Source organism: Mytilus edulis, chromosome 14 (assembly GCF_963676685.1).
Source record: "Mytilus edulis chromosome 14, xbMytEdul2.2, whole genome shotgun sequence".
NCBI lineage: Eukaryota > Metazoa > Mollusca > Bivalvia > Mytilida > Mytilidae > Mytilus > Mytilus edulis.
In genome coordinates this window covers 13,786,850-13,858,938 of record NC_092357.1, presented here as the reverse complement: position 1 = coordinate 13,858,938, position 72,089 = coordinate 13,786,850, and the positions used below count along the sequence as shown (strand labels likewise).

General features: G+C 32.4%; 5 protein-coding genes, 3 long non-coding RNA genes and 1 pseudogene across 9 annotated transcripts in view; 1 reads left to right on the top strand and 8 right to left on the bottom strand.

Annotated features, from left to right (window-relative positions):
- Positions 1 to 7,137: 7,137 nt before the first annotated feature.
- On the bottom strand, positions 7,138 to 11,758 carry LOC139502908 (uncharacterized). Of its 2 annotated transcripts, none has more exons than XR_011658972.1 (3): positions 11,165 to 11,758; positions 8,935 to 9,133; positions 7,138 to 7,525 (listed from the first exon to the last, which is right to left on the bottom strand). It is a non-coding gene; the product is annotated as an uncharacterized lncRNA (long non-coding RNA). The 2 variants fall into 2 exon arrangements; XR_011658973.1 differs by having other exon boundaries at positions 11,194 to 11,758.
- A 5,317-nt stretch (positions 11,759 to 17,075) lies between these two features.
- LOC139502759 (uncharacterized) lies at positions 17,076 to 22,466 on the top strand. The gene is made up of 3 exons (XR_011658928.1): positions 17,076 to 17,554; positions 20,788 to 20,875; positions 21,751 to 22,466. It is a non-coding gene; the product is annotated as an uncharacterized lncRNA (long non-coding RNA).
- A 12,081-nt stretch (positions 22,467 to 34,547) lies between these two features.
- On the bottom strand, positions 34,548 to 37,536 carry LOC139504497 (uncharacterized). The gene is made up of 3 exons (XM_071294603.1): positions 37,443 to 37,536; positions 36,560 to 36,704; positions 34,548 to 35,208 (listed from the first exon to the last, which is right to left on the bottom strand). The coding sequence occupies exons 1-3, from the start codon at positions 37,444 to 37,446 to the stop codon at positions 34,572 to 34,574; spliced, it is 786 nt and encodes a 261-aa protein (XP_071150704.1). The 5' UTR covers positions 37,447 to 37,536; the 3' UTR covers positions 34,548 to 34,571.
- Positions 37,537 to 40,346: 2,810 nt separating this feature from the next.
- LOC139504496 (uncharacterized) lies at positions 40,347 to 44,625 on the bottom strand. The gene is made up of 2 exons (XR_011659240.1): positions 44,487 to 44,625; positions 40,347 to 41,004 (listed from the first exon to the last, which is right to left on the bottom strand). It is a non-coding gene; the product is annotated as an uncharacterized lncRNA (long non-coding RNA).
- Positions 44,626 to 47,509: 2,884 nt separating this feature from the next.
- On the bottom strand, positions 47,510 to 50,317 carry LOC139504495 (uncharacterized). The gene is made up of 3 exons (XM_071294601.1): positions 50,221 to 50,317; positions 49,677 to 49,821; positions 47,510 to 48,173 (listed from the first exon to the last, which is right to left on the bottom strand). Exons 1-3 carry the CDS (start codon positions 50,225 to 50,227, stop codon positions 47,534 to 47,536), a joined length of 792 nt encoding a protein of 263 aa, XP_071150702.1. The 5' UTR covers positions 50,228 to 50,317; the 3' UTR covers positions 47,510 to 47,533.
- A 2,242-nt stretch (positions 50,318 to 52,559) lies between these two features.
- On the bottom strand, positions 52,560 to 55,279 carry LOC139502535 (uncharacterized). The gene is made up of 3 exons (XM_071292031.1): positions 55,201 to 55,279; positions 53,779 to 53,923; positions 52,560 to 53,229 (listed from the first exon to the last, which is right to left on the bottom strand). Exons 1-3 carry the CDS (start codon positions 55,202 to 55,204, stop codon positions 52,593 to 52,595), a joined length of 786 nt encoding a protein of 261 aa, XP_071148132.1. The 5' UTR covers positions 55,205 to 55,279; the 3' UTR covers positions 52,560 to 52,592.
- Positions 55,280 to 57,240: 1,961 nt separating this feature from the next.
- On the bottom strand, positions 57,241 to 58,618 carry LOC139503990 (thymocyte nuclear protein 1 pseudogene; annotated as a pseudogene).
- A 2,167-nt stretch (positions 58,619 to 60,785) lies between these two features.
- Positions 60,786 to 65,434, bottom strand: LOC139502534 (uncharacterized). The gene is made up of 3 exons (XM_071292030.1): positions 65,314 to 65,434; positions 64,678 to 64,822; positions 60,786 to 61,552 (listed from the first exon to the last, which is right to left on the bottom strand). Exons 1-3 carry the CDS (start codon positions 65,315 to 65,317, stop codon positions 60,910 to 60,912), a joined length of 792 nt encoding a protein of 263 aa, XP_071148131.1. The 5' UTR covers positions 65,318 to 65,434; the 3' UTR covers positions 60,786 to 60,909.
- Positions 65,435 to 70,999: 5,565 nt separating this feature from the next.
- Positions 71,000 to 72,089, bottom strand: part of LOC139502793 (uncharacterized) — a 3,916-nt gene continuing 2,826 nt past the window's right edge. The window contains exon 3 of the mRNA XM_071292376.1: positions 71,000 to 71,661. Within this exon, the coding sequence (XP_071148477.1) occupies positions 71,019 to 71,661 (643 nt within the window). The 3' untranslated portion in view covers positions 71,000 to 71,018. The remainder of the gene's footprint in view (positions 71,662 to 72,089) is intronic.

The window sequence follows — 72,089 nt, the reverse complement described above, 5'->3', positions numbered from 1 at the left end:
AAATACTATATTACGTTTTTAAAAGAGAATATAAATCATAACTGTCTTCTATGAACGATAACTTTAAAACTGATGTCAATGCTTTTTTTTAACAATTCATCTTTATTCAACAATTGAAGATGAATACCATTTTATTGTATAATGTAATAAGCAGTGATGTAAGAAATATAATTCACAATGTGCATGGGAGAACTAAATAATTTAGTTAACTTAATCATATGACTCTAAAGCCCGTTCTGTCATTATTAAGAGACGCTAAAGAACTGGACAACTGTGGAAATATAAGATTTTAAGATTTGGAAATAAATGAAATTGGTGTCACAAATGGTATGTCTGCTTGTATTTGATTTTTTTTTATAAATATATATGATGCTCTTATACACAATTATTAATGGTTGTTTTACTTCGCTTAGTTATAGCATTTAACAAATAACTCTTCGTATTCTTATTTTCGGCATCAAATAAAATTTATAATGAAATATTTTTTAAAAGACAAGGAAAATGAAAAAAAATATATACAACAAAAATAAGCAAAAGGAGATGTGGTATGGCTGTCAATGAAACACCTATCCACAAACGTTGAAATTGAAGTAGCTGTAAGAAATAAATAAGTCATATTTACAGTCTAAAAATGTGTTTAGCCGGGGCCTGAACATCAAATTACACATATCTATACTCGTAATGCATTTGTAAACAAGTTCGTACCCTAAATATGTTCCTCTCCTAAACATGTCGAGGAAAGTGTTTAACCCTATATGTATTTAACCTGACCACATGTTAAAGATAAACATGTTTGGTACTGCCTCTTATAAATAAGTGAAACATTCTCAGTAAATCACATCAGAACTTAGATCAGACTAAAACCTCACTTAAACTGAATATATTTGTTTTTGTAGAACAGGAGTTTAGTATCCCATAAAACATAAATCATTATATAGAGACCTAGGAAGCAAAGATAGTCATTAGAATCTTTTTGCATTTGCCTGTGTTCTATCCTTTTAAAAACCTTGCGGTGAGGCATGGTTTCTGACATCAGAAAAAAAAGTGAAGTATAGGCCACTGGACGTTAAGCAACCAAGTATTAAACCTCACCTTTCCGTGAAGTGTTTACAATTATTTGTATTTTTAAAATAAAAAAAAAAGGGATAAACATTTCCAAAAACTGAAAATATTTGAGAAGACGCTATTACCTTAGAAGCAAAAAATTTACCAGACAGAATAAACACGGCAGAAACAAACAAACGAAAAAAACCAAGAGAACAATTTGAAATACCATATACATGTTAAAATCGGTATATACAAGCGGATTATAAACGGGACAGGGTTGAGCGAACATGAATTTCTACTGATTACACTAAAGGTGGCAATCAACCGATTGAAGCACGTGTCGAGAAAATATTAGATAACTTTCTAATTAAAAATGACATAATTATAAAATTTGATTTTATGATTTTTTACAAAGTCTTTTTCTAGATGCCATATCCGTTGTGATAGTATCTTTCCATCAGGTCATTAGTGTACAATTTTGTTCTTAGTGCACTAAGGAGGTCCTTTGTAGTATTTCTACGAATCCCATGATTTACATGTATGCTGAGGGAAAAGTCGCACATATTTTTATAAGTAGGACGAAAGTCACAAAAATGTAATCAAAGTGTACACGTTGGGAAAAAGTCTGTGAGAAAGGTTTAAATAATTTTATTTAACATCTTCATATTTTTTCTGCGAAATCATAACTTTGCTAGCCGTTAAGACGGAACGATATTCCATACCGCAGATACCATTTAATGATAGACTTTGTAAATTTTGTAGTTCGAACTGTGTGGAAAAAGAAATACATGTTTTAATGGTCTGTCTTTTATATACAGACTTCCGATATGAACTTTTTAAAACATCACGTAAACATATTAACTTTGACAGAATGAACACAGAGAAAAGATGTATTGCAAATACAAACAAAAGTTTTTAGCTCGTACAATAAATAGCTTTTTTATTAGAAGAAAAAAGTTTTTATGAAATTATGATTTACAAACAATATATCTTTAGTATTATTTTTGTCTTTCTTTGTGCATATTTGTTTCTTACATAAAGGTTACTGTGATGTGTTTCAAATAAAATCCCAAGTTTATATACCTTTATTTTCTTTTGCAAAGATAATTTCAATTGACAATTTTATTGCATTATCCATCATCAGAATATTAGCATTTTAATAAAGATTTTATTCGTTTATTTTGTTACTTATATATGTCTCTGCTTATATCAAATGTGGATATTATTTCAATTTCATCAAAGATTTACTAAACAAATCCTGGATTTCATTGCATTTGCGCCGATCTGCATTTCATTTGTGCCGATTTTTTCTTTCATTTGCGCCGATTTTTGTTTTCATTTGCGCCGATTTCTTACAGGTAATTTACAGGTTAATTAGAGGTGAATAGATATAAGAAGATGTGGTATGAGTGCAAATGAGACAACTCTCCATCCAAGTCATGTTATTTTTTATTTATCATTATAGACCTCTTCCGTCATCCAGTTGTACAATACATGCTATATTCACATACTTTAAAATCAAGAAGTAAAAACCTTAGATAAAAGCACTCTGGTTTATACTAAAATGACGAATTGAAAATCTATTTACAGCATTCAAATCCATAAAAACGGAATACATTAAAATCATAAATCTGTTCTTGCTGAGTATTTATAGGCAACACATCTAATATATTCCTTTCTTGTGATTTCGTCTCTTCTATATTTGTTGTAATTGTCAATAACGAAGTCCATCTTTTCTTTGTCTGGTTTACGTACTTATGTGTATGGCCGTCGATGGTTAAAGAATTGACTCCTCGGCTCGTTGCAGTGTGCAATATGTCCATCAATTTACAGCAAAGTTCAGAACAATATGAATCAAAATTAACTAAAACCTAGGTTTATAACCAGATTTTACCAATATACCTTCACGGTATAGTACATGTACAAGTATTCTCTTACCTGTAAATCCAATTAGGAGCAAATATAAAATCGGCGCAAATGAAAAAATGAAATCGGCGCAAATGAAAGAATGAAAATTTATAAAATCGGCGCAAATGTCATACGCCCGTGTGTGTAACTATACAAATCCTTGTTGTAACTAATTCATAATTGTATATATTTTAATTAATTTTATTGTAAATTTAGTGTCTCGTAATTTTATGAAGGCTGGCTATCGATCTTTGTTTTAACTGTAAGACCAATGTGCGACACTATAATGAAATAATCATTATATTCATCTTTTATATTTAATCTCAATTACCAGATTAAAATTTCACACCTAATTGAACATTGCAGATGTACGCTGACCACTATGTGTATATACCAAGAAACTGCTAGGTGTGAAAATAAGATGTGTCAATTGTATGAGGACCTGTACGGGGGTCCTTAATTCTATAATTGTTCAGTCTTTTTCTGTGTTCTTTATATATACAAGCACTTTGTCATTCTCTATTCCTTATCTTTTTCTCTATGTTTCTGTGTCATTATTTATTTTCCTTTATTCGGCACTTTTAACCCATTATTCACTATTCATCGACCCCATCCTGACCCTCTTTTTTAATGAACCGTTAGCAAATACGTCTCGAAGGTGGCAGCATATATCACAGTCCACGACATTATAAACTAGTAAGGCACACATACTGCTGGTGATCAACCTTTGATTTATAAACTAGAATAAATATACTAAAAAAATTTTAAGATAATATATATTTTTTACAATTTCGTTCGTCCGTTTTTTATCGACAAATGGTTCAGTTTTTTTTTCTCGCAGTTTTAAGTAACGTTATAATATATATATTTTATAGAATAGTTTAAAAGCAGATACATATCTTTATTTCGTGTCAAACCATTTCTTGGAACTAGTGAAGCTTTTTATGATAAATGGAATATTTTTTTTCCCGATTGACCTATTGATATCCATAATTTGTTTTATAAACCAATTGAAATACCAAACACATGACGAAAAAACAGTCGCCGAAAAAAACATATTCATAGTCAAACTGTTTGTACACACGTGCGTGATTAGCGGTCCATGGTTGAATGATCATGAATTTCAATCGATTACACAGATTGCAATCAATATTGAACGTGGCATGTGTCGATAAAACATTAAATTTTGTAATTCTTAAAGATGTTATTAATATAAAATATTGAATTATTTATTTTGAAATAGTTTACTTCTATAATTCATTCCCTAGTGCCAATTATATCATATCGTCTGGTCCCTTGTACTTGCATCACTTTTTATTAAAATTGTCATAAGAATCTTTCGACAATTTCGATCACACAGATGAAGCTTTAAAAAGTTGAAAAATATTTTCACGAGTCCAACAGTTGACGTGCTTTCTTTATCATGTTTAAGCATGCGAAAATGTATTCTTAAAAAATCTAAGAGACACAGAAAACGTAATACTACTAGTATACGAAATCATTCAATTTTGCATAAAGATGATAATTTTAACTTTAAAAAAAAAACGTTCAGAAATATGAAAAGGAAAAGATGGACTTCTTTCTTGACCAAAATACAAAACTAGTAAACGGTGAATGTATATGTACTACTGTAGACTTTGTTATGATGACCTTTAACTTAATAAATATTTATTTTCTATTATTCAATCAACAGGTATACCTTAATTAATTTTTTTCCGGAATAGTAATTTCTTTTTCTGGAAAAGTAATACCAATTTGCGGAAACGTAAAAACGCCGCTACTTATTTCGGAAAAGTAATGTATTGTGACAGATATTTGACATAAATATTGGACATAGCTGACGTTACAAATATTAATTAAATTTTATTTAAATAAGAAAGGTAATGATTTTGTTAATCAATATGTATACCGTAGGATAATGCAAACAGTTCTCTGTTCATTTAAAGATTATTCATTATCACCAAAGTCAAATTGACCTCTCTATCATATATGGAACATTCACTTATGCAACATTCATAAAGTGTTGTAAAATAGATATAATGGGTTACCTCAAGAGTAGGAACGCCTTAATTTTGTTACAATATTTGGTGGAGGCCCGTTAATAAATGTTGGACGCCAAACATCGACACCTATCATAACAGCATGCCAGAAACTGAGACAGTGTTTCGACAATTCGAACCGGAATATTTACAGTTGAACATTATTTTCGTACCGTTCGGACTATTTAATTCTATATATTTCCAGTAAATGATTTATTTGTGAATAATCAGAATACACCATTGAACAACGACATCAGCTGAATATCGAAGAACTGCTACATATTATTATAAGAGAAGAACTTTTATCAACATCAGTGACAATAATATTAAATTTATATTGTTGTGTATTTTAATTGTAAACATATATTTTCATGAAACTGTGAGTACATCAAAAGCTTATTTCTAAAATCTAAATTTTTAATTTAAAATTTTCAGCTATGAAACAAAATGTTCATTTTCATTTCACAAATCGTATTGCGTTTCATGTCTTAAGATTTTAAGAAAACTTTTCTAAAAGACTGTCTAAATAAGTTTTAAAATTATGTTTTTCATAAAGTGTTGTAAAATTTTATTCATTTAAATCATCCATTGAATAACTTTTTCAGAATGATGTTAATTAGAACTGAATGTTTGTATTTCAAACGCGTGTCAATATTAATATTTGCAATCAGTCGTCTTTAAGATTAGGTTCACTTCATTAAGGGTTACATAACGTAAATATCCTTGTTTGTGAGTTACCTATTAGGAACAAGTTAGTTAAATTCTTGTTGCCGTTTACTGTACATTTTTGAAAATCTAAAACCGGTACAGAGTTATAATAATTTAATATATACATATATAGGCAGGCATAATGCTCAGGCTACCTGAATAGCAGGGACGCCACAAATAATAGATATACAATGTAATGGGTTACCTCACAAGAAGGAACGCCATACAAAATATACGCATGGGTCACCTCAGAAGCAGGGACGCCACAATCAATTGACAAAATGGGTTACCTCAAGAGTAGGAACGCCATCAAAATGATAAGACAGTAACTTAGAGACTGAATTGAGCAAAATCAAATTATGTTTAAGATTATTCAAGTTTTTCATAATTCATATATTTTTGCAACATTTTGTTTAAACACTTTGCTTATATTTTTGATTAAATTTCATCAACTGTAAAGATATACGTTCTTTTGTAAGCATGTGGGCAACAAACTTTAAACAACAACGATTTATAATTAATACTTAATAGTATTTTATCAGCGTAACTTCAATTAAATTAAAAGAAAAAAAAAATGAAAGAAAAATAAAAACACCAATTGAATAGTATGATTAAGGAATCTAATAATAATAAAAAAATAAATAAAAAAAAAATAGAAAAATATTAAAAATAAGTTCAAAATTTTTATCGCTTAAAATCACATAATAAATGCTATATGTTTATACATCCATTGGTTTTTCATCACTCAATTGCTTGTCTTCTATATTGTTTTGAGGTTTAAATATGGATATTGATTATTTACTTACATTATTAATTAAAAGTTATAAATCCATTTTCAAAGTAATATAGTAAAAACACTGGACACTTTTAATTTGCAAAACACTCATTTGCAAATCCGCCGCCGCCTCAAACAAGAGCTACAATATCATGTATATAACCAAAATGTGCAGAATTACATGGGATTCAATAATTTCATTGGTTTTCTACAGTTACTTTCATATTTATTTTGCAATTTGAATTATAAAAACATGGGATTTTCAATATCCCATGGGACAGGGCAAAATCCCATGGGATTTACCATTATCCCATGGGATTTTGGTTAAATCCCATGGGATTTTTTTTTGTCCCATGGGATTATTGTAGTCCCATGGGATATTTGTTGTCCCATGGGACAAAAAAAATCCCATGGGATTTTTATTATCCCATGGGATTTTTAATATCCCATGGGACAAATTAAAATCCTATGGGATTCTAATTGTAAATATATAGATATGAATAAACAGTAATGTGTATGTTACAATGTATTCTATTTGGTAGTAAATTATTATAAGATGAATCTTTTTAATTGAATATCTTTTTTCTTGGGAAATGTTAATTTAGCATATTGTTCTTTAACTGTTCAAAACTAAACTTTTAAACAACAAAGCAGATAATGTAAGTATCAATATATGTTTATTCATGAATTATAGAATACTTTCTTGAAACACAATCATTTGCCATTTGAAATCAATTAAAACTCTATTGTTAGGCTTAACATACTAGTAGCTATTTAAGTAAATCTATTTTTTTCACAATATCCCTCAACACAAAACATAAATAGTTTCTTATCATCCAGCATTGATTGATGGTATAGTCCACTTTTTGGACATTCAGCACAGAACTTTGACATTATTGTGGTTACAATATTTTTTTGAATTTAAAAGAACTTCAAATCATTGACTGAGTGATGAAAATAATAACTGATCCAACTTTTTTCTTTGAATTTATTCTGGTCTTGTTTCTATGTTTTCTCCATTTATTTTAGGTGGTGAATTTCAATCCTTCTGAAAAAGAACCAATAAAATCTAAAGTAATGGATTATACAAAATTGTTTTCATACATGTAGCAATAATATGATTTTCAATAAAAATAGCTATGCGGTATGGATTTTACTGATTGTTAAAGGTTGTCCAGTGTCATCAGTTGCTAATGGCCTACATCCTTTGGTCTCTGATGGAGGGTTGTCAAATTAGCAATATACCACATCTTCCTATTCTAATACCATATAACAATCAATTAATTTATTCTTCTTTATAAAATTTGGGTATTTTCCCAAGTTATATACATAATATATATATATACTGTAAATTCAGAATTAATGCAAGTTTTTTTTTATTGCGAAAAATGCAACGGAGTTGTAAACGCAATAATTTAAACTCGTATTATGAAATATCTTATATGGATTAAACAGGATTTTTCAAAATCGTAAAATTTAAAATAGCATTTAAGTCTAAAATGACAGAATCGCAATAATAAATGCACGCAATAATTTATGAATTTTACAGTATAAAGATCAATGTTAAAAGTTAAAACTTTAGACAACTATAATAACTTTCCATTATTCACAAGAATTTGCAATATATTATACAAAATGCAGACAACAGAAACAATATTTCTTTAAGCTTTTGAAGTTCAGACAGATTTCAATTTGTGTTTTATTTCAATGAAAAAATACCTTGAACATATTGGAAATTATAACATTGATACAAACAAAATATGTATGTTTTATCCTTTTTTTTTTGTGTTGTTGGCTTGCTGTCTCATTTTAATATACATTTAAACATACATCAATAATCTTCTTCTTTATTAAAAGTAAAAATGGGATATTTTTGATTTTGATATCCCAAAACATTATAGTTCTATCACATAACTTATTACCAAGTTCAAAAACACCAATGTGTTTGATATTAATTTTAAGACATGTATAAATGTTCCAGACCATATCAGTATTCGGATCTTACTTTTATGGTCCAGAACTTACAGTCCCACCATATGTGTACAGTCAGACCATTTAAGTATACTTGTACTGTCTGGTACCAGCTCAACCAAACCTGTGTTTTTATTTTAACTGCGATTAAACTTTTTGTATTAATCTATTAAAGATTTCAGTTATGTTGATCTGTACTGTACATTTGTTTGTAATAAACTTGACCAACTTCTTAAAATTGGGCAGACTGTATGCGTACAGTCCAAATACTTGTTTGTTCTGGAACATAAACATGATTAACAAGCATTTGGCAGGATGTCATGCTAAAATCCCATTAATATTAGTACTAAATTTTGAGTATATACATGTAAATCCACAAGTTACTTACTGAAATTCATGGTGAACACTCACCAAAAACTTACAATTTAGAGGAAAGACTGGAAAGATGAATGCACTAACACTATCAAAACAGAGCATAAAACTTACCGAAAAACAAGATGTTTTACATTTATCCAGGAGCAGGATAATTGAAAAGTTTTTTTTTTCTTTCTCTGCTGTCCATCATATAACCTTTGAATTCATTCATGCAAAATATGAAAATCTGCAAAGGTAAGACCTAGAACCTCAACTTATCCACATTTTGAATTTTGAACTGCATACTTGTCCTTTTCATCTTGCTGACAACCTAAACATAAAAAAATGATAAAAACATAATTCTAGATTGATTTTGTGTTTTTATTTTTGTTGGTACATGTACAAACAATTTTCCCAACTTTAAAACGAAAACATCATCACCAAAGAGGAGGTCATACTAACCTCTGAAATATTTAAACAAACCGAAATTATTACTTGATTAAGATCTTGTCGTAAATTAATGGCATAGATACTCTTATTTTTGAAAACTTGATGTCTATTGCATACTTATATTCCTTTGTACGAAAATCAAATCAAATATATTTTTACGAGAGTATGCATATTAAGATGGATTCCATGGACTTTAATGTAAGCATGATTAATTTTACAGTCACTGACAGTTTTTCAGCTCTATGTGTACATTTTGAGAGAATCTTGCAATACTGTATATTCTGATATTCAGAACTTATTGTGAGGTTTTTATTAATACAACTGAAAGCTGTATCTCGTTTTCATTTCTGATACATATTTATGAGCTGAAGACCAGTGCCGAATTTTTCTCACTGCATTGAAGACCCATAGGTGCCCTTCGGCCGTTGTCTGCTCTTTGATTGGGTTGTTGTCTCTTTGTCAAATTCCCAGTTTCCACTTCCCATTTTATATCATGTATGCTGATTTTTCTCAAATAACAATATTCAATCATGCAATTTTGTCTATTATTGAAAATACGATAAGCAAAAATAAATGCACAAAAAATTTAACATTGTTATATATACATGATATATGTAAAAGACTTTTTTTTAAATTCAAAACAGTTGCCTACACTGTTAATTTCCTTGTTTGATTTCATATTTTTAAAGCCTTTATAGCTAGCTAGATGGTATGCCGGGGCGGATCCAGCCATTTTAAAAAGGGGGGTTCCCAACCCAAGACAAAGGGGATGATCCTATATTCATTTGATTTGTTTTATTGTCTCATTCAAGAATATATATGGTTTGACGGTGGGGATCAGGGATCCTGAAATTTTTTCACCTAACCACTGGATGACAGGGGATCTCAACCATTTAAAAGTTTCTCAAACATGTGGGGGTGGGGGTGAACCCCATGGACTCTCCCTATATTTCCTTTCATTTGTTTTATTGTTCTATACAAGAATATATAAATATGGTTTAGGGGTGGGGATCTTGACCGTTTACAAGTTTTCAAACTAGAGGGGGTGGGACTTCACTTTTGTTTTATTTCATTATTAATTTTATTGTCCCCGACAAGAATATATATGGTTTAGGAGTGGGGATCTGGATCGTTCACAAGATAATAGCACATTCTCAAATTGAACAGAGTGGGGTAACCCCCAAAGACCTCCTTTTAATTTCATTTGATTTGTTTTATCGTCCCATTCAAGAATATATATGGTTTAGGGATGGGGATCTGGACCGTTTACAAGATAATAGCATATTCTCAAATTGAAAGGGGTGGGGATTACCTCCCATGGACTCACCCTCCCTTCTTTCTTCCCCCCGAAATACCTTTTAATAAGCCCCAATGCACAGATAGTTCACAGTATTTTCCCTTGATTTACACTAAAGAATATACACTATACAGGTGTAATTTTTTTTTTAAAAGATAATACAACTGAAGACCACCATGACCACAGTGGTGGATCCAGAATTTTTCATAAGTGGGGCCCACCGACTGCCTAAGAGGGGTCTGCTCCTGCCATGACTCAGTGATTCCATATATAATCAACCAATTCTTTTCCCAAACAGGGGGCCCTGAACTCCTGATTCCCCCTTTTTTCCCCTCATTTCAATCACCCTGATATAAATTTAGTTTTATCACTTACAATAGGAATGGTTTTAATTCCCCAATAATTCTTATATACCATTAATATCAACATATTTCATTTTTGATAAATGAAAGGCAAAAGTTTTCTATGGGTAGAAATGGATAGTGGGAAGCTTTCAGATTCACACCATGCCGGTGGCTGTGTTCAAAGTGCTGGGTTTTTATGACCCTCGTTGTTTGCGGACTAACTATTTAGGCCAGTGGTGGATAATAGTGTGCGTGCATTAATCTTCTATACCTTCTTTATCAATATATTCAAATACTGACGGCAAGTGTTGTAATGATGTATCAATGTCTTTTTGAAATCACCGTGCTATTTACATGTGGGATCGAGAATGCAGGGGAAGGAAACTTGTCAATTATGTTTATTTCTAAGCCAAAATAAAATGAGCCGCCGTAAAATTAACCTTGGGTAATAACAGTGCATGTAAGGCTCGTCTCGGAGGGGTGTCTTTTTTTCTGTCTTCTTTTTATGCCCCACCTACGATAGTAGAGGGGCATTATGTTTTCTGGTCTGTGCCTCCGTTCGTTCGTCCGTTCGTTCGTCCTGTTTCAGGTTAAAGTTTTTGGTCGAGGTAGTTTTTGATGAAGTTGAAGTCCAATCAACCTGAAACTTAGTATATATGTTCCTTATGGTATGATCTTTCTAATTTTAATGTCAAATTAGAGTTCTTACCCCAATTTCACGGTCCACTGAACATAGAAAATGATAGTGCGAGTGGGGCATCCGTGTACTGGGGACACATTCTTGTTTTAGTTATATTTTTAATAACTTACACTTTTTTCCATTATTCTCTTTCTTTCACTATTCTTTATTCCTTTTTTTTCTTTGTCCTTTGTTCACTATTCTGTTAATTAACATCCATACCCTCTTATGTGTATGTGGACTTACTGTAGTTTATTTTTTAGTTCTGGCAGAGATATTAGATACAATATATATGTCTCTGGTTCTGGTATTATGCGATAAGTCAATTTCTTTTTCATGCAGTGTCATGAAATATAATGGTTTTATGCATATCAGCCAAGATTGTGCGCAACATTTTAATAAACAATTTAACACTATATACACGTTATGTGAATTTTATTAAAATCGATGAAGAACATGAATTTGGCAGCTAGTGCCCCTTAAACAGGTAAAGTTCAATTAACAAATTCTGATCTACTGGCATTCAACACCAAATTACTTACTTGCTGTATATTGATAAATGTGATTGATAAATGTGATTGTATATTGTCAATACCTCAACATCGAGAATACGTCATGTGAGGTGTTGGTCGCTACGTTTGATACGGGGTCAAAGGTTGCGGCTTCGAGACAGAGAAAAACATCCAGGTAAAAAGTGTAGAATTTTGTTTTTGAAAATTTGAGTTGTAAATTTTCCTAAAAAGTACTTAATTCCGTTCATCTAATTGTAAATTTTCCAAAAAAAAGTACTTATTTCCGTTCATCTATTATGGGTATAAACTAAACTGAACAAGAAAAGTATTAGTAAACAGACAGAAAGTCCGACGTTGAATTAATTATTTTACAATTAATTGTTTAAATATATGAGAGAATGTTTTAGGCGAATTTTCTTTAATTACAGATAAATGTATTTTAGGTTCAGGAAATGATTTATTCTTCGGGTACGTCTAAACAACCGCTCAGGACCTCCTGAGTGCACTCAGGACATACAAAGTGCACTCAGGACCCATTACCGTAATCATATCTGCACACATGATGGATGTTTATATTCGTTATACGCTTCTTATTTTAGAGTTAAATTTTGGTAGAAGTTGAAATCGCAGGGGCGGATCCAGCCATTTTAAAAGGGTGGGTCCTAACCCAGGGCAAAAAAAGGGGGGGGGGGGGGTTCAACTACATGTCCCCATTCAAATGCATTGATCGGCCAAAAAAAGGGGGGTTCCAACCCCCCCGGAACCCCCCTCCCCCCTCTGGATCCGCGCCTGAATCGAACTTAGATAGATATGTTAATTCTTATAAAATAATGAGGACACGTGTCACTGATTACACAACTACTGAGCCATGAATTATCCAATCAACAAAATTGATTGGATTATCTTTATTGTTTTTTAGGAATTGTATTGTTTAGTTCAGTTTTACCTTCAACATGAATTTGCATATAGAAAAAATAAAACATATATCTCATTCGATGTGCTTTTTCAGTTTATTTTTCATGATGACGGGTAAATTAATTTGTTGTGTTTTGCAGTTCACGAATAAAGAAAATTATTTTATAGTTGCGTTTTTTTTTCTGTAACAAGTTCGATTTTTGTTTTTCAGTGTGATTCTTTTCTCTATCTCTCTCTCTAAATCAAGTTTTTAAACAAACACAATGTTGACTGAATATCAAATTTTATTACATTTGTATATCTTTATTCTCAACAAACCATTATACAAGAGAAGACAATTATGTACAATATTCAGTTTAACCTTAACGGAAATCTGTGCACGAAGACTTAGTCGTGGTTTGAACGGATTTCGTGTCAATAAACTGTCTTCGAAATAGTCTTTCTTTGTTAATGTTTGTGTCATTTTGGTCTTTTGTGGATAGTTGTCTGATTATCAATCATACCACATCTTCTTTTTTAAAATTTCTCGCTACTACAATCTAACTTACATATTTTTTAGAAATAATTATACCCAAAATATCATAATTTTCAAAAAACGGAGACGAAAACGGAGACAAGTTCATTTTCAGAATTTATTTTCGCATTGAAATTCGTTTCAGGCTTGTGAAACTGGACAAAACGACTTTAATTAGAGAAAAAATACTTAATAAAAACGGATTTCTTAAAATATTCGTATAACTCAAAAATAAAATTCCTGGACAAGTTCGATAAAAATGAGAAATAACATCTAACTACATGTATATGAGTTTGATTGTTTGAAAAGTACGGCTTTTACCGTTTAGAACGGATTCCATATACAAAACTTTAATTAATATAAATTCTTTTAAAGTATGAACATTTATAATTATTTCCCTTTTCAAACTCGTGCAAAGAATTAATTACTGGTCCAGGACATGATAATAAAATTAAGAATAAAACTTAAAAATTTATGGAACGAAATTTTAATAAAAGACGAAAATCTTAAAACATCGTGATATTCATTCTAGACGTCACAATATTACTTCCCGCATGGTCCCACTGTACTAACAACACAATGTATAAAACAACAATAAAGATAATCCAATTAATTTTGTTGATTGGATAATTCATGGCTCAGTAGTTGTGTAATCAGTGACACGTGCCCTTATTATTTTCTAAGAATTACAAATTCTACCAAATTTAACTCTAAAATAAGAAGCGTATAAAGAATATATGCATCCATCCTGTGTGCAATGACTATAAAGGGTCCTGAGTGCACTTCGTATGTCATGAGTGCAATCAGGAGGTCCTTCAAGCGGTGTTTAGACGTACCGTTATTCTTCTGGAAGCTTCAATTTTTTCTTATCAATAACTTTTACACAAGGAGACATTTTTTTTTTTGACAGCATGAACCCCAGTTAATGAGCAAACACAAATTAAGAACGAAAATCGTTTACAATAAATTTTATAGAAGGAAAAAAAGGGGGGGGGGGGGTAATAAACAAATTTTATTTACGCTCACATACTTTTAAACAGATTTGCATATGTAAGCTCTCTATAGTTAATGTTAAATTATTTCAGGAGTTTTGAAAAAAAGAATATTATATACAGTTTAATTTCGACTAAAATAGTGATTCTTTTTATAGATTTGGTACCTCAGTTTCGACTCAACATTTCATTTTGAATTGTTAGATGGCAAACTCTTTAGGCGAATATTGTATCTGTTCTTTATTTAATTATGGTGATATTGGCGATAATATTCATTATAACAAGGCCTTGTACAAATCCTTGATTATAGAATGTTTAGTAATATAAAAAGACGAAAGTAGACAAACCCTAATTATGCAGGGTTTCACAAGTTGATCTCCAAGCGGCCCACATTTAACATACAATAAGATCTATATTTTTCAACGTTTTCAAAATGAAATAACTTGAATTGAAAATTTCCCAACTGTGAAAATTTGTTATTTCTAAACGTCTTTAATTATTATTTCGGAAAAAAAAATTATTTAGCATATTCATATATTTTCATAATTTTTTCCGATGAAACCTTTTTTTTTGCAAAGTTTACTTCTATATGTTTTTAACCATCACCAGCGACTTATTCTCTGCCATCACCAATTAGTCCTAATTATTAAAGATCAATTGCCCAAATTCAAATGATGATTGGTATATCGTATTGAATATGACCATCGGTCATCCGTGACGTATCCCAAATAACGACGCATGCCGATAGATAGATCATAGTTTATTAATTAGCGTCTCGCAATTTAAATTTCATCAAGGGGACTTAATTAAACCAGTTACTATACAAATCTTGAAAAAACGATGCACATGTACTTTTTAATATTTTTAAAACAAATTACGAAAACGTTTAGTGTAAAAATCACCTAATATAAATGTTTCTTTCTTGCAGGTTTTGGCATTTGTAAATGACATTAACGTTTTGGAATTCTAATGCAAAAGACAGTCGATTCAAACTGAAATAACTTCTTTAAAGATGGTTTGATTTTTTCAGAGACACATGTATTATATATGTCTCAATACATGTATTATATGTCTCTGATTTTATCAAAACAAAAATTACAAAATTATAAAATATGTTAGTTATCGAATGTATACCCTGAACTCTTACTATTATATATACATGTCCTAAGTTACTTAATGTCCTGTGTGCAACCAGGAGATCCTGAACGGTTTTTAAACGTACCATTATTTTATATGCATATATTCAAAGCTGTTCCTAATTATATGCATACTAGGTATCAGTGGCGGATCCAGGGGGAGGGTTTCGGGGGTTGGAACCACCCCTTTTTTTGAACGATCAATGTATTTGAATGGGGACATATGGTTGGAACCACCCCCTCCCCCTTTTGTCCTGGGTTGAGACCCCCTTCTTTTCAAATGGCTGGCTCCGCCGCAGAGGTATATTTATATATATATGTGTGTACCAGCCCCCCTCCAAAATCTTGGGAAACAAATGGTAGATTATATAGGGAATCACGGAAGCATGACTGGACGTGACCCCTCTAAGGCAGTCAATGAGTCCCCACTTATGAAAATTTCTGGATCAACCATTGCTTAGTTCTAGTTATCTTAGGTCCTAGTGTGAAATAATGCCAATAGGTCTTTTAAAACACATCTTTATTCATACATGTATATATACGTTTTCTCACGGATTTGTTCATGCAATATTGGAATTATGTTTACTCAATGCGCAATTACTGAAGTTTATATTTGCTACTTTTCTTCTTAATTTCATATAATTTTTTTTTGATTTTTTTTCTTCGAAAAATTAGTGGTGTTGAAATAGGGAATGGACACAGATACCTTATCACATTTAACCAAAGAAATGTTGTATAGTGTCATCAATCTGTATTACACGTAGACAGGATGTTCTCTAGAAAACTATACGTTATACACACCCGAGAATACACGCACTGTCGTAATGGAAAATTACTGTATGTTATAGTTACCTGTAATCAGCTTTGCAACACCATGTCATGACAGTTCAAAAAGATTTTCTTCAAATCAAATTGGAATATTCATTTTTTCTGTAAAATTTAAAACTTTAAAAAGTAGACTTTGACAAAATTATGAAATAGAAAGAATTGAACAATTTAAAATCGTATTTTAACAAAGATTTAGATATAATTTTACAACGATCCTTAAAAAATAACCAAACAAACGTTGAATCAAACGATATGAACCTACGCAGTTTTATATTAAAATACTGACACACACCAGTTTGCCATCTCAGTATGCAAGGCAAGGGTGCTTGGTGAGGTGCTGGAACTTGATGTACATGTATCATTAAGTTAATACAGTTCTGTTAGTATTGACTGCCTTTTTACAGAGACTTTCTATTCTTACTGTTATCAGTTAGTATCTATAGACGGTTCCTGGCTTAGAATGATTCTCTGCTTAGCAAATGGTGCGTAATTAGCATTTGAATCAAATTTCTTGTAGAAGTAAAAAACACAAATTAATGTATTTGACAACTTTATTCAGGAGCACAGTCTATATTATCCGGCGTAAATAACTTATATATAGAGATTTATGTGGAAGTTTACTCTGCTGCTCGATCTATGCTAATCGATGTTCCAGTATATTTCATATTTATATTTATTCGTGAGGCCTCGTCATCGTTTATATTCACTAAAAGCACAGTCGCCTAAATATTTTATATGGCGAAAAAATTGCGAAAATTGGGGGAAATAATATATTTTTAGTAGCATTATTATTTTAGAATCTTAAGAGGTTGCTTGCAAATTTAACTCTAAAATGAGAAGTGTATGACGATCTATAACGAATATATACATCCATCATGTGTGCAGATACGACGGCGACTATATAGGGTCTGCCATGAGTGCACTTTGTATGCCCTGCATGTGTGCACCCAGGAGGTCCTCCTGAGCGGTGTTTAGACGTACCGGGAAAATCTTATCTGATTCAGGATCAATTCATCGGTTACACTCCCCTGTCACCAGTGATTCTTTTTTGCTGACATTCTGAAAAAGTATTGTGTAGTCCCTGTGTAAGTGTTGACTCTCAACTTGCACATGTGATTTTTTAACACTCCCTGGACTTCTGCAAAAACAGAAAGTCACAGGACATTCCGACAAAAAGTCACAGGACAAAAAGTCAAACACATGTCAAACTCAGGCATAATGTAACAAAGTTAATAGGACAAAAAGTCACAAACAATTTGTTGACAATTGATTGAATATAAATGAAAAAAAGATTTTGAAATATCTTCTTTTTTTTACATATATTCATTTTTAATTTTAGGAAATTGTTCATAATATAAAAAGAAGATGTGGTATGATTGCCAATGAGACAACTGTCCACAAGAGACCAAAATGACACAGACATTAACAACTAGAGGTCTTTACGGCCTTCAACCATAAGCCAATATAAAGAAGGTACGGTATGATTGCCAATGAGACAACTGTCCACAAGAGACCAAAATGACACAGACATTAACAACCATAGGTCACCAAACAGCCTTCAACAATGAGCAAAGCCCGAGGTAAAGCCCATACCGCATAGTCAGCTGTAAAAGGCAATCATACTATATCTTTTTTTTTATATTTACATGTTAAAAAATGCGTGCAAATGTAATCAAAAGCTGCACACAAACGTAATGATTTTTGTGCGCAAATGTAATGGTAATGTGCGCAAACCTAATGCACTGATTTATTTGTTTTTAATAAATTTTAATTTAAAGTTGCTACATCATGTTCATGTATAAAACTTCAAGAAAAATACAAAAAGAGTGTTTTCTTGTTCAAAGAAAAATAATCTCAAAACTAAATTGTGACTTTTTGTCCTGTGACAGTGTGTGACTTTTTGACTGTGACTTCCTGTCCTGCATTCAGATTGAATAGGGGAGTTTGGTTGACCCCGCCTCCCTCTATCTGAGACTACTATCTCAGTGATGAGCTTTATGTTTCATGTACAAATGTATTGTGCTTGTCATATATATGTATGTCGGATAAAAGCTCTACAGACCTTTAATATGTTGTATTGTTATATGTATAACCGACAATAAATAAATAGCCCCTAACAAGTAAGAATTAGGTTACTTCTTTTTGTTTTGACATCTTGCATGGGTTTTTATAGCCCCGTATTAAAATTATGCCCCCACTTTAAAAAAGGGGGGGGGGGGTATACTGTTTTACCCCTGTCTGTCCATCCATCCTGCGTCAGTCAGTCCGTCCGATGAATATTTTTCGTCTCATTTTCCTTAGGAACTACAATAGAAGGATTTCTGAAATTTGGTTTCGGGGTTAAATAAGTCAGCTATACCGTGTGATGCATTTTCAGATTCATCACTCGACAACTTCCTGTTTTCCCAACACTTGTATGATTTTACACATGATAGCCAAGTTGAAAGTTGAAAACTAACAACCTAATTTATGTACAAAAAAATTGAAAAACAGATATGTTACACATAAACAAACGACAATCACTGAATTATCGGATCCTGACTTGGAACAGGCACAACCATAACAAATTGGCAGGGTATAAGGAACTTTGAAAATATTTAGTTTTTGTGGTTTGTTCAATTTTCCGGATACTGTAAGCAATAAGGCCCCTTTATTTAGTGAATGAAATAATTGTAAGATGTACTTAGCTGTCTGTCATATTTTATATGAACTTGACCTCATTTTCATGCATGGTTCATTGGTCAATGAAACACTGCATTGTTTTGTCAGTTTATCATATGTTTAAAGTTACAGGTAGATTATATTTGGTAGATATGAAACAATTGTAAGGTGTGCATGTCTGAATGGCAGATTCATATATAAACCATGACCGCATTTTATTGTTCTTTGGTCAATGATAAGTTTTCTTGGTTTTGTCATTTTATCAGGCCACATTTAAAAGAATGTCTGTTTCCCCTCCCCGGGTCTACCCTTTGTAAACAGACCAGGAAGGCAGGTTTTTTTTAGCTCACCTGACCTGAAAGGTCAAGTGAGCTTTTCTCATCACTTGGCGTTCGTCGTCTGTCGTCCTGCGTCCGTCGTCTGTAAACTTTTACAAAAATCTTCTCCTCTGAAACTACTTGGCCAAATTCTACCAAACTTGGCCACAATCATCCTTGGGGTATCTAGTTTAAAAAATGTGTGGCGTGACCTGTCAAACCAACCAAGATGGCCGCCATGGCTAAAAATAGAACATAGGCGTAAAATGCAGTTTTTGGCTTATAACTCAAAAACCAAAGCATTTAGAGCAAATCTGACAAGGGGTAAAATTGTTGATCAGGTCAAGATCTATCTGCCCTGAAATTTTCAGACGGATCGGACAACCTGTTGATGGGTTGCTGCCTGTGAAATGGTTATTTTAAGGAAATTTTGCAGTTTTTGGTTATTATCTTGAATACCATTATAGATAGAGATAAACTGTAGACAGCAATAATGTTCAGCAAAGTAAGATCTACAAATAAGTCAGCATGATCAAAATTGTTAGAGGACCCCTTAAGGAGTTATTGCCCTTTATAGTCAATATTGAACAACTTTTCGTCATTTTTGTAACTTGTATAAAAATCATTTCTAAAACTACTTGGCCAAATTTAACCAAACTTGGCCACAATCATAATAATAGGGTATCTATTTAAAAAAAAAAGTGTCTAATGACCCCGCCTACCAACGAAGATGGCCGACATCAGTAAACACATTAACAGGTGAGCGACACAGGCTCTTGAGAGCCTCTAGTTTTTTTTAACTGGATGTGATTGTCATAGCATGGTCACATGAATGGTTTGACTTGTCCAGTCCAGGCCACTTATCAGTTGTTTGTGCTCAATTTGAGTGTATTTATTTAGATTATCAATCCTTCTGCTTTCAAGTGCTTTCAAGCACTTTCCAAAAATGGAAACAAATTATTTTCAGGAAAAAAATAATTTCGATTTTTTTGTGGAAAATAATTTTTTGACCCGGGCGCTTATTTTTGACCCGTGTGGGGGGAGGGGAAATAAACATTATTTTAATTTTGGCCTTTTTTAAGCATAGGTCTACTTGTTGTATGGAATGACTACAAGGTATAATATAAAAAAAGATGTCTGCCTGCCAAGGTTAATTTTACTGTGACCTCATATTCATAGAATAATGATAATATTCATGATATTGAACAGCAAGAATGATGAGTAAGTTGATGTTATATACAAATAAGACAAAATTTTCAGTTGCCTACTAATTATGTAATACATGTAGTAGTTATTTTTGTCATTAAATGATGTTTAGATGTTTACCCTTTTATGTGTAGGGCAAGAACATGAAAGATAAAGGGGAAACTATAAACAGAAGAAATTATCAACAAAATAAGATTTACAGAGGTCAACAAAGCCTAAAGGGTAAGTCCACTGTTATAAAAAATTTTGTCCTTGAATAATAATTAAATATTTATTAAAATAAGATGTGGTATGATGAAAGAGAAAACTATCCATCAGAGTTCAATTTAGTGGATGTAAGCATTGTAATTACTTATTAGAGGCCATTGATGACCTGTAAGTAATGAGAAAACCCATACCCTATACATGTTATAGTAATCTATAAAAGTCAACACTAACCAAATTTGAAACAGAGCATCAATTCAAACGTCAAATATACCAGACTAATTTATAAAAACAAAAAATTATGAAAAATAAAAATGACGTGTATGAACCAACATCAACCACTGAACTATGTACAAGCTCCTGATATTAGACAGGTATAATATGGCTGGGTTGATATAAAAATAAGAAACACTTAGCAGTCTGATTTCCAATGAGACATTTCTCCAATAGAGATCAAATGACATTTAAGGAGGCTCTAGGGTATAACAATTTCAGAAAAAAATTTTAATATTTTTTTTTCATAACTTAATTTATTTATATCTTTATCATATGGTACACCAAAGCATTCAAAACAATCAATTTGGTTTGGCCCCAGATGACTTTTAAAATGCATATATCATTGAAAAAGCTCCAAATTATCTCCCTTTGGTGCAAAAAAGCCATTTTTTGGCATTAAAAATGTAATATCTTATTTAACTCATCGGTGGCCTATATTTTTTTATTATAATTTTAAATAAGCTGTACTTTAACTAAACTATTATAAAATTTAAGCGATTTCTGTAATTTAGTACTTGAATATTTAAATGAAAGTTTATCATATTAATCATAAACATGATAAAATAGCCATTTTATTGATCTCTTCACTGATAATTTTTGAGTTTGTGTATTTGTAGGTCAGAAATCTGGATTTTCATGGTCATCATTCACAGATCAATACTGAACGGAAAACTTAAAGCTGATATTTTTCTCCATAGTGCGACTTTTTTATTAATTTGAAATGGAACATGTTTTTTCCTACATTTATTTGAAAGAGGAAATTTCAACATGATGACTATAAACAAAAAGGAGTCATATCATCACGATCATTGATGCACAAGAACTTGATCATATAAATACAACAATGTAATTATCAATTGAAAGATGGAACGAATGAACAAGATATTAGAATGTTGTTGTCCAAATAAACTTGCTTTGTCTTCTCATTTGAATCTCTCCATTCAATAAAGATGTACAGAGGAAGATCTTTAAAGAACAGATTGAAAAAATGTTTTGTCTAAGAATTGCAGGAATATTCTAGTGAATGAAATTATTTATTAACTTCACTCTTATATAGTGGACTGAATAATTGTACATAGCAAGCTGTGAATAAAGAAAGCAAAAACTTTAACAAAAAGTGTTTATATTATAAATTTGCAATTATAAGCATACTATTATGTACACCACAAAGTTATATATAATTCAAATTGTTTGCCTATACAAGTATTGCAATGAACCTATAACAAAGAAAATCTTACCTCATGAAAAGAGTGAACTATTCAGTCAGAATATGAAATATTTTTTCAGTTCTATTTTTCATAATAGAATAAACAAGACAAAGATTTCAAAACAATATTTTTTCATTTATTTAGAAATTTCATCATTTTGTTTCAGTGAAAGGACTTTATTCTTTGACTGTAAAATATTATTATTATACATTCCAAAATAAGAATAATATTTATTGTCATACATGTCATATAAACAAATAAAAAACATGTTTGTGACAAAATTTAAAAAAAATTATATATATGTATATATAAAAAATATAAAAAAAACTTGTATACATTTAAAACATTTTACTACCAAACAGCATTCATTGTAACATACACATAACTTTATATTTATATATATATATTTATAATTTTAATCCCATAGGATTTTATTTTGTCCCATGGGATATTAAAAATCCCATGGGATAATTATAGTCCCATGGGATTTTTTTTGTCCCATGGGACAACAAATATCCCATGGGACTACAATAATCCCATGGGACCAAAAAAAATCCCATGGGATTTAACCAAAATCCCATGGGATAATGGTAAATCCCATGGGATTTTGCCCTGTCCCATGGGATATTGAAAATCCCATGTTTTTATAATTCAAATTGCAAAATAAATATGAAAGTAACAGTATAAAACCAATGAAATTATTGAATCCCATGTAATTCCGCACATTTTGGTTATATACATGATATTGTAGCTCTTGTTTGAGGCGGCGGCGGATTTGCAAATGAGTGTTTTGCAAATTAAAAGTGTCCAGTGTTAAAACATAAAATTTCACACAATTTTTCTAAAATGTTCTTTATTATTTATTTTATTTTGGAGTCCAAAATTTCCAAGGAGAGTGATGTATTGTGACAGATATTTGACATACATATTGGACATAGCTGACGTTACAAATATTAATTAAATTTTATTTAAATAAGAAAGGTAATGATTTTGTTAATCAATATGTATACCGTAGGATAATGCAAACAGTTCTCTGTTCATTTAAAGATTATTCATTATCACCAAAGTCAAATTGACCTCTCTATCATATATGGAACATTCACTTATGCAACATTTTGACCTTACTCCGGACAGTAACCACAGTAGATAATTTCTAATCAAATCGTGACAAAGAAAGCCACGTTGGCATAACATCATTTAAATGATTGCTATATAAGTAGAAATTCTGCTTTGAGACGTCAAAGTTTGAATTTTGAAACTTATAGGTAAGTCATGATTTTAAAAGTACCAAGATTTAAAAGTAAAATGTTTTTAAATAAGTTTAACTAAAATAAAGATAATAAAAAGTAATCATCAATAAAGTTTTATCAAAATATTTATTGTTCTCTGTAAGGGAAATAATTGAAAATATTTGTTTTGCTTTATTGTTGTTTGTAACTGTTTTGTATTATTTTTGTTTTTATTTTATTTAATAAAAAGTTTGAATTTTGAAACTTATAGGTGTCAGTCGATCCCGGCCTGCCTCTACATCGGCAACAACGCCCGGACTGCCTTTACAACGGCAGCAATGCCATGTACCATCCAAGGCATTGTCCACGACTAGTTCCCCCACAAAATGTAAGATTCCAGACTCAGCTCTCACAGATGTAGTTCGTCTGTCGAGAGGCCGAGAGAAAAGAGCAACAAGCAGAACAAACAACAGTACAGAAATAACACCTTCTTTTTGTTATAATATTTGCACGAAAATGCGGAAACGTGAAATTGGACTTTTGGAAAAAAAATAACTACTAAAGAACATGTTAGCGCCGACATGAGTTGTAAGAAAAGATTTCCAAAACAACCATATCATTAAGAAGGAATGTTTACATGCTATACTCTCGTACTAGTATTACAGGGTTCTTGTGGCGTTCACCTTAGACACACATCTTTTTAACGATGTTTAACAAGAAAATCCCTATTTAGCGGAAAAGCAATTTTTTTTTCTTTCTGTTATTGAATATCGAGAAAGAAAATAAATCCCGAAATTAATTTGGAACTTTGATACTCAATAGTTTCCCATCAAAATATTCACAATTAGTGTTCGTCCAGTGGCATACATAACAATCTTATTTCTATATGCAATCAACAATGAGCAAAACCCTAACCTTGTAGTTATTTATAAAAGACCCGAAATGATAAATGTAAAAACAATTCAAACGAGAAAACTAACGGCCTGATTTATGTACAAAATGTGAAAATTCCTTGATAACCTGAATTTTCTTAATTATTTGCCTACAATATATAATAAGTCACTGTTTAAGAAAAATAAAAAATAAAATTCTGGGACTATTATATTAACGTTAGTATAATAGTCCAAGAATTAAAGTGTTGATAAAATAAGAGCCTCACATTTGAAAGTTTTAAAACATTTCGAAGATAAAAAAAAAAAAAGTAAAAAAATATACAAAACAGACTTTTTCGTTCATTTTGTAACATGAATGAGGCAGTTAGTTTTCTCGACTGAATTGTTTTACATTGTCATTTCGGGGCCTTGTAAAACAGACTATGCGGTATGGACTTTGCTCATTGTTGAAGGCCGTACAGTGACCTATAGTTGTTTATTTTTGTGACAATTTGGTCTCTTGTGAAATGTGGTCTCATTGGCAATCATACCACATCTTTTTTATATATTTAAATCATTTTACAAGACATCAAATTGTTATTTTGTGTTACTGTTGCAGACAATTCTTTTCAAATATTAAAAATTATTTTAATTAAATGGAATTTTGCATTTGCACCCGCTGGAAAAAAATTAAAACATATATAGAAGCAACATCGAAATTCTCTGTACTTTAAGCGGCATTTTCACATGAGTAAAATATAAGGTCAATGTTTGAAACTTTTTCAGTCTTGTTCGTCTTGTTCCATAACTGTCAGTCTTGTTCCGTCTTGTTCCGTATTTTTCAGTCTTGTTCCGTAACTTTCTACCCAGTCGTATAAACGAATCGTCGACAAGTGCGTACATTTTTTGGAACAACGTCAAAATCGTTGTTTTATTAGGAACGTCGTGTAACGCTAAGTGGCACCAATACCGTGCGTAACGTCAATATAAATCTGTGATTGTACTATGTCCACAACTTCGATGAACCAAAGCAAGTTAAACATCGACCTGTATCTAAATCAAATTGGTTCTCTTCTTCTTCTTCGTCTTCTTCTTTTGGTATACAATAGTCTATCGACATTCGATGATTACATACTGTTGGCATACGTGGACTAGTCTTTTACCCCAATTTATTCAAAATATATGTTTTTTTCTTATGTTTAATGTATACATGTATATATTTTAAATTGCGCTATAGTTCCGTAACTTTTTACCAAGTCGTATAGACGAATAATCGACAAGTGCGTACATTTTTTTAAATCAATATTTCTGGTATGTTCCAATCTGTCCTTCACTATTTACATCGAGTATATATTACATTTTCCCAAAGTCAACCTTGGAAAAAATATTTAAATAGATTGTAATTTCATCAAATCTTATTTTTTTGGGTATTATTTATATTTTTATTTTACACCAGAAATGTTATTTATAAACAAGCGTATGAGTTTAGTTATGACAAGTAAGACAGAGTTGTATATTATACATCTGATAGTTCAAAATGGAAAGTTATAAGTTATCGGCCGTGTACACTGAATATTACCTGCAGAATTAAACGATGCATGAACTTGCAAGTCCGACAGGAAATCGCTTGAATACCTGGAAGTGTCACCTCACACCCCTTACAATACCTTTGGAAGTAATACCTTAAGCCATGCTGGTGATCAGATGAGGGAAGATCAGAATTTATTTGAAAAAATTTTATTACTTTAAAGAATTATGAACAAATTATATTTTCGAAAACAATTTTCACGGAACACTTATTCATGATTTCAACTTTGACTCTTTACTTAATTCCAATATTAACAGTTTAAAAACAACAGACCATGGTAATTTAAAAAAAATGCAAAAATTTTCCGTATAAAGTTAGTTAGTCGAATAAAACAACAGTACGATTGACAAGATATCGACACGCAATTACGACTACATCCTTATTCTTTCAAAAAGAGATTCCCAGGCAACCTCAGAATATAAATTTTCAGGTTTTGTAAATATTAGTAGACCTGTTACTATTCTTGCGGCCTCTAATTGCAAATTTTCTAATTTCCAAGGATCCGTGTTGAAGGCTGTTCTTTGACCTATTCAATTTTTAAATAAAATATGTTTAAACTAAACGCAGCCTTGGCTATAAAAAGCCTCAAATGTTGAAGGCTATTCTTTGACCTATTAAATTTTTAATAGTCTTCAAATTTCAACAAAATTCCGCGTAATGACCACAACTTGGAAATGGAGATAGGTTTTTATAAAAAAAAAATCAAAGAGAACACAGAGTGTGTAAAGTTTTAAAATTTTTGATGGATACGAACATTTTTCTCCATTGCCAAATCAACTGTAATATTAGCACTCATACCACTTATTATATTTATATCTATTTTCAGCATAGAATATCTCAGTTTGTTATTGTCGACATTTCTATTACATTTTCTTGATAAAACTTTTTAATACATGTATAAACATTTTAACAAGCTCACCATATTCTAATTTAAGAGTTGGCGCCCATCAAAGCCATGCACACGAAAATATTTATAGGAAGAGAAATAAAACAAAAGCAAAATGATTTGTCCTTTTAATCTCTGAAATTATCAGCAATAATGATTTGTTTTTAAAGTTTTAGTTACGAATGATATTCTGGGTGTGTCTAAACACTGCTAAGGAGTCCTCAGTGCACTAAGGACTGATAACATGCCACTAAGAACTAGATGGAGAGCTGTTACATGCAATTTCTTTTCATATTACGGTAGAAATTGATATTTAATGCATAAATTTCAAATTTTATAGAAACATAATAATAATAAAGGAGATATTCAACATTATTTAGACACGTGCCTGTTTTTCTTTGATATGCCGAAAATCCATGAACCGTTTGACACGTGTCAAATTACATATTAATTGATTACACGGGAATCCTTTTGGTAAAGTTGGATACTAATAAATGAATTGTTGTTGAAATTTTATTAACAAAAAAATCTGAATGAAGAAGTATTTTCTCAAGTGTATATTTCTTGTAAATAATAAATTTGTCACCAGAGAAATATATCTAATGTCGGATTTTTATTTGATGTTCATATTAATAAGTGACTGGAATACAAATTTTTATAGATATTTAATTCACATTTATATCTATTTTTTTTAAAGTACGTGTTGAAGTTTGGATAACCGGCAGAATGATGCTTGTTGCGTTTTCATTAAATTCATCTTGTTATTTGGCTGTGATAAGCCCGGTAGTACCGAAAAATTAATCTAATATTTCGTAGCGTTCTTTGTCTCTTGAACCAATTTTATTTTTCAGGTGGTCGGACACATTATCTATAATGTGTTTTGTACCCGTATCTCTATTTTGTTTATTTTTTCTTGCAAGCGTGCTTTAATGTGGTGACAGTCGACGACGGACATGCGTTTGAACAATAGACTGGTTTGGAGCTGGAACACTTTAGTTTGTTTCTTATGGTGCACTGTTCAAAATTTATTTTCATATATGAAGACATTTTAAGAAATGTATAACTGGACAAAACGAAAGCAATAAGATAATGCATTTTTACTACATGCAACACACTAAGTTCATATATGACCCGTTTGAGTAATATATTTCGGGCCTTCAACAGTGAGTAAAGCGCATAGCACATAGTAATTATTTCATAAATTATTTCGTACGATATGTTAAAGAAACAATTTGTTAAAAACAATACAAATCGGATTTCCTTCTGACATACTTGCCACAGGCATTTGTCTCAGAAAAAAAATTCCTATATACCTTTTCTGAGACAAGTGCCTGTGATACTTGTTCTTCTTTAAGAAAAGTAGATTTAAAGAAATTACATTATTCCATCATTCATTAAGTCACGTCTCAGTCATTACAGCTGAACGGACGTGCTGGGCCAGCTCTCCTTTACCCGCTATCTTCGATGAGGGTTTACAGTTAGATATCAACGACTTACTACTTAAGATGACAGAAACCAATCCATGCCGTACAGATAGACGTAGTAGTTGGCGTACCCGCGTTAACATGCACTCCAAAACCATTGTATTATGGGGAGTGTTATGCCGATTAACGTCCGAGGGCTGTATCCTAGGCTGTTGGGTGATATGACCTTCATTTCACTGCCTCACGGCTTTGGTCTTGATAATGCTTCCTGTCATCTTTCGAACTACGTCCGAGATCATCTACCTGTACTCCATCATCGAGGCTAGCGGGCTGCCAAGCTGACCAAACTGGCCCTGAAAGCAGCCGTTGTGAAGAATAAAGACCAAAATAGTAAAAAACCAAAATCTACTCACCAAAACCAAGATGGCGGCCTCCATATTGCGACCTCCACTACTTGTTCCTGACCCATGGCACCAGAATATTTAAAGCTCACCAAACGCCTTCGGGCACCGAGCCGACCGTGCGAGGGCTGAAAGGCCAGTCAAGGTCGTTAAACACCACCACATATATAAAGAAATTATAGTTGAAAATATTTCTGTCGGCTTTTTCTTTTTTTCGCGTGATATATTTAGGTTTAAATATTCTGATTATATTGCATTACAAAAAATAATTATTTACACATCATGTGGTAAAGGCATATTTTCAAGGCATTCATACGAAGCATTCTCTTTCTCTGTCAGAATTATATCTTTAGCTCTAAATTTACACATACTGAAAAAAAATTCTTGAATACTGTACTAAAAACTGTGGAACATTTTTAAAACATTTGTCTCTTTTATATATTTGAAAATGAAACTTAATCTGACTTAAAATCGGGAAATGATTTATTTAACTTCTTTTACTTTTAGAAGAATAATAAAATGTCGAAATATACAAACAAATAAGTGCCGTATGGAGCCTTTGTAAACAAATATCAAGCTGGTTGAAAACTAGTGTTTGGATAAACCCCAAGAACGACACATAATTTTCTCTCTCTCAATTCCATCGTATTGTTTTAGTGAAACCATTTGTATATATACACGCATCTTTGTCGAAATTAAAATAAAAACAAAACACTTATCAATATATATATCTATTTTGTCTTCATATCTCTTACATAACAAGCTGACCACACTCTAACTTATTAGTCATTTAGTAGACGCACATCAAAGTCGTGCACCTGTGGCAAATAACTTTGTCGGGAAAGAAGTAAAACAAAAACAAAATTATTTGTTCTGTAATCATTTTTCATAAGAACAACACATTTAATTATAAATATTAAGCATACATTTTTTTAGATACAATTGTTTATTACCTAAAATAAAAAGATTATGATTGTTTAATGAATTGTTTTGTCATTTGGCACGTGTCAAACGGTTCATTGATTTTCGGCATATCAAAGAAAAACGGGCACGTGCCTAAATAATGTTGAATATCTTGTTTATTTATGATTATTTTTCTATAAAATTTGAAATTTATGCATGAAATATCAATCTCTAACATAATATGTAAAAATAATACACACAACAGAACTCCTTCTAGTCCTTAGTGGCATTGTATAGTCCTTAGTGCACTAAGGAGTCCTTAGCAGTGTTTAGACGTACCGTGTTATTCTAGCCTAACGTGTTGATGTGTCTGTTGTCAGAGATGCACATAGACCTAGGTGAACAATACTGTCTTTAGTTACATCTAGTGTTTAGTTCCATAAAATTTCAGTTATTATCAAATTTTGTTGAAGAATTTATTGGTGAAAGTTAATGTAAATGTTCAGTTGCAAATACTACATGCATATTGAGGGCACAATAGAAGAAGTATGGTTACTGGCAAATCTATCCAGGCATCTCCACAATAAAAATATCTTCACGGAAAGCAAGCTATACTAAATAAAAAAATAAAAAACACTTATGTACGATTTTCAAAGTTGTTTAAGTAATTGTAGTGTATTGGATATACCCGTTGGACGCATGTTTCTGTCTTGTCATTACTTTCAATGAAAAGCTGGTGGTATTCTTAGCCCCAACACCATGTGTTGTTTTAAAATTGCTTCTGATTTTAATCACAGTTTTTGTTCAGATGGTGTCACAGTCATGTCTCAGTACCAAACAAGTCGGTTGAGTACAGGAACCCCGATGAGTTCAAAATGATGAGTCCTCTATGCAGAAAGAAAATTCCGCACATAGAGGCGGGCCTCTTTTGGTCACTAAACAATAATGAATAATAGTTCAGAGAAATGGTTGCTACACTAAACACTAAAATGCACTTTTGAACTTAAATTGAAAAAAAGCACATGAGATTACCAAAGGATAAAAGGTTTCTGCTTTGAGACAGGCGATGGATGTATACTTATGACTTTTGATATCTCAACCGGCCCCTATTCCTTTAGCAAATGAGGAATAAACAACCACAATGCATTAAACAAGATAAAACTCGATTTAAAAGAAGCCAGAGTCAAATGTAGAAATAGGTAACAGAAGAAACTACGCAAATGGCAATAATAAACATAAAATAACAAACGGACCAGTAGCAGTAACTCAATGCAAGCTCCATGTTTGAAGTACACTTATCGGTAATTTGTGTCATTGGTAGAAAAATTAACAATTATTAAACAATAATATCTGGGAATATTTGGTCTGCTCCAATAAAATAATATCCTTACCTACTACAAAAACATATAAAACTATTCTCTGTTCTTTGGTTGAGTTCACAAATAGATTTTTCTCTAAGATATTTCATTCTCCCATAGGATATTTGTTTCTCCTATAGGATATTTATTTCTCCTATAGGATATTTCTTTCTCCCATAGGATTTTTTTTATCTCTTATGAGTTGCTTTGATCTCCCATAGGATTTTTAATCTCCCTTAGGATTTATTTATTACCCTTTAGGATTTATTTATTACCCTTAGGATTTATTTATTACCCTTAGGATTCTTTTTTATCCCACAGGATATTTTTTCTGTTATGAAATCCCTTAGGATATTTATTAATCCTATCGGATATTTTTAATCCCATGGGATTATTTTATTAGACTAATATCCTGTAGGATAAAAAATATCCTATAGGAAATGCTTTTATTTTTCCTAAGGGATTTTTTTAATCCTAAGGGCGAAACTATATCCTATAGGATATTTTTATTCTCCTAAGGGATTATAAATCCCTTAGGATTTAAATATCCTGTAGGATATAAAAAATATCCTATGGGATTATGACTTTATCCTATAGGATTTCTCAAAATCCTGTAGGATTTTTAAAAATCCTATGGGAGAAAAAAATATCCTACAGGATTTTGTCACTATTTTCACTCCAGTTGCCGAACCGGGCGAGCCACACCAATTTTTTTTTGTATTGTGTTATTTATCCCCAGAGGTACATTATTGCCAAATTTGATGATTCTACGACAAAAAAAAGTGTGGTTCCAATTTGCACTTATGAGAAGTGCAAATTAATCCAAGAACATGTTGTACTAAGAACTTTGCTTGTTTTTCTATGTATTGTAGTTACGATGTAATAGGAAGCGTACATGTATGAAATAGTGAGTTGCGTTTTACAGAGAAATCCAATTCAATATCGCAATGACTTGCGACTGATTTCAACCATTCAACAGTACGACTTCATATGAAGCACACATGTAATACTAGTACTATAGTTATTCATAAATAATTGCAACCACCTCGGTATCAGTTTTGAGATATCGTGTTTGAGTGCACACGTTTTTTTGAGCGAATGCTGAGTAGATATAGAGACTGTTTTAAACGACAGTTGGGCGATATTGTGGCTGTTATGCACGATCATGGGGCGAGTGCCGAGGTTATTTTGAACATAAAGGCGAAATAGCTAATGCTTCTTTGAGAGATCGTGTGGCGAGTGATGAAACTGTTTTGAACGATCATAGACCATCATGGGGCCAGTGCTCAGGCTGTTTTAAACGATCGATGGTCGAGTACTAGAGATCGTAGGGGGATTTATAAGGCTGTTTTGACTTATCCTTGGGCGAGTAATGATGCTGTTTTTAAAGATTGTAGGGCGAGTGTTGCTGCTGATTCGCAAGATTGTGGGACGAGTGCTGATGCTATTTGACGAGATCGAGGGGCAAGTGAAAAGGCTGTTTTGAAAGATCTAGGAATGGGTGCTGAGGCTGTTTTGAGAGTCCGTAAACCGGGTCCTGGCGGTTTTTCCGAATAAATATGGAATGATTGAAGGTTTTGAAACGATTATTGGACGAGTTTTGAGACTGTTGGGAATAATAAGAGAGGTGGGACAGGAGGAATGGGGTGTGATGAGACTGTTTTGAAGATTGTTTGGGCGATTATGGAGCCTTATATGAGAGATCTGGATAGATCATGGACCGAGTGATTATGTTGTATTGGAAGATCGTAGATCGAGTCTAAACAATTATGTTGAACGAATGTGGGCAAGTGCTGATTCTGTTTTGAATGATCACGGAGCGACTGCGTGCTTGGACTGTTTCGAGAGATCGTTCTGCTAATGATTGGGTTGTTTTGAATGATAGTGATACGAGTTACGAGGATGTGGATACACGGTAATAAGACAGCTTCCCAACGAAAGATACCTGCTAAACACTGCGATCTAACATTCGGGAACCGTTGTTACAATAGACATAATAAACAGCTATCTATAAAGCTCTGAATTGAAATACAGAAAATGAAGAAATAGGATCAAATTGTTCTGATTTTCTTCCTTACCGAGTAAGACGGATTTGTACTATCATGACCAACACGAAGGGTGCCATATGTGGAGCAGGATCTGAAATCCCTTCTAGAGCACAAGTCATAATAAGTTTTTTATGTTGTGCTTTGTGTACTGTTTTTTTATTGTTGATCTTTTTCATTTGTGGCCATGGCGTTAAAGTTGTTAGGTTATGTTAAACTTATGAGTTTTAGAGAACCTCTGGTATCTTTCGCCTCTCCTTTTCCACGCCAGCGGCATTTTCAAAGTAAAGCTAAATAAGTGCAGTATATTCGTTGTGAAAATCAAGGGACGATAACTGTGTATTCGGACCATATAGCAATTGACACACACAACTTTAGATCATTTAGAGGCTTATATTTGATTTAAAATAGTGGATTAAAATGTTCAGCTGAGTTTTAAAAAAGTTATCTCCCGGTCGTGTTGTGTAAGGTACCACCTTAAGGGCATACGATACAGTTACAGGGGAGGTAATGACGTTGCTAACGTAAAATGTTATTTTCGCGACGTCAAACTGTGACAAATCGGGAAAAGATGCATTTTTCGATTGATTTTTATCATTCAAACTGTTTTAATTTGAAAACGAGTGCATGAACCCCTATTTTTTAAAACGACATTTTGTTTCATTTTCCAGGGAGATTATGTGGACCAAATTTTGTAAAACTGTAAATAGTGCAATTATTTTAATTTTGATAAATATACAGGAAAAAATGACGTTTTTTTCTCAATTCATGACCATTTGATAAATATGAGTTATTTCTGAATAAAAAATGCACACATTTTTTGGATACTTATTATAAAAAACAGAAATTACAAAATTTTTTAACCAAAAAAAATGTGTTTATCGTTTAATACAAAAAAGTTATGGCTTTCTTTTGAAAGAAAAATACGGCCACCAATCCGAATTTTGAGCAAATATACAAAATTTTGACCTCCTTTTACTCAAAAAGAAGCACATGGAGGTATATTTTTTATTACATATTTGATTTAATCAGGTAAAAAATAGCCTATATGAAAATTTTCATTAAACTGTAAATACAGGATAAAAACTATATCGTATGCCCTTAAATGCAGTGTTAAATATTTGGCAGGTTCAGTACGTATAGTTGCGAGAATTCAAACTGACACTAGAAAATAAGAATATGTTGGAAAGTGGTAGATATTTTGAATTTAAATCGTTGATTCAGAATATTTAACATGCAAATATTGCCCATCCGGTCTGGAAGTGAATGGAAACAAAAACACAGTCAAATGAACACCCTTAATTAGGAAAGATTTTACTGTTATGAATGATAAGTTACTCAAAATCACTCTCATGTGAATGACTTTTATATTATCTGGAAAATACTTAACTTTTATAAATTGTGACTTGAATGGAGAGTTGTCTCATTGACACTCATACCACATCTTCTTATATCTAGTTAAGAAAAAAAATGTATATTAGAAATAAAGAACCCACGAAATAATATACTGATAGTATCATTTTATTACATAAAATTGTTGTAATAATGTCCAAGTGTGGAAAGTTCTGCAGAGTGTTCCTTCATCAGACTTGCTGAACCATCTACCCAAGCTCCATCATTGTGGTGCAACCACCTACTAACAAACCATGCGTAACGGAATACATACGGCGCAGACTCCAAAAGCGGAAGTACCTCTCTCATAAACCGTAGCTGGTCGTTAACTGATGTAGTATGAGGACAGGCGAATTCCGTCAGCCATATTGGTTTGTGGAATCTGTTCCAAGCATCCTTAAGGTATGTCATGAGTTGATGTGCATCGCATCTATAAGCATGGACTGCCACGTGATCAACTCTGCAATTGTGACATTGATGTAAAAAATGTTGCAACCAGTTTAGATTGGTTACTGCAGGACTTACTAAGATTTTCCCCGATGCATGTTTTTCCAATTCCCTCCACATGACGACAGCCTGTGCTACTGTCAGATTCGACTGGTCATGGTGATCTGGCTCATTAAATCCAAGTAGGTATTGCGCATTGGCAGAAATATTGATCCCTTTTTCAAAATGTCTGCCGTTAACCATCGGTACATACCCTGCTCGAGTGTTTACCGGACAGTGATTAAAAAAGTGCATCCTTTCGGGTGATTGTCGCCAGTCGTACCTGAAACCAATAACGAAATAAAACATTAACTTTATTCACTTTCTATTAATGAGCTCGAGTTTACACAATAGAGTATAAAGGACCAAAAGTTTATAAGAGCAAAGGGACTTTGAAGAGGTTTAATCATATCTTCCTAGTAATATCGACATAATATAAACATCACAGTCAACAGGTTTGAGAAAATGAAGACTTTTGGGACGATTTCAACATTTTAAGTAAAAAGAAGTATATCCAAAGACGTTTATTTTCGTTGTTTTTCGCCCTCAAAACAGACTTAAACCAAAGACGGTGTAGGGTACAGGTCGAAATCTGGTTCTTTTATATGCGTGTATAAACTTATAATTAAATATATGATAGTTTAATCGATTAGAACCAAATATTTGTTTTACCATTTATTAGAAATAAGAAGATGTGGTATGAGTGGTTATGAGACAACTCTCAATCTAAGTCACAATGTGTAAGAGGTTAACCATTACAGATCAGAGAACGGCCGTCAATATGAAGGTTCAAATTGGCTCACACCGAACAACAAGCTATATAGAGCACCATTATGACTAGCAAAACAGTTAATACAGGAAAACCAATAGCGTATATTAAAAAAAAAAGATGTGGTACGAACGCCAATGAGACAACTCTCCACAAGAGACCAAATGACACAGAAATGAACAACTACGGCATTCAACAATGATCAAAGCCAATACCGCATAGTCATATATAACCCTATATATAAAAAAAAGAGAAACACCTGTGAACCACATGAACCATTTATCAAGGTCCATGACAGTACAATTGAATATTGCAGAAGAACCCCACAGGCTCCGTAGTAAAATGACGTTGACAGGTTAAAACCAATAACTTGTACCCATAATAACAACTGAACGTAAGCAATCAAGATACAAATGGTGGGCGTCATTTTCACTATATCAGCACATAATTATATTGTCTAATCTGCAAATAAGTCCCACTGGGTATGTTTTTTTCTAGATCGCAAATGAGTGTTCATTTGGATCTGTTTAATCTGTTGTTTCTGCTATTTACGTTTGGCAACAGGATGTGAACATTATAATACAATGTCATGATCTTCAGAAAAGCAGTATTATGTAAACACGTGATACTGTTAATCACGTGAAACGGTTCAATTACCTGTTAACATGTGAAACTTTTCAATTGCCTGTTAACACGTGATACTGTTCAATTACATGTAAACACATGATACAGTTCAATTACCTGTAAACACGAGATACTGTTCAATTACCTGTAAACACGAGATACTGTTCAATTACTGGTTAACACGTGATACTCTTTAATTACCTGTAAACACGTGACACTTTTCAATTACCATTAAACTTACCACCAATGAGTGTTAGTAAAGGTGGCTTCATCTGTACAGTGGTACTGCGGGCTCCATGCTATTCCAACTCCTTTCTTGTGAGAAGCTTCGACATGGATGATGATGTTTAGCACAAGTAAACACAAGGAACCGGATACCATCAGTACTGTAACATTGAAACAGAAAAGAAACAAAGCTTTTCAATAAAATTGAGAAAGAAAACGGAAAATGTTAAAAAAAACTAATCCTAACCGAAGAGCAGAAACAGCCGAAGGTCACCAATTGGTCTTCAACACAGCGAGAAAATCCTGCACCCACAGAAGGGCTTCTGCTGACCTATAACAAAATATGTGTAGTAGACCCGAAAAAAATTGATGTCACACTAAACTCAGATTAAAAAAAATGGAGCTCAATAAAAAACAAATAAAGACACAAGACTAAAAAGACCAAAGGCACTTGATTGAAACGTGCGAAAATATACAGCGGGGTTAAAAAGTTTTGCGAGATCTCAATCCCCACCAAAATATTTTATCCATGAATACGAATAATGCTTAAAATGATTTGAATCAATACATAAACACAACTTGGATCTGTTTTAGAGAACCGCAATAAAACATGTTTGTATTTATTATGGTGATTAATGTAATGTTTATTGGATACCAGTTTTTCGTGGAATTCGTGGGAGAATTAAAACCTTCAACGATGTACTCTTTTTTAATTCGATGAATAAAAACGTTGCCGAAATTATGAATAATTAAATCATGTATGCATGTGATGGCATCTTTTCTTAATACAGTTAAACTTTACCCATCAATAAAAAATATCTACAATCATTAACTGATGTTAGCCTCAAATTCATGGATTTCAAATAATAAGGCAAAGAAAAGTAACGTTTTGTACATACTCATGATGGAAGCACGAATCAAATCCAAAGTATTTCAACGAGACAGTACCAATAAACTTAAATTTCCTGATAAGGCAGCAATCTAGGCTATCAAATTATAGCTATATATAGACCTGTTTGATCGACTGAAAAGTATTACATTGATCCTACATCTAAACTACATGACGTCAACCTGAAATGCACTCAATCGTATTGAAATCAAATTTTCGGTTCCTCTTTACTTTTTCAATTATTATCATATAACCTGATTATGTCTATGTTGGTTCCTCAGACATTTTATCAACTAAATGGAAATTAAAACAACCGTAACACAACATTTGGTACAAGTTGGAGGTTTCCTTAGCTATACCACCAGGGTTAGTCCAACATCCACCAAGCGCAGAGACACTTTATACTTAAAATGTGCGCACGATAAATGGTTTCACAACCCCTTTAAGTTACAAAAATGACATTTCGTATCATGAAATTTATATGCTATGGGTTAATAGAGTGTTTTTTTTCTAGAACGGACAGTATATCATTAGTGATGAATTTTCCGTTAGAATCAACTCGATATTGCAATGCTTTACGATTGCTTACGGTCAAAAGATATTGCGGATTCACACAACAGCTACGTCCAAAGTAATTTTTTATCAAGGGTTGCAGTAACTTCGATTTCTGTTTTCAAAGATCGACCGGTGAGTAATGAGGCTGTATTGAAATCATGTTGCGTGTGCTTAGGTTCATTTGAGCGCTCTCAGACTGAGTGATCAGGCCGTATTGAACGATTATGGAATGAGTGCTGAGTTTGGATAGAGAGTTTTCTCATTGGCACTCATATAACATCTTCTTATATCTACATGCATAAACGTATGTACGATACGTTACTTGCAATCATTTACATGTGAATATTAACACAGTATGTGTGTGACAGAAACTACATTGTATATGGCAAGGACAATACTGAAAGATAGCGTGTTTTTTTTTAAAGAGTTAATTAATTCTTTTTAACTTATCTGTGGCACATCAAAAATGTTTATCGCAATAAATACTACAGCCCATGACATAACTTACGTGCAGTAAGCTGTACAAAAACCTTCAGTTAGGATTAAGTTATTACGTTATAAAAAAGAGGGAAAAAATATACCAGAGGGACAGTCAAACTCATAAATCGAAAATAAGCAGTCAACGCCATGTTGACTTATAATGGTTAATGATCACAAATTATATAATATGATGGAAAGGTAAATTAGTAAAGAAAAGCCCTTTTAAACTAGGTCACTGTATGGCATTCAACTATTTACAAAGCCCATTATGTATGGTAAGGTATAAAAAGCCCCTCACGAAATATTTAAAATATTTTGTAATTCGATAATTTTCTGTACTTCAACAAGCCTTAATGTTATTTGAATTATAACCTAAAAAAATAGAACAGCAAAGTAGAACACATAAATTTAAATTTTATGTAATAATGTGTGGAAAGTTCTGCAGAGATTTCCTTCATCAGGCTTGCTGAACCATCTACCCAAGCGCCATCATGATGGTACAACCATCTACTAGCAAACCATGCTTAACGAAATACATACGTTGCAGCCTCCAAAAGCGGAAAAAGCTCTCTCATCAACCGCAGCTGCGCATCAACTAATGAAGTATGAGGACAGGCGAATTCGGTTAGCCAAATTGGTTTGTGGGATCTATCCCATGCTTGTTTAAGATATGCCATGATTTGTTAGGCATTACATCTATAAGCATGGACAGCAATGTAGACAACTGTGCAATTGTGACATTGCTGTAAAAAGTGTTGCAACCAATTTTATATAATAGACTAGTTACTCTTGGACTTACCAATGTTTTCCCTTTCGTACGTTTTTCAAATTCCCCCCACATGAAGGCAGCTTGTGATAATGTAAAATTTGACTGTTCTTGGTGGTCTGTTTTAAATTTTACTCATTTTTACAATGCTTCTTTCCGATTACTTTCGGTAGTTATTGGTTTTAAAGATAGTGAACGCAACATAAAGAATTGAGATTTAAAACGTACTCACCAAATTAATAAAGAAACGTCATCCCCTACATGTTATACAAGAGTAAACATTATTTTGATATATGTTTGAGGTGCTGTCCTACGCTTCCGTGTCGCCGGACATTGATAACAGGTAACAGGTTTAAAAAGTAGGCGTTTTCCCTATCGGCATCAAAACAGTTGTTTTTGTGTGTTCAAGTTATATTTTGAGATAAGATCTTTTTAAAATTTATGTCATTACTGATATAGCTCTGAAAATAATGAACATTCAACCAGTTGGTCAACAAGCTTGTTTTATTGTTGGTGTAAGGTATTTAAGCCGACAACAAACAACTGACAAATGCCATGTTAAAAGATTAAAACGACAAGAGAATACACAAACACTACACAAAATATAATATTAGAAAATTAAGACTGAGCACCACTAGCCTTAAAACAATTGGTGGTGATCTACGGTGCTCCGGAAAGGTAAGCAGATCCTGCTTTACACTTGACATCCGTCATGTTATAGAGAATAATTTGTTTATACATGGCCTTTACCAATGATAAAACTCCTACATATAGAATATTATGTAAGACATTTAATGAATACAGTAAAATCTATAAACACGAAAATTTGACGATCTGTTTTAGGAAAAACATTAAACTGATAAATAACGAAGTGATGCTAATCTGAAGAATCCGAAGATAACTTGTGAAAACAACAAAAATGGTAAAACGAACAATTTTACCACGTTTACAATGGATAATAGATAATAAAGAAAAGCCTATATTCAAAATACCTGACACATTTAAGTTTCATGATATACCATCCATAATACCTAAATGATTTAAAGTGATCAGGACATAAACTCGCCATAGATATCAGGAAATATATTAATCTTCACATGAGTAACACAGGTATAATAATACGACCTCTTTATTGCATAAAATTGTTGTAATAATGTCCAAGAGATGACAGTTCTGCAGAGTGTTCCTTCATCAGACTTGCTGAACCATCTACCCAAGTACCTTCATTGTGGTGTAAATATCTACTTGTAAACCATGAGTATCGAAATACGTATTGCGCAGCCTCCAAAAGCGGCAGAGCATCTTTCATAAACCGAAGCTGTTCATTAACTGATGTAGTATGAGGACAGGCAAATTCGGTCAGCCAGATTGGTTTGTGGAATCTATTCCATGCGTCCTTAAGGTATGACATGAGTAGATGTGCATCGCATCTATAAGCATGGACTGTCACGTGATCATTTCTGCAATTGTGACATTGATGTAAAAACTGTTGCAACCAGTTAAGATTGGTAACTGCAGGACTAACTAAGATTTTCCCAGCAGCTTTTTCTCTACTTCCTTCAACATACCAACAACTTGTGTTACTGTTAGATTTGACTGATCATGGTGGTCAGGCTCATTAAACCCTAGAAGATATTGTGCCTTTGTTGATATATTCAAGTCTCTATTAAAAATTTTAGGGTTTATCATCGGTACAAACCCAGCTCTTACGTTAGCCGTTGGACAGTGATGTTGAAGGTGCATTCGATAAGGCGAATGTTTCCAATTATACCTGGAAAAAATAACAATAGATAAAAAATAAATTTGAAGACTAATTGACTGCTTTAGAAATTTCTATTTAGAAGGGTATAAGTGAAGTTTACAAAATAGAGAATGAAAAAAGAGTAGATAACATTCGGGAAAAATAGAAAGATAGTCCTTTCGTTCAAAATTTAAAGAAAAAGGATAATAAATTTGTGCTTTTTATTCGGCATAATTTTGTGTGGTACTCAACAGGCTCCGGAGCATAAGGACAATAAGTGACAAAAAAACTTATAAAATAGAAAAAAAAACAAAAAAAAAACTGAAACTCAAAGTGGTCGTTAATTTCATTTCATCAGTGTTTATTCATGTTGTCCGGTCTTTTAGCTAATCTCATTGAAAACAATAGACAAATATGCAGTTGAGTGCACGCTAGATGGCGATCCGATCTGTCTAAACCTTTATAAATTATTATTATATATTTTCCGAATTAATGATAATCAGACGCAATTTTTTCAACTTATAAAGTTATTTCGATTTTTTACAAATAATATATAACCGAACACAATAAAATTCATTTGCATTATTTCATACACATTATCAATGTAGGAGGAGGAAATTAACATGAATCGAAACGATTTCGAACATCTATTTCTAAAACCAGATTGGACCATATTTTTTGTTGTTAATACACACTGGCTAAAAGCAGCTATTTTGATTTCAATGCATGGAAATCTTTGTTGAAAAACAATAGAATTTTCCTTTTATCATGAGGATTATCTATGTCTTTGAAAAAATTGAGCATCATCATGCAAAATCATAAAAAAACAGATAACATCGACATTGACAGTTTTCTTAAGTTGTGCCACATACACATTCATGACATTGCTCACTATGTTGCTGCTTATAGCAGTTTAACGAGAAGAATTATATAGCAGTGTGCCAGTTCATGAACTATCGTTAGTAATAGCCATTTTCTCAAATTATTATTTTAGTGAAAGACATTTAGTGAAAATAGTGAATTATGGTATTGTGTTATCATGTTTTAAAACTTTTGTCATTTATCGTTGTTCCTTGCGTTTGTTATTCATCTTTATTACTAGCTGTATCTGCATGAAGCTAAATGCTATATGATGCGAATATCCATTTATAAAATAATGCTATGCTCTAAGACGTTACGCACGGTATTGCGTCTCAAAACGTAACATGTATAATTGACAATTTTGACGCCATATACTTCGACATTTTCTTATCAAAAAAGATTTGCGCTGTTTCAACAAAAATATATATTGCTGAGTACTTACTCGATCGATTTTTATAAAATAAATATCATAAGATGAATAGAATAGAAATTTCAAAATTTGTTATTTATAAGGCAATTAATAAATTTTTTTTCGTAAGGGTCGTTCTTAGTTTCTGATCTGTGATGAATTGAAAATAAAAGCACATTTTCCAATCTATTTTGGAAAGAATGCATAGCAAACTTTAAAAAAAATCGTGCTGCCAGAGGTTCACACGAGAAGAGAGAAACAAGCCAGTAATATATTTTTGACAAATTTAAAATAAACAGTTATTGTATTTATTTCATATAAATCGATAAAATAATAATTTTGGCATGTTATGTTATATAACAATTTTAGTAGAAATTATTATTTTTAGATTGAATTCACTTTTGTTTAATATCTGCATGTGCATGTATCTGTGCGAGATTTTCAGACTATTTGAAATGCTTGTTATATTATTATTTTTTAGCGGTGGTGATTTTATTTTACAAAAGGTATTTGTACACTTTTGTACATATTTGAAATATAAGTCCATTGTACCTCGGATTCTAATCTATAAAGGTGCGTGATTTGCGTGAAAACTTTTGTCCATAAGTAATTATCCCTAGCCCATCCGCTTTTACTGTGTCTATAAAGGGTCTATTCCTTATGTGTGTGTTTTTTTCTTCATCTGAGTGTTATTTTGATTCAGCAGACCTTTTTGGAATGAACATTTGAAGGATTTATTTTAACTGCTTAGACGAAAAGTGTGTATTCATATAAATGACGCCACTGTGAAGAAAAGTCTAAATGACGCCCTTGAACATAATGGCTAGACACAAGAAATGCTTTCCGAAAAAAAAACAAACTGTAAGGTCATGCTGTTGATGAAAACACCCGACTCATCAACCGATTTGTAGGAACTTATAGTTTGCATCTTTGAAGTAGCTTAATTTTATATTATAAGGGGACATTTTCTATTTCTATTACAGACTTCACCAAAGGAATGGAACACATTAACGTTTGGACATAGCGGCTAGACATGCTATTTATCTAAATTATTCTTCATGAATAAGTTTTTTTTTATATTTGAAACTTTGAATGCTTATAGTTTTCAGAACTTTCTATTGAATATAGTTTTAATATGATTTGATAATATCATAGTGAAAATTATAAAATTCGAAATCCGATTAAGTTTCCGCATAACACATACAGACAGGTTCCTCTGCTGAATTCTTCATAGAGGACTTAGTTAAAAATTTATCAAACGCTAAAAACAAACGGCTATGACGTTAGAATATAAATCTAGTAGGAAGTTGGTGAACCAAATTTTGCAGATTTTATGTTCAAAATTACTACGGTGCTTTGGAAAATGTATTTTATGTAATCTGAAATGTTTCGCCAGTCATGCAATTATAAACGTAAAAGTAAGGTTTGTGTGATCAATGAACTATACATATGGTGCAAAAATTTAAAGAATTAACTTAAAATAAGAAAGACATGTCAAGGCCTTTCTGTAGATATATGCATGTTGGTGGATTTATTTTGTATAGGCGAATGGTTACTGTTATTAAATCATAATATCGTAGTTTAATCCGAACCCATTATCGTGCGTAACGTGTAACAAATCCTGCATGTGAAGACTAGTAAAAACGTGACATTGTGGAGCTAGTTTTCTAACCACCAACGAATGTTAGTAAAAGTAGCTTCATCTGTACAATGGTACGTATATGATGTATTCAATGGTACTTTGGAACGAGTATAATCACCTTTAACTAGCGTTTGTAAAGGTAGCTTCATCTGTATAGTAGTACGATTGGTTCCATGGTGCTGTGGAACTAGTACCATTGAATACATCATATACGTACCATTGTACAGATGAAGCTACTTTTACTAACGTTCGTTGGTGTCTAGTTTACTCGCCATTAACTAGCGTTAGTAAAGGTCTCTTCATCTGTACAGTAGTACGATAGGTTCCATGATACTGTGGAACTAGGTTACTCACCATTAACTAGCGTCAGTAAAGGTGGCTGCATCTGTACAATGTTACGTTGGGTTCAGTCATATTATGGAGCTATTTTACTTACCACCAATGAACGTAAGTAAAGATGGCTTCATCTGTACAGTGGTACGTTGGGTTCCATGATATTGTTCAGCTAGTTTACTCACCACCAACGAACTTTATCAAATGTGGCTTCATCTGTATAGTGGTACGATCGGTTCCATGATATTGTGGAGCTTATTTACTTACCACCAATGAACGTTGGTAAAATGGCTTCATCTGTACAATAGTATGTTGGGTTCCATAATATTGCCGCCCTTTTCTTGTGAGAAGCCCCGGAAAGGTCGATGATATTGAATAGAAGTAAACACAAAGCACCAGACAACACCAACACTTCAAAAGATGACCAAAAAAAATTACGGTTGAATTAACACGATACAACTTTGTCTAAAATTGTTGATTTCTACTTCAACGTTTTTATGCTTTTGATTGTATATAATATTTTCAAAAATTTCTGCAACATATGACAACAATATGAGTTTTTTTATTTCACTATTACTGATATATGAGTTAGAACGTGGGATCTATGTTGTGGTTAAAGGTTATTTACGAATATGAAAAACGTTTAACGAAAATCAAATTATCATTTAGAATTTAACAACTATGATAAAAAAAAAATTGAATCAAATACTAACAAAAATATAATTTCTTTAAATTCAAGAAAACCTTATAACAACGAAAATAGACACATTGACAGTATTGTTTTGTTATTTTTATGGATCATATCTAAGTACTACACCAAGAAAGTACCAATACACCTTGAAAATACCGATAAGCAGTGATCTAGATTTAATTATTTGTACTGTGAATCAACTTATCGGTGAATTGGTGAAAAGTTAGAACATGGCCAGACATCATACATGCACGACGTCAACCTGAAATGTGTTTAATCTTACAGATATAAATATCTTTGTTTATTATACCACAGGACGATATTTGTCGGTATTTTGTCTGTCGATTATTTATATGCCATTTGGTTCTTGTTTCTTTGCTGTTATTGAGATTAAGATTAGAACTCAATATTGACTGCTGTTTTCTGTTGTACATATATATAATGGTTATGAACACACTTTTTTGTCAGTATAATTGATTTCTAAACGACTGTCATATAAGTGAGAAATCCAGGTTCAATCCACCATACTTTCTACACGTACATAAGGAAATGTTGGTCAAGAATATGCTTGTTATTTTCAATTCGTTTGATATGTTCAAGCTTTTGATGTTGTCTTTCGTTAAATAATTTTTCGTTTCGATTTTGTCCTTGGATTTTGGTATTTTTTAGATACTGAATTCTCTGATATCGGATGTGTAACGACAAAATAATATTTCAATGTAACAAAATTGAAATGTACTTAAATCGTACTCTCGAAACCATTATCCTCTGTCTCGATGCATATAAGGTTGAACAGTATGGGTACTATTTAAATTACGATACTAATTTATTGTAGATTAATAGTATATATCGCGAATAGACCCGATTACTAAATTGATTTGTTAGTAAATAAATAATGCAAAAAAAAAAAGTAGAGAATTACACACCTCTTTTCTTTCGATATTTATTATGTTGGTATCATTTGTCTCTATTTCAAGGTGTAGTGAACTAAGTTGTTTGACCAAATTATATCAAATTGGTCAAAATTTCATCCGCTACATATTAAACAAGATTAAACATTATTTTAATATTTATTTTGAGTGATGTCCTACGCTTCCGTTCACCTGACGTTCATACAAGGTAACAGGTTTCAAAATTAGTTTTTTTTCCTGATCGGCATCAGCACATATTTTTGTGTGTGTTAAAGTAATGCTTTGAGAAAAGACAGTATATATTTTTTTTAAATTATATGCCATTAATATTATAGCTCGGAAAATAATGAACAAGCAGCCAGCTAGTAAACAAACTTAGTTTTTTTTAAGGCATGCTATGTTAAAAGGATAAAAAAAAAACGACAAAATAATACGGAAACACTACATAAATTATTATATTGACAAAGTAAGACTGGACAACACGAACCTTACAAAAAGGAATGGTGATTTCAGATGTTCCGTAAATGTAAGCTGATTTTGCTTCACATTAGAAACCAATATTGTTATAGAATATCAAACGATATAAAAGAACACGAGTATAGGGAAATTGCTTAAACACGGCCTTTACCAAAGATAAACCTCTATTGTATAAAATATTATTAAAGGCCATTAATGAATACTGTGAAATTGATTGACAAGAAAAGTTGACAACTGGTTTTATCGGAAACATTTAGAAATATAGATATGATAGAATGGCTATCGCTAAAAAACTGAAGAAAATCACGAAAATCCGAAGATAACTTCTGAAAACTACAAAAATAGTGAATAACGAATAATTTTAGCATGTTTATAAAGTACGATAAATGATTAAAAACTGCATATATTCCGTATATTGAAAATATCAAAACATCTTAAACATTTTTGCTTCATGATATAGCAGTCGTTTGACATATCGTAAACAGAAGTGATGAGAGATCAGTTTTTAATTAGATTTATGATATACCATCCATAATATATAAATGCTTTTAAGTTAATGTAATCAGCAAATAATCTCTTCATAGATACAAGGATTGAAATTTTGTATTTGCGCCTCACGCGTGTACATAGCTTTAAAACATACAGGCTCCGTGTTGAAGGCCGTATACGTACATTGACCTATAATGGTTTACTTTTTTAAAATTGTTATGTGGATGGAGAGTTGTCTCATTTGCACTCACATCACATCTTCCTATATCTATGTGCACATAAGAGGTCTAGAGGGGCAAAATATACCAGAGGGAAAGTCAAACTCATAGATCAAAATAAACTGACATCGCCATGACTAAAAAAGGAAAAATAGACGATGGTAGAACACAATACTCTTTGCACTCTTGGTTTAATGGCTTATAAAGAAAAGCATGATAGGACACACAAGCCCAGGAAAATCATATCTATTGGGAGATATATACTGTAAATTCAGAAATTATTGCGTGCATTTATTATTGAGATTTTGTCATTTAAGACTTAAATGCGATTCTAATTTTTACGATTTTGAGAAAAAATCATTTTTAATTTATATAAAATATTTCAAAATGCGAGGTTACATTATTGCATTTACAACTCTGCCGCATTTTTCGTATTAATAAAAACCTTGCAACAATTTCTAAATTATATACTAGTACTCCGTATGAAGGAGAAGCACGGCTAAGTAGACATGATATACGACCTCTTTATTATATAAAGTTGTTGTAATAATGTCCAAGTACTGATAGTTCTGCAGAGTTTTCCTTCATCAGACTTGCTGACGCATCGACCCAAGTACCTTCGTTGTGGTGTATAAATCTGCTAGTAAACCATGAGTATCGAAACACATACGGTGCCGCCTCCAAAAGCGGCAGAGCATCTTTCATAAATCGAAGCTGTTCATTAACTGATGTCGTATGAGGACAGGCAAACTCGGTCAGCCATATTGGTTTGTGGAATCTATTCCATGCATCCTTAAGGTATGCCATAAGTTGATGTGCATCGCACCTATAAGCATGGACTGCCACGTGGTCAACTCTGCAATTATGACATTGATGTAAAAATTGTTGCAACCAGTGAAGATTTGTAACTGCAGGACTAACTAAGATTTTCCCTGCAGCCTTTTTCTCTACTTCTTTCCACATTCCGACAGCTTGTGCTACTGTAAGATTTGACCCTCCTTTGTGGTCAGGCTCATTAAAACCAAGAAGATATTTTGCATTGGAAGATATATTGATGTCTCTATTGAAATTTTTAGGGTTTATCATCGGTACAAACCCTGCTCTTACGTTAGCTGTCGGACAGTGATGTTGAAGATGCATTCGATCAGGTGAGTGTTTCCAGGTATACCTGAAAAAAGAGAAAACAAATGAGAGTTAAATTGGCTGATTTGGAATTTTTCTGTTTATCAGGGTATAGATGAATAGAGAATAGAATGACAGAAGAGTAAAAAAATCGTCAAAAAAGCTAGTTTTGTTTGCAAAAATATAAAGAATAAAGAATAAATTGATGCTTTTTATGCCGTATAGTTTTATTTTGTTTGGCTCGCAATTGGCTGCATTGCATATGAAACCAAATGCAAATAAAATAAGTAAAACAAACCCAAACCACTAGAACTAGTCGTCATTTTCATTGTATCAGCAGACAGATGAGTGCGCGCTAGATGGCATTCCGATCTTTCTAAACAGTACAAGTAGTGTATGATGACTTATATCGTCCGGTAATACCTTTACAAATTATTATACAATTGCACATATTTATTGTCTGAACTTAAGATAATGGACCAAACGCAAGTGTTTCAACTAACAAAGTCTTATCGATTTCATGCAAATAATCAATAATCGAATACAATAAAATACATGTTAATAATTTCATACACATTATAAGATCAGAGGTGGGAAATGAACAAGAATCGAAAGGCTTGGATCATCGATTAAAAGAAAAACCAACTAAATATATCGTGTTATTTTGTAATCAATAAGCTCTATTAGAGCAGATATTTTGTTTTTCAAGCATGCGAATCATTGTTGAAAAACAAAAGAATATTATTCATATCATGTGAATGGTCCATGTCTATGAAAAAAATGAGCTACAGACTTTATCGAGACTAGTACTTTTATAAGGCAGTGCGTGTCATTCTTTGTTACAATTTGATGTGGGTTTGCAACTGACATTTAAACACTTATGTACAGCATCATTGTATCCTATAAACGTTTGTTATTACGGCGTTTACAATGTGATCTGTGTTTGCGACTGCCAATACAAATATTTGCGTACAGCAGACATGTGCCTTCTGTTCCGATAGTCATTTACATCAATGAATTTTACCAACGTGTATATTTCGTAACTTGGTGTATCTGCATGTAGGTAGGTGGAAATATGATGCAAACATTTATTTATAAAAGAACTCTATGGTCTTATAGGTGAGGACTAGTGAACACGTGGTATTGTGGAGCTAGTATACTTACCACCAACGTGCAAAAGTAGAGGTGGTTTCATCTGTTCAATGGTACGATGGGTTCCATGATATTGTGGAGCTAGTATACTTACCATCAACGTACATATGTAGGGGTGGCTTCGGCTGTACAATGGTACGATAGTTTACTTACCACCAACGACCGTTAGTAAAGGTGGCGTCATCTGTACAGTGATACAATAGGTTGCATGATATTTTGCAGCTAGTCTACTTACCATCAATGAACGTTAGTACAAGTGCTTCACCTGTACAGTGATACAATAGGTTGCATGATATTTTGGAGCTAGTCTACTTACCATCAATGAACGTTAGTACAAGTGCCTCACCTGTACAGTGATACAATAGGTTCCATGATATTTTGGAGCTAGTCTACTTACCACCAATGAACGTTAGTAAACGTGGCTTCATCTGTACAGTGGTATGTTGGGTTCCATGATATTGCAGCACCTTTCTTTTGAGAAGCCCAGGAACGGTCCAAAATGCTGAGTAAAAGTAAACAGAAAGAACCAGCCACTGCCAACACTTAAACAGACGGAAAACAAAATTGAATTTACACGATACAACTTTGTCCAAAATTGTTGGTTTATATTTCAGCGTTGTGATGCTATTGATTATATAATAATTTCCCTCAACATATGACAATACTATTAGCTTTTTTTAATTGACTTTTACTAATATATGAGTTAGAACTTGGAGTGTATTTTGTGGTGGAAGGTCACCTTAGAATATAAAAAACGTTCAACGAAAAGCAAATTATGATTTGGAAATTTAAAAACTATGATAGAAGCATTGAATCAACTATTAACGAAAATGTAATTTATAGAAAACCTTCTGACAACAAATATAGATAAATCTACAGTTTTGTTTTTCATTTTAATTATCATTTCGATATTTATACATCGACGAACGTTTTGTACATACCCATCATGGTCCCACAATTTAAAATCTCATTAAAGTACTACACCAAGATAGTACCAATAAACTGTAATGTTCTGATAAGCAGTGATCTAGATTATAATATTTGAACTGTAATTCAACTTGTCGGTGAATTGATGAGACCTTGACAAGGCATTATACCAGCTCGACGGCATATCTATGTTTTGACACATTCCATATTTCCATTCGCAATTTTATCATGTTTATTACTATACTACAAGTAAATATTTTTCAGTACTCTCGGATATCATATAGTGAACGGCAACATTAGATTTTTTTTGTCAAAATTGAAATGTGTTCAAAATAGTTCTCTCAGCCAATTACCATCTATCTCGGCAGATTGAACTCTTTACAATGAATTAATCATATCACAAGATTTTTTCACATATCGTTCGCAAATAGACTTGATGACACATTTGATTTACAGTGCATTTTGTTAGACAATACCAATTAAAGAAAATAGTCACTTGCATTTTTTTGATAATGTTTTACAGTTAAGTGTGCTATTTTTGGGACAATTTATATCAAAATAGAAAAGTTAACAAAATTATCAAAATATCATCCCGATATAGACGATTCAAAGTGGGTCTTTTATTCAATTTTTAATCTTAAAACGTACGTCTTCTGCTTCTAGTTTGACAGTAGTCAAAATAATTATGATGTATTGAAAGGCTATGATATTTTTTTTATTTGACGCCTTACATCGACGTCATAATGCTGAAGCCACCATTTTTGGTTGGACTTTGAGAGCATATTTAGCCTTTAAATTTTCATTGAAGGCTAAACACTTTTGCATATATAAAAATGTGTGTGTTTGTGCAAAACATGTCTAATCAATCCCTACAGTAATAATAAAATAAGTTACAATTCCATACGAGGCGGGAAAATGCTTTTTTGAAAACGTTTATCTGATTTCTTTTTAGGAGATTATAAAATATTTTGTGCACCAAACTCGGTCAAATTTGACAGACTTCAATTTTTTTATATTATTCGGAAATTTAGGTCCGACAAATTTTACCGAGTTTTGTTCAAAAATATTTTATACTCCTAAAATGAAGCATCTTGAGAAGAAATCAGCTAAACGTTTTAATATAGCAGTAAATTCCCTCTCAAAATCCAACTGAAAATATGAGTTTGGCGTTATGACGTCGATGGAAGGCGTTAAAGAAAAAAACAATATCATATCCTTTCCAGACGTCATAATTATTTGGACTAGTTTCACAACAGTGAACACATTGCTATTGTCAAGGTCTTGTACTCTTTAGAGGGAGTTGTAAGTTAACAATGATATATTGATAGCCCTTCGCCGATCGTTTTATGTATCCATCTTCACTTTGAGTTGTAAGAAGATCCAAACCATCCTCTTTTTTTTAAGTCTAACACAGCACAATTGACTTCCTGACTACCTGTTTCAAATGAGCCTTTGTATTTCCATTCGAATGGTTTACCGGTTTAATTGATTGACTAATTGATCGATACAGTTTTTTGTTGGAATTGTTTATGTAGTACCAGGTCTGCTAATAATGTTCCCGTTTGATAATAAGAGGATATTTTCTTCAATGGTTTTATTCCCTTTTCCAAATGATAAACACAAACATGTATTCTGACATCGGACTCGAACATCCTTTGAACTGAGTTTTATTGTGCGTATTTTTGTGTGTTTTTTTTTCACATTGACTGGAGGTATAGGGGAGGGTTGATATCTTAAAGCACATGTTTAACCCCGCTGCAATTTTCCCATGTCCCCAGTCCCGGGTGCAGGAGATTCTCTGCATTGAAGACCCATTGATGGCCATCGTTTGTTGTCTGCTCTATGGTCGGGTTGGTGTCTCTTTGACATTTCCCCGTTTTCATTCTCTTTTTCATTACAAGCCCAGTAATCAGCACTTTGGTGCACGTGTTATAAGCCTGATACCTGTAATTACTATTTATACCACTGAGTCGATGACACTGATTGTGCACGTTTCGGCCCCTAAGGGAATCACAAGCCCAGTAGTCAGCACTTTGGTGTTGACTAGAATATCAAGTATATGATAATGTTTATAACTTTATGTTATGTGTATGTGTTTGAGCTTTTGATATTGCATTCTGATTAGGAAATGTCCTCGGAGTTAAGTATTTTTGTGATTTTACGTTTTCTGCATAAATGAAACAGTGTCAAAACCAGTTTGCCTACAATGGTTGAGTAGTGATGAGTTTAACTTTGAAATTCGTGTACTCGAAAATATTTAAACAGCTGTTGATTTGTCATAATATAAAACACTATGCATCAATGCTATCTGAAATGTATTTCAGAGAAAAGAAATAAACAGGAGAAATAGTACCGATTTCAAATCATACACTTTCTATTCATTGTATTACATAAAATTGTTGTAATAATGTCCAAGTGCTGACAGTTCTGCTGAATTTTCCTTCATCAGACTCGCTGAACCATCAACCCAGGAACCATCATTATGGTGTAACCTTCTACTAACAAACCAAGCGTATCGAAAAACATACGGTGCAGACTCCAAAAGTGGAAGAAGCTCTCTCATCAACCGAAGCTGTTCATTAACTGATGTAGTTTGTGGACAAGCGAATTCAGTTAGCCATATGGGTTTGTGGAACATATCCCATAGATGCTTAAGTCTAGCCATTATTTGATGTGTATTGCACTTATATATATGGACAGCCACGTGGTCAATTCTACATTGGTGACATTGCAGTATAAATTGTTGTAACCAGTTCAGATTTGTTACTGCAGGGCCAACCAAGGTTTTTCCTATGGCATGCTTCTCTAATTCCTTCCACATGACGACAGCTTGTGCTACAGTTAGATTGGCATGTTTTTTGTGGTCCGGCTCATTAAACCCAAGAAGATATTGCGAGTTACCAGAAATATTAATTCCTCTTTCAAAATGCATTCCATTCACCATCGGTACATATCCTGCTCTAACGGTTGTTGGACAGTGATGTTGTAAGTGCATTTGGTCGGGTGATTGTCTCCAGTCGTACCTGAAATTAAAAACATAATTCTACAATTAACTGTATAGCCCGGTTTTGGTGTTACCAGGTCACATACATTATTGTCGTCAATGTATTCCATGTTCACACATACGTGTTGTCCAGTTTATTTTTTCCACTCGGTATATAATTTCTAGCATGAAAATTCAACTAACTTTAAACAAAAGATAATTGTGTGCAATTGAGCTTTCATTTCAGCCAAGAATTCGATATTTTCATACAGTATTGGTTATGTTTCTTGATATAATGTCAATTAATCTGCAGATGAAGAACATCCCACCCTAATACCAGCTAACGGTACGTCAGATGATGCTTATTATATAATCATTAGCAGGAGAAAGGTGTAGCAGCTGAATTTTGTCTGTGGTTTCAATTACTTTAATTTGCCTTGAATTTCTCGATTTTGATCTTCTTTCCAGTTTAATCAGTAACCATAGTCGATAGTAGGATATGAACAGCACAAGGGAACATGGCGTTCTACACTCACCCATATAACTTGTGTGTGAAAACGTGATCCCGGTGAGTTATCTTTTTACTTACCACCAATGAACGTTATTTAAGGTGGCTTCATCCGTACAGTGATACTGTGGGTTCCATGATATCCCAACTCCTTTCTTATTAGAAGCACTGGAAAGTGTGATGATGTTTAGTACAAGTACACATACAGTACCAGATACCACCAACACTGAAACATAAGTTACAGCGTGTTTAAAACGTGTTTTAATCATATGATCCATTTTCTTCAGGTGTTTATTGTTATTTGTAAAGTGTGTTAAATAAGGTTAGTTTAATATGGGAAGGAACCACAATTAAATCCGTTGGTAAACCAAGTAAAATACGAAAGTATAGAGCGTGAATGGGATTATACTTAGGCTAAGGCGGAATAATCTTTAAAATGTATTGAACGTAATTGCGACTTTTTCGTCTTGTTTGCATTGATGCAGTTGACAATATTTACGTCGTTTACGTATGACTTTGAAGATAACGTCGCTCCATCTATGAAAAATATACAGGTTTGTCTGCACCAAGTATTTAGTTAAGGAAATACTAGAATATAGTAGAATATAAAAAAAAACCCAAAAAATCAACCTGTTTAATGTTGACAATCAAACAAAGAATGCTTCTGGAATATGTGACCTTACAGTGTCCCTTAGTATACAGATTCTTTCACTGTATTGCACTGCAGCAAGTGTGTTACGATATTTATCCACTCGAGAGAAATACATTTTCAAATTTATATAGCATCAAAAGCGACGCTCGCCAATCGTTTTAATTATAAAAATGTATATTTCGAGAGTAAATGAATATCGTATTGCATGAGATCTGGTGATTAAATCTGTTACTTTAAAGATTTTTAGACAATATGCAAACAAATTCAGTACTTCTTTACGAATGATCTCATTATGATCAGTTCGTTCTATGTGACATTCTCAGACATGGATGCCTTTAAATGACGTAACAAAGGGAATTTCAGAGAAAAGCAAGAACTTTTGACGCCATTAAATGAATATCACAATCGAACAACTAAGATCACACGAACCACACGTTGATTTACTTAAAATAACCAACAGTTCGGGAAAAAGAAAAAAAAATCGGGCAAGAATAAGAACACATTCTATGAACTTTCACTAGACTGAATTTGTACGTTTATTAATACAACATATTGAAAATGTTGGTCCACAGATTATTTTTTAACTGATATTCTGATATGCATTACTAAAGGAGATCGCATTCTTTAGACAATTATCACGTTATGAGTTCAGGAGTATAGTAGAATTATTTGCTAGTACAAATTAAAAAAAACCTGTTTTTGATTCATTGGTAAAATGTAATATGTTGATGATTTTTCTGTGTATAGATTTTCACTGTTGTTGAGGATGTGTTTTTACCAAATTGAATGATAGATATTTTTATAAAATATATCAACTTCTGATAATAGAGCATCGAATGTAACGTACATACCCATGATGGAACCACCAATCACAACTAAGTATAGTACTAAAAGATAGTACCAATAAACTTAGATGATCTGATAAGACAGTTATATTATAACTATAAATTGACTTTTAAATGAAATAGCTTCATGGGAAGACCTTGACACGACCTCATTCTTGTACGTTGTAAATCTAAAATTGGCTTAATCAAATACAAATAGATATATTAGTTCGTCGTGTGCTATCTAGCAAATGAAATTAAAAGTCGATAATTGTTCAATAGGAATTCGTTACATTTAAGACACAAATGAGCACAATAGCAAAACAACTTAGTTAATTTCCAAAACATTTCTTACAAAAATCCACTTAAAGTATTATACTATGGACACCTTATTGCAAAGCTCTATAAAAGCTCATCGGCTTTTTGTAACAAAATAGATTCAAAGTAATAAAAATGTTGCTGTGTTTCTAAAACCTTCCTTAAATACATTGGTAAGGTATAATTTTAGAGTATCATTTACGATTTAAAAAATTGATAAAATTATATATACAAGGCTTATAGGTTCCATGAATGACATTAAGTACCTTTTATTATTGAAAAAAAATGATATTATCCATAGTCCTGTCGATTCTGAGACGACGAATGACGGAGCCTTGATAATACAATTGTGTTTAACAAATATCAATGGTACCATTATATTCAAGCATCACCATGATATGTGTAAAGAGTTTTGATAACGTAATATATCCATTGTATGATATGAGCTGTCACAAATGAAATTGTAATGTAGTAAAAAAACGATCACTATCTACATCATATCACATGTCCATTTTGTAATAAACAAGTACGTATAAAACCAATCAGGTAAACAACTGGGGACTAGAGGATATGTCTATATGCTATCTGTTCTAATGTTCACCTTAACGTTACTATTTACAAGTAATCTGTTCCAATGTTTGCCTTAACGTTTCAAGTTACATGTAATATGTTCCAATGTTCCCCTTAACGTTACTATTTTATCCAATAATAACCTGATTTTAACATGGACGTCAGCAGAGATTTAAAACATTGAAATTAACCTCCTAGACTTTTGATTGCAAATTTTTCCTCAAAGTCCCAATGATGTATTGGCGACAAAATTTACCATACAAATATCATAATGGTGTTTATTCCGCCACGATTTTGTACTTTGAAGTCAAGGACTTGTAGTCGCCGTGTCCACATACAGTTGTCCATTTTAAAAAAAATATTCATATATATTCAATAACCTACATGCATTTTTTCGATGACAATAAACTTACAATTTCCTATAGGTTATAAGTTTCTAACATCTGTCTTTATGGAAGATAGAATAGACCTAGTTAGGTTTACTTAAAATGACTCATATATTTTTACTTTGGATCGATAAGAAGTAAGAAGCATTAAATATGTTGTGTACAAGATATAAGTTTGTAAAAAAATATAAATTGTACAGGGTTTGTGTACAATCTATTAATTGTTTGACACATACCTTTTCGCACCGGGTAATAACAGTTTATATTCTAAGAAATCAGTTTAATAACTTAAATTCAGATGTATATTCTTCAAACTAATTATAACTGGTATTTTCTTTGTTTTCGAACTGGAAATGAGGATACCGGAATGTTTTTTTCCATATAGCAAAATCATAGCATGAAAAGTTTTTTTTTTGGTTTCTTATAATGTTTTAAAATCAATGCTCAGAATTAAATTGTATTATGTAGTTGTTGAAATATGACACAAATATGCAAAACAAAAGACTATACTTTTTTTTTAATATTTAATTTTTATTTACATAGAAATCTGTTATGACTGATGATTTTTACAGACAATTTTGATTAACAATTACACACAATGAGATTTGTATTCCATATATGTTAAACTTCTCAGGTCTTGTAATTTTGTTTCTTACATGAGACATATTTCAGTTCTATATGTACATCCTGTAAAACAAAAATTCATCACTTCATGTTTTACTCATATATATATCCAACTGTGCATTTTATCGAATTGATCCATCTGATATTCATAACATTGATCAAATTATCTTTATGTCTTCTCATTCTCCAAGTTTAATACGAAATCCCATTCCTCTTGAGTAACAGGTTGTACAGACAACCTTGCCTTTGTGAATAAAGCCATATTTTTCAGTGTCCCACCATCAGCCTTGTGATTAAGATGTAGTGATTTTTAAGTTTTGATAATGGTATAAATTTTTTCAGCATCCTCTCAAACTTTACATCCACCATGTACCACTTTGGAGCATCTTTCTTTGCACTTTGATCATAATGAGGATCTTAAGAGGCAGACTGTGTGTAATCTACACAACTTTCTTTCACTACCTTGCAAATTCCAGCTATTCCAGGCTCTTTACAATTACTGTGATAGAAAAACACCTGATGTCCTATCTTCATCTGACCCCCCTTGAAGTTCCTGGTCTGATAATTTCTTACACCATCCCAGCAATCTGTTTGATTCTTACACTTCTTTAAATTTTCAATACCAAACTTTAAATCCACACCATTTTTATAAATCTACTTTCTGGTTCAGACATGGTTTATTCTGTCCAAGAACCCTATTACAATTATCCAATGAGAGTAAGATTCTACTGCTGATTTTTTTTCTTCAATTTTTGATGTCAAATCATTTTCATTTTCTTGTTGTCTTTTACAACTGGATGTTTTGGAACTTTAGCAATTTATTTTCGATTGCATTTTTACATTTTACATTTGTCAATCTACACACGTGCATTTGTTTATTTCTGTTCCCGCGGATTTCTCTGTATACTTGTATCATTCATTCTTGTGTAGCCTAATAATTGTACAACGAAGAAATACAAAACTGTCAAGATATTTGAACCACAAAATTTACAGGAATAATTTTATTTGATTATTTTGATTATTTAGAAGCCTAATTTCAACAGTATGTGAGATAAACGTTAAGTTGGTTCGTACGCTATGTGTTCCGACATATATTACAAAGGAGATAGCATACTCACTGACTGTGACGGATGTTCTGCTTTAAGTTCATCATATACAAGTATTACTACTGATCATGTGTATAGGCTTTAATGACAAGGATCTGACAATGTTTCTACCTAATGTTGTCATAATCATTTCTTCCCTCAATATACACAAAAAAATAGCCACCTTCGATTGTTCTAAATATAATATAATTATGACAATTTCAATGATTTTGTTTTCTGTAAAAGAGGGACGAAAGATATCAGAGGGAGAGTCAAACTCATATTTCGAAAATAAACGGACAACGCCACGGCTGAAAATGAAAAAAAAAAATAATAGACAAACAATAGTGCACATGACACAACATAGAAAATTAAAGTATAAGTAATACAAACCCCACCAAAAACAAGGGGTAATCTCAGTCGCTCCGGAAGGGTAAGTAGATCCTGCTCCACATGTGACATCCTTCATGTTGCTTATGTGATAAGAAATCCGTGTGAAACGGTTATTCTATAACGGTCAACTAATTCGTGATGGCGTCCGTGAAATTTGAGAATGAAAGATTTAACTTCACCATTTAGAACTCTTGGTTTAATAGCTTCCTTGTGAGCAGCAACCCTCTATCAAGGAAGTCATAACAGAAATATCGTATCATTTGTAAGCATCATGATAAATACCATTTTTATTATTTCGTTAGGGAACTACGACTGCAGTACCAAGATGTTCATTTTATTCAAGGAAATCTCACTACTGAATATAATATAAGGGTGATATATCCTAATAGTCGTGCAACTGTGTAACCGTACTTACCATGATGGGATAAAATGCAAATACTACACATTAGAGGCATTTTCATGCCGAGTTAAACACTAGAGCTTCAATGATTGATTCATGAAAGACTGCCCAAAACTTTACACGAATCTTTAATATGACTTACATGTGTTCTACTTTGTTTTTTAAGAACTGCAGGACATACTGACTTATTTAACAAAACATATTCAATTGGGATAATGCTTTATTATATGTTAAGTTAAAACCACTATTCATGTCAATAATATATTTTCTTTGATGAAATTACTATTTGAGTTTTATAATGACTAAGATTATATAACTATCTTGTTGATGTACCACAGCTTTTGACAATTTCACCTTTTATGTCTGTTTGTTAAAGTCACGCATATAGATATAGGAAGATGTGGTGTGAGTGCCAATGAGACAACACTCCATCCATATAACAATTTAAAAAAGTAAACCATTATAGGTCAATGTTCGGCCTTCAATACAGAGCATTGGCTCACAGCAAACAACAAGATATAAAGGGCCCCATAATTACTAGTGTAAAACCATTCAAACAACGGGAAAACCATATATTAATATAATGAACTTAATGCAATTATCATTCAATTGAGAAGTTAATCTAGCTATAAAACCAGGTTTAAATCACCATTTTTCAAAATGAAATACATCTTGCTAAGAATATGACATTTGTTTTGCATTTACTTTATGTGTTGAAGCATTGGGCTTTCCGTTTTTAGTTTGATAATTTTGCTATTCTACTTTGTTTAATTATAATTTTGATTTACTACTAGGACACACCAACAAAAATGCTGGTCATCAACTTAAGTACCTACTCCTTAATAGTCCTTAATAGTATTTTTTGTATTCTTATTGTTATTTGAAGGGCGTTTTTTCTTTTCTTCTCCAGATGATATCATCAGCCCAGTGGTCAGCACTTCGGTGTTTACATGCATATCAATTAAATGGACATTTTTATAAATTTTCCTTTGTATCTTTCGAAAAACTAAAGGTTTTGTACCCAGGAATTAATTGCCTCAGCCGCATTTGGCACAATTATGTTTTTAAATTTTGGATCCTCTATACTCTTCAATTTTGAAATTGTTAGGCTTTATAAATATTTTGATTTTCGCGTCACTGATGAGTGTACGTAAACGAAACGCTCTTCTTAAGATTATAATCCTGGTTCCTTTCATAACTATATACAAACGTTTATAAAGTCTGTGTAGATAAATTAGATGTTTGATATAGTCACATGAACAAGAAACAAGTATATAAAACAAATTTCTTCTGTATGTAGGATTAAACTGTGTAGAAATACAAAGGAAATAAAGAATTTGCATAGATTTTCTCCATATTTTCTTGATGAATTTTATCATTAACTGCAATGTTTTTTGATGAACAAAAGATAAGTGCTTGTATACCTAGAATATTTAAAAACGTATATCAAAATATAGAAAACAACTCTTTCGAGTGTTACTGCTGCTCTAAAATAAAGCATACATCTGCGACAAATGCATCAATTATATAAAATCAGATAACCATATTTGAAAAAATGATTTCAAACTAGTTTTTATGCAATAACATTAACGGTACCAATTTTCCTGCACCAGATTTGCATTTCGACAATAAATGTCTCTTCAGTGATGCTCGTGGCCAAAATATTTGAAATCCAAAGTTATAAAAGTTGAAGAGCTATAATCCAAAAGGTCCACAAAGTATAGCCAAATCCGTGAAAGGAATCAGAACTTTGCACGAGGGAGATACATTCCTTAATTTATAATAATTGACGTTGGATCATATACAATGTAAATCAAATATAGAAAACAACTGATGTGTTTTTGTTAGATATATAATATCTGTAATCAACCTTATTGCATTAATTTTATCATGATGGTATTACAAAAAAATAAGCATTCATACTATTGATAGAGCTGAATCAAAATTAGTTTCTCCAATGTTAATGCATAAAGTTATTGTAATAATGTCCAAGCGCTGAGAGTTCTACCGTGTTTTCCTTTATCAGGGTTGCTGAAATATCTACCGTATTACCACCATCTAAATGTTTCATCCATCTACTAGCAAACCATGCGTAACGATATACATATGGCGCAGACTCCAGCAGTGGCAGAATCTCTCTCATTAACCGAAGTTGATCATTTGCTGATGTAGTATGGGGACAAGCGAATTCTGTAAGCCAGATTGGTTTTTCAAACCTATCCCATGCTTGCTTAAGTATTCTCATTATTTCGTGTGCATTGCAATTAAAGACATGGACAGCCACGTGGTCAACTCTGCAATTATGACATTGCTGCATAAACTGTTGTAACCAGTCGAGACTACTAACTGCAGGACTAACTAAGATCTTTCCTACGGCATTTGCTTCCAATTCCTTCCACATGACTGCAGCCTGTGATGCTGATAGATTTGCCTGATCACGACGGTCAGGGTCATTAAAACCTAGAAGATAATGTGCATTTGCAGAAATATTGATTCCTCTGTCGAAATGTTTGCCGTTTACCATCGGTACATATCCGGCTCTAACGTCTGCCGGACAGTGATGATGAGAGTGCATGTGATCAGGTGATTGCTGCCAGTCATACCTGAAAACAGTAAAGAAATCGATAAATTCATTCACATTTGTTGGGTATTTTCGTGGGTTTTATGGGTACAAGTGCATGACGAATTTAAATATTTAACGAAGTGTAAATTTTCTAAAGGAATGTATGCCTACTTTGCTAAAATCCGAAGTTAAATATCTACGAATAGTCAATCCATGAAAATTGATATTTATATATTGAAAATAAATGAATCCACAGTGAGAGAAATGTTAGTGACTTGTTCATGTGGTCTGAACACTTTTATTTCTTAAAATCTTGGTTAAAAGAAGGAAGAATAATACGCAAATAGAGAAAAGAGAAGAGTATAAAGAGATGCTAAAATATAATATAAGATGGAGTAATGATCGACAAAATAAATGATCAAAAAAACTGCACAGAGGTAAGGGACACACACCAACCCAACCAGATCCTCATCAACAAAATGATGTCACTCAGAACATTAAACATGAGATGAGACTCATGTTTATATTTAATAACCACCATGGTTTATACGAGTATATGTGCTGGATGTGATATGTTAAAAACTCCGTTTCATAATGAAGTTAAACGATAATGAGTTGACACTTTCTTTGAAAAAAAAGTACATAGTTCTTTCAAAAATTTTATCAATATTACGCATTTATTATTCATTTGATCTTCAAGAACCAAACTGAAGTTGACTTTCTGTCTTTTGTATTTAATATCTCCTTCTTTCCATGATTTATTCTAAATTCTATATGACATTCTTAACATAAGAACATAAACTCTTTTATAAGGCAACCAATTTAAACGAGGTTTGCAAAGTAATAATTTCAAAATTGCATGAATAACAAATCAAATATATTGCTACGTACAGTGATGTAAAGCAATATAATACAATTAAAAAGTGAATAGTTCTCAAAATTACAGCAGACCTGAAATAATACAATTAAAAAATGAATAGTTCTCAAAATTACAGCAGATCTGATCGGGAAAAATAATGGTAGTCAAATATACTTTATCATCAGATATTCCTTCTGCCTATCATTCATATTGGTCCTTGTGTGTATATATTGTCTAGCAGAAACATGGATGCTTATAAGTATGCTGGATGAAGGTACAATATTTAAATATAATACCAGCAGTGTATCATAACATTATAATATTCCTTTACTATATGAGTGAGAAACACAGTATCATATCCTCGACTATCCATTCTAAATAAGAGGATAGGTGTTTGCTATGGACATTCAAACACTTGTTGGTTTACATCTATTGTGGATTCCTTATTATCCATTATTAACCACGAATAACATATTTTCAAAAATCAGAATGTGAATATATATGTTCAAACTCTTTTAGGTCATTTTTTAGTAGCAATAAACAAAAAAACTATGTTAATTGGACATGCTTTGATACTATATATGCCCTTGAATTTTTACTAGATAAGATTTTTGTTCGCTTTGGGGATTCCGTATATCGTCAGATTATCGGAATTCCAATGGGGACTAACTGTGCACCAATTATTGCGGACCTGTTTTTGTATTGTTATGAGTTACAATTTATTACAAAAATAAGCAAAGACACATCGAAACAACATCTGATAAACAAATTTAATAATACTTTTAGATATTTGGATGATATTTTGGCTCTCAATCATGACGACTTCAGTATGTATATTAATGAAATGTATCCTGTTGAACTTACTTTAAATAAAGCTAATACTAACAATGACCACTGTCCTTTTCTCGATCTTCATATCTATATCACTAATGGAAAGCTGAATACTAAAATTTATGATAAAAAGGATGATTTTTCATTTCCTATCGTTAATTATCCGTTTTTAGATGGTGACGTTCCCTTGTCACCATCTTACGGTGTTTATATATCTCAACTTGTACGATTCGCTCGTGTATGTAACAATGTTTTAGATTTTAACGAGAGAAATTTATGTATTACTGATTATTACACCAGGGTTTTCGATATCACAAACTAGTCAAAACATTTACTAAATTTTATCATCGGTATAAAGACATCATTCGTAAATATAGCTCAACATGCAGACTTCTAACACGTTCAGGTATTTCACATCCAATTTTTATGGAAATATTCTTTATAAAGCACAAAGGTGTCAGTATTCACCTCAGAAACTTACAAAACCTTTGAATAGACTTATTAAGAAGGGATATAATTACGATACTGTTGTCAAGTCATTAAAGATTGCATATTTTGGCGTTAATATTGAGTCACTTATAAGGTCTTTGCATCGGAACTAAACACATTTATTCTAAAAACAGTTGTTGGCATGACACGGGTTATGTTCTTCTCATATATGTTATGATGGTATGATACTAAATCCCTAACGGGAAGGATTGTGCCTGATGTTCATATGATGAAATCATAATCTTTCAGTCAGTTTAATTGAAGTCTGGAGCTGGCATGTCAGTTAACTGCTAGTAGTCTGTTGTTATTTATGTATTATTGTCATTTTGTTTATTTTCTTTGGTTACATCTTCTGACATCAGACTCGGACTTCTCTTGAACTGAATTCTCATGTGCGTATTGTTATGCGTTTACTTTTCTACATTGGTTAGAGGTATAGGGGAGGGTTTAGATCTCACAAACATGTTTAACCCCGCGGCATTTTGCGCCTGTCCCAAGTCAGGAGCCTCTGGCCTTTGTTAGTCTTGTATTATTTTAATTTTAGTTTCTTGTGTACAATTTGGAAATTAGCATGGCGTTCATTATCACTGGACTAGTATATATTTGTTTAGGGGCCAGCTGAAGGACGCCTCCGGGTGCGGAAATTTCTCGCTACATTGAAGACCTGTTGGTGACCCTCTGCTGTTGTTTTTTGTTTTTTACTTGGTCGGGTTGTTGTCTCTTTGACACATTCCCCATTTCTATTCTCAATTTTATTTGTATACAGACATTTGGAAAAACACGAAATCAAATATCCATGAATATGCAGGTTCTCAGAAGTCTACGAAAATGGGTACCCACGAAAATAAATGAATCTAAAGTATTCTTAAACTTTGCTATACTAAAAAAAAAAACAAAAAAAAACACCATGCCGCACACTTCCATGCAGGTGAGGGGCGGGGTAGGTGTGGGGACACGTGATTATGCTAAGTAACCTGTATACTCACCACCAATGAACGTTATTAAAATTGCCTTCATCTGAACACTCATAATGTTTGCTTCTCACTATTCCAACACCCGTCTTGCGAGATGCACCAGTAAGGTCAGTGATGTTGAGTAAAAGTACACATAACAATCCAGATAACAACAACACTGAAACATTAGAATCTTTATTAACTTTGCTTCAAATGTTTGGTTATAACTAGTTTAGTTTAAAACATATTCATTAATAGTGGATTGGGGAACAATTATTTCAACTTATTTTAACCCGTTTCCACATTGCCATTATTACACTCTTAAAATGGTTATAATGGTGAAATGAGCTTTTAATACTTGTTCAAACATATGACAACAACAATCTCTTTATTTTATTTCATAGATAAATAGATTACAACTTGGTGTTTTGTGTACCTCATAAACTGTTGATTCGTTGTTATTTGCGTGATATTAAGTGCAAGTTTGGTTTGGTCTGCATAAAAGCTATGGCAATAGCATATAATCAAATATTTACGAAAATATCATTTTTTTTTAAATTAAAAGAAAATTAATATCAGCGAAAAAATTAGATACAAAGAATTTAATTGACAGTTTCAAATACCATATTAATATCAGGTACAAATACCAAAAAAACGATTTGTACATACCCATAATGGAAACACAACCTTAAAATATTAGTTAAATACCACAACAATATAGTACCAATGAACTTAAATGGACTGGTAAGAGAGCGGCCAAGATAGTTGTATTATAATTGTTCATTATCTTGTCTGTGATTGGCTGAAAAGCATTACCTTGACATCACATCATATATAGCTGCACGACGTCAACCTAGAATGTGATCAATCTTATCAAAATAATATCGTAGTTTTCAGTTTATAATTCCAACTTTCAGTACCTAATTGTCAATTTTTTTTTTTTTTTTTTTAATAAAACAATTTGAAATTTTATTTTTATTTTAATAAAACTATTTGAAAATTTTATTTCAAATAGACAGGAATATGCCTAAAAAAACACTGAGAAAACAAATAAATGTCCTAGTTGTAGTGTAAACAGATTTTGATACCTTCTCAAATGTCGATTATCTTATAGGTAGAACTCTCTCACATATCATTAAACAACTGTTAAGATAGTTAGGACTTATCTTGTCGGACTTTTAACCTTTGCACAAAAGTGCAATTTCCTGCTTGTGATAACTTTAACAACATATTAAATACCAGAACAACGTAATCAAAGTTGTCTTCAGGAAACATAGTCAAAATCGACATATTTTAGCAAATACATCTTTTCCGCTTTAAAATGATCGTTCTACACATACTATTAATACTGGACAACAACACGACAGTCTTTAAACATGAAAGTATAATGTCTCATTGTGTTTATTCTATTCAATCGGAAAAATGAAAGCTGAATAAAACTCAAAAAGACAAAATATGGTAATGCATCATCAATTTAGAATTAAAATTAAGAGACCGAAAAGTGCACTCAGAAATCACGAACAAATACCATTGAGCATAAGAAGTACATTCAATACTCATCGTAACTAAATAATTAATGATTCAGGTCCTGTGATACATACATTATAAACATGATAAATAACCGTACATTGTTTCAACTCCCTCAAACAAAGTTGACCTTTGTTAAAATTTGGCTATTTGTTTTGGTATTTTTGTCATGTAGCGCTTCAACTCTTTCGGTACTTATACATCCCTCGGATCATCCCTCGGATTTCAATTGTTTGGCTTTGAGTGTTCCTGATGAAGGTAAATCTAGAAAAGCGCTTAGGACGCATGCCACTATTAAACAGGGGGTTGTTTGCAATTTTTACCAAAGAGAAACAAATAAAAAACGAAATGCCTATTCCAAGTTATACCATCCAAAAGGAGCATTTAAATGAATATGAATAATAAAATTGCAAAAACAAGATAAACAATAAATGATCATAAAAATGAAATAAAATAATCAAACCTTAAACATTCTTATTGATTAATTATGAATTAGAATTTCTTAAAACTAATACAATGCGGAGGAATAATTAGCTTTATTTATCTGAACAACAACCACTGTTTGTTTGCAATGTAACAGAATATAGTCATGAATAGTAAGTACAAACTACAGTTGAAATACTACCTAACTGCTACAGGAAGTGACAGATTTGGTTGAGTCTCTCTGAAACCATACAAAGTCTGACATATGTGTGATATGACGTCTAGTTGTAGTGATTTGAACTCCCTAAATTAAATTTTGAAACGATCTTTCTTAGATGGAAGATTTCATTTTTAGTTGTTGGTGGCTTTTAACTAGCTGTCAGTAACGTAAATGCGATTACTCTCAGATCTATACTTGGTGTCTTTTTGTAGTTGCGATATACAAGTGCCCGGCCAAAATTGTTGTATTTGTAGTATTTGTAGTTTTATCCATCTGACGAGTTAAGCCTTACAAATGATTTTTATAGATGTTCTTATATTTTACTGTTATGCCACTGACTCTGGGTAGAGGTAGGGTTGATATCCCGCAAACACGTTTAATCTCGCCACATTCTGATGTATGCGCCTGTCCCAAGTCAGGAGCTTATAATTCTGTGGTTGTTGTGTGTCCATGTGTAACATATTTTGATACAAAAATTAGGTCGTTAGTTTTCTCGTTTGAATTGTTTTACACTGTCATTTAGCGGCCTTTTATAGCTGACTATACGGTATGGAATTTGTTTATTGTTGAAAACCGTATGATAACCTATAGTACAAAAACGCAAACATATACCATCAACAAAAAACACCAAAGGATATCGCAAACAATGAGTCGCTAACGCAACACACATGCAATCTTAAACTTTATAAATTCATTTTCACAATACTTGTCAAAACAATTTGAATGACAATGATGGTTTTGAAAGGCAATATTATTATTATTTGGAATTCATATGATACGAAATAACACATAATCCTAGCGCAGTATCATGTGATGCCTTCTTAGGAGCCTACACGACTAAATTCATTAACAGAAAAAAACATGTTAAATCAGTAGTATTGCAATCTGCAGGTGACTTGTCATTTGTGTTAGTAGTCATTTGTTGATTAATGTTTATCGTAGTCATTTGGCGTAAATTTTTTCTGTTACCTACAGATTGTGCAGACTTTTAGTTAATATATTAGACAAATTTATTTACCATCTAGATCATACCCCGTTTTTTAAATATTTTATGCTATGCATTTTGCCAGCTTTTATGCCTAGTTTACACTTATATGCATTTAGCTTTCATACCTCGTTTTTGCTTATATTTTGCTTTTAGTGCTTCATTTGTGCTGTGAAATTTATTGCATGTGTATTATGTGTTGTATTGTTATAAATGTTGTATTGTTAAAAATGTCTCATATGTCGATAAAAAGCTCATCAGATATTAGGTTTATCTATGTTTGTGACCTTGCCGACTCTAAATAAAGCTTATTTATTATTATTTTTATTATAATTATTCTAACACCGAACTCTGACTTTTTAACTGATTTTTACTGTACGTGTTTCATTGTGATGATCTCTTCAATGCTAGTTAGATGTATAAGCTGGATGGTTTGATATCTCTCACAACCATTTATCATTCCGCCGCGAAGGAAGGTGCTTAATTGTCATTTCCTGCAAACATGACCCTTCCTGATACCTCTAGTGTAGTGTTATAATACTGACCGATAATGCAGCAAATTTTACCTTGATAAAATAATAAGTTTTTTTTACCATTATCATTTATATCAAATTATTACAAGAGATGAGACACGACGGGTACCAAATGTTGAGAACGATTTGTTTTCCCTTCCGGATGATTTGAGATAAAACTGTCTTTGCGACCGTCAAATCGACAATTGACGGTGGCAACTCTTCAATTACAGTACTGTTATTCCGTTATGTTACCAGTGCAACGACTGTAATACTATATGTATCCAGTCGAGACAGTTAAATTTTCAAATTTGAAACGCTAAAATTGCCGAGCATTTTAAATATTTATATTTGAACTGTTGAGACTGAATAAATATCGTAGTACACGAGATTTAGTTGTGGAAAATGTTTGTATTATGATTTTTAAACAATATTTATTCACTCGAGACAGTTACATTTTCAAATTTGAAACGCGAAAACCGCCGAGCATTTTAAATATTTAGAATTTAACTGTCGAGAGTTAATAAATATCGTATTACACGAGATTTAGTTGGAATCTGTTTTTCTGATGATTTAAAAAAAAAAACTTGCGGGCAAACGAATTTTTCTCTTGAAATGATTTGCAAAAAAGATGTGTTCTTTATATGTAACGTATGAAGGCATGGTCGCCTTTATAAGACGTCACAAAAAGAAATTCAGAAGAAAACTTAAAAAATTGGACATCATAAACGAGTTTTGAACAACAAAGAAGTGAGATAAAACAATCACACGTTGATTAAATTTAAAGAATCAACAGGTCGGGAAAATGAAAAATCGAGTAAGAATAAGTGAAATGTATATTTACTGTTTGTCTACGTCGTGTATCACACTATAATAGACATGTCAGGAATTGTAAAATGAAAAACTGATTATCTTAAAATATGCATCATCTGATAAACCGTAACACTTTAAAAAAAAATTGTTTAAGACTTCCTGGAAATTTAGACCTGTTCCGGACCATATGTGTATTTGGACCATACGCGTATGGTCGGGCCATATGAGTATGATACTCGTTTGGTTATAAAAGGGTCGGGCCATATGAGTATTTGGACCATATAGGTATATTTTCTTTTAAATTACATTACTAGAATAAAAGTTTCAATAATACAAAAACTAAAAAAACAATGATGGTTACATGACAATGCATTATGTTTATAATTCAAATATCAGTACTACGTAAACATTAATTATTGATGACATAGTTAGTATTCATCGCTAATTATATTCTTACATGTAGGCTTGGGGTGAGATTTACTTCCACATGGTATCATAGTTTTTTTGTTCATTTGCAAGTCTTGTGTGTACACGCGTACGATCCTTTTCATTTACACCTTTTGCGAGTGAAAAGCTAGCCTTTTTGTAGCTGCGTACAGTGATACCGATAACTTGTACCATTCCGATATATCTACCGTAACGGTGTTTTAAGAAGCTCTAGATCTCAAATATCGTAACATGATTGCAATACACCATACTCACAAGACAACTCAAATAAATTATGTTACTTTTCAGTGACTTCTTGTGTAACAGTTCATTGAGACAGATTTTTTTTTTAAGTCGACACATTGCCATTCACTCGTAAAAACAAATCGGTAAAGACCATCGGTATAAAATGTGTTTATTTTAGTTTTGACAAGTAAGTTAAATTAACTATGTGAACTTCTAATTTTTATTTAGCTAATCTTTTTATTATAATATAATTATAAAATTACCTTTATGATAGCGTCTTTTTAATGAACGGTCATACCATATGAAGAGTTTCAAAGTATTAAAAGTAAACTGTAACAGAGTCTTAATTACCCCGACCATGCGCGTACGGTCGGACCATACGCGTATGGTCGGACCATATGATTATATACCCATATGGTCATGACCATACGCGTATGGTCCAAACACTCATATGGTCCGGAACAGACCCATATTCCTAATTGCTTGCCTCATATATTTGTAGTTTCGTCATATCGGAGCAGGCATTGCTTACTCTACCGGAAAACCTGAAATCACCCTTAGTTTTGTGTGGGGTTTGTGTTGCTCAGTCTTTACTTTTCTCTGTTGTGTTTGTCAATTTTTTTTTGTCCATAGGTCTTTTTCTTTTAACCACGGTGTCGTTTGTTTATTTTAGACATTTGAGTTTGAATGTCCGACTTGTAATTTTCGCCCCTCTTTTACTGAAATGATATTTACTTATGTGTTTTAGATTATCCACGTCAGATTTGTTAAGTGAACTGTCTTTATAAAAGCTTTAATTAACGCTGACAAATAACAAACTGGTTTTAGTGGAGTCGCAAAAAAAGAAAAACTATTGAATTCTTATTGAATTTTCACTTGGTAGCGTTTTATTAAATAACTTTTTAAAAGGAAATATTATGTTTTATTATAAGTTTTGAAAACACTTAATGTAAGACAAAAATGTATGACGCAACTGCTGCAATAAATGAAAATAGGTTCACATTTTTATAAAGTTGACATTGACCAAAAGTGTTATCGATTGCGTCTACATACGTATATCAAAAAAATAAAACGAGTTATTAACAACTGATGTATTTAAGATCCGTACATATTATCTATAATAAACCGTTAACTTGAAAGTATTTAAAATCAAGAAGGTAAAAAAAAATTATGACATAAGTAGAGCTGATAAAAAATCATTGATTTCAATTTTACCACATTTTTAATGCATAAAGTTATTATAATAATGTCCAAGTGCTGAAAGTTCTGAAGTATTTTCCTTAATCAGAGTTGCTGATATATCTACCCAAGCGCCATCACTTGCATGTTTTAACCATCTACTAGCAAACCATGCGTAACGAAAAACATACGGCGCAGACTCCAAAAGAGGCAGAATCTCTCTCATCATTCGAAGCTGATCATTTTCTGATGTAGTATGTGGACAGGAGAATTCGGTCAGCCATATTGGTTTATGGAATCTATCCCATGCTTGCTTAAGAAATGCCATGATTTGGTGCGCATCGCATCTATAAATATGTACTGCCACGTGGTCAACTCTGCAATTGTGACAATGTTGTAAAAATTGCTGTAACCAGTTGAGATTGGTAACTGCAGGACTAACCAATGTTTTCCCTGCGGCATGCTTTTCCAATTCTTTCCACATGACGGTAGCTTGTGCTACTGTTAGATTTGACTGCTCATGATGATCAGGCTCATTAAACCCAAGAAGATAATGTGAATCGTTAGAAACATGTATTCCTCTTTCAAAGTTTTTGCCGTTTACCATCGGTACATAACCAGATCTAACATTTAACGGACAGTGGTGGCGAAGATGCATACGATCGGGTGACTGTTGCCAGTCGTACCTACAAATAGATAAAGAAACCTAAAAATAGATAAAAGAGCCTAAAAAAGATAAAGGAACCTAAACTTAGATATTAGGAACCCAAATATTAAACTTGAAAAAAACTTTTGCGGGAATTTCTCGCTGTCTTGGAGACAAACTGATGGCCTTTAGCTGTTGTCTGCACTTTGTATCAAGTATCCAAAATAACAGCACACCGCAGACCTGATAAAAAAATGGTCGCCAATTGGACTATATCAGAAAATGTTCGTCTTGCTTTGGCTTCCATCTAGTCAAAGTTGGTATATTTTAATATTAGTTTTAATCTGCATGCTTTATGATGGTACAATGTTTTTAAACAATACCTGTATTGTATGTTGTAGACTGTATAATTACGTAGTATCTTGTTTTACTGTCCCTTTGGTATCTTTCGTCCCTCTTTTAGGAAGG

Bases quoted from the DNA above. Each gene is read 5' to 3' on its own strand.
- LOC139504497 (XM_071294603.1), bottom strand. The intron at 35,209-36,559 runs GTAAGTTTAATG...TATTGGTTTCAG, and splicing joins TTTACTAACACTCATTGGTG to GTACGACTGGCGACAATCAC.
- LOC139504495 (XM_071294601.1), bottom strand. The intron at 48,174-49,676 runs GTAAGTAGACTA...CTCTTTTTTCAG, and splicing joins TTTACTAACGTTCATTGGTG to GTATACCTGGAAACACTCAC.
- LOC139502535 (XM_071292031.1), bottom strand. The intron at 53,230-53,778 runs GTAAGTAAAAAG...TTTTAATTTCAG, and splicing joins TTAAATAACGTTCATTGGTG to GTACGACTGGAGACAATCAC.
- LOC139502534 (XM_071292030.1), bottom strand. The intron at 61,553-64,677 runs GTGAGTATACAG...TACTGTTTTCAG, and splicing joins TTTAATAACGTTCATTGGTG to GTATGACTGGCAGCAATCAC.